The following is a 69463-nucleotide window of genomic DNA, read 5'->3' on the forward strand; positions in this document are numbered from 1 at the left end:
TCCGTATTTCCCCTCTCATCCATGGAAGGGAGGGTTCTCTGACATATAGCCCCCAAAGGAGGTGAGAACACCCACCCGATGGTGCCAGCCACTATTCTAAAGGTTTTACAAGCTCAACTCATTTACTATTATTATGCTCATTCCTGCCTCCCCCCCATTTTACAGATGAGGAAATTCAGTAAACGTTGGGATCCCATCTCCTTTCTCAAATCTTCTTGGATACAAAAGTTACCGAATTTGAAAGCTGCAGAGGACCCTAGGGATCATTTCTTCCATGTCCTTCAATTGCAGAGGAGGAAACTGAGGCCCAGAGAGCAGAAATGACTTGCTAAGAACACACAGCAAATGAACGATGGGATCAGAACCTGGGTGCCCTGGTTCTTGCTTCAGTGCCCTGTCCACTCAGTACTACCTACCATGAAAATGTTCATGGTTGGGGACATCCGTGAACTGAACCCATGTGGGGTCTTGATTAGAGACAAGTTCCTTACTCCATTCCAATGACTTGGGTTCAGTAACTCTTCATCCATTCCTTTTGTTGTTGTTGTTAAAGATTTATTTATTTATTTTTGAGAGAGAGCGAGCAAGAATGAGCTGGGGGGAGGGGAGGAGAAGGGGCAGAGGGAGAAGCAGACTCCCCGTGGAGCAAGGAGCCCGACGTGGGGCTCCATCCCAGGACCCTGGGATCATGACCTGAGCCGAAGGCAGATGCTTAACCAACTGAGCCACCCAGGCGCCCTCTTCATCCATTCCAATTCGGATAATTCAGAATAGTGACAGTTTGGCCTGGGCTGGGCTGGGCTGGACTGAGGTTGAAATCTGAATTATCTAAGAGAAAATTGTCTATGGACAGTGACAAGAGCAAACACATTTAAAAAGAAAAGTAACTTAAAAAAAATAGTCTCCTACCAAGAATATTTTCTTGCTAGCTCTTGTGACATACATAACTTGGGGGCTGAGGGTGACTGAATGACCTAGAATGGGAAGACCTCTCGTTTCTCCTCACAGGGACTTTGAGGAAGGGTGGTTATTCTCATTTCACAGAAGAGGTCATTAAGGTCCTCAGAGTCATGTGGCTGATCAGTGGGATTCAACCGAGGTGCTTCTGACGACCAGGCTCGAGCCTTTTCCACTGAGTCACATCAGTCAGGCAGTTAGCCATTACCGCGTCCTGTCTAGGTGCCGGCGGCTGTTCTAAGCCTGTCCTCGGAAGCCTCTCCTCACCACCTCATGACTCATTCACCCATTTACAATAGAAACGCAATTTTGAAAACCATGGCCATCTCATTTAAAGAAACACATGGAAGCACTTTTGAAACATTCATCTATCCACACAAAAATGGTCTACCTGTTTTAATTGTTCCCCTCACACAGTCCCCTTAGGTACCAAACATGTGGGAGGCCGTGTAGCCTGGAGGCCAAGAGCAGGGTCTTTGGTGTTTTTCCCATTTATTAGATAGCCTTTGGCCAGATACTTAATCTCTCTGGCTTCAGTTCCCTCATCTCTAAACCAGGGGTGATAATGGTCCTCCCCACAGCTGTTGAGACAGTTAAGTTCCTATGAATGTGTTCGTGTGCCTGACGCATGTTAAGTACTTAATAACGTTAGCTATTATTATCACGTTATTATAATGGCAGTCCCTTTAGGGATATTCTATACTTAGGCTTTTCAGCAGTCTAGATCAGACTCCCAATTAATATGGATTAGTGAGCTTTATCACAAAAAGTGTTTGTTTTTAAGCAGACAGGTCAGTTAAGGTGTAAGTTAAGCGACTCGCTGAGGTCGCATAGCCCACAGTGGTAGAGCTCGACATTGAACCCAAGTCTGTCTGGGTTCATAGACTTTCTACCACACTGCATTGTTTCTAGAGAAATCCTGAAACTTCTGCTAAGGTTCAGTTTGTCCATGTGAGCTCTATTTCTGTTTCCTTTCTCTGATCTCAGTTTCCCTCTTTGAGGAAGAAAGCAAAGTATTTTCCTGGATACCAAATATGCTGAGTTGGGACACTAGCTGAGGTAAGAAGTGAGATGGACCAACATGATCCTCATCCTTAATCCTGGTGAACCTTTCTGCTGTAAGTGTGTGTGTGTGTGTGTGTGTAAGTGGTAGTGAGAATGAGGGGTAGGTAGGATGGTGGTGTTGCTGAGCAGGAATAGGCAACGGGTATAGGCAATAGGAGTCTATTTCGTCCCTTTCGGTGGTTCCAGTGGATTGTGGGAACCAGAGAGAGGGTAGACCCTAATTGTAATTCCATTTCTACCCCTCATTACCTTCTGTGCAAAATCCGGTCTGGACTCATGGAATCAGTATATTCTCTGGTTTTAAGGTACCGATTCCATGAGGAAATCAAAGTGCAGGTTCAATGAATGACAACTATCCTTATGATTCACCCAGCATTTTATGTCCCTGAAAATGAGGGATGCCTGTCTGTGTGACCCATGCATGGGTGGTTGAGAGAATCAAGGAGAGTAATGACTGCGGACGTGCTTAGGAGACTGTAAGGTGAGGTATGAACATCAAGAAGCCCTCTCTGCCCTTCCCCCACCTCCCGCCAGTGCGTTTGGTCTACACCCAGTCAGTCAGTCCTTGTTTACCTGCAAACTATTCCTGTGAATTGCTGTGAGCCAGGCACTGTTGTAGGTGCTGCAGATGCCATGGTGAGCAAGTCAACCACCTGCCCCCTGGAGCATGCACTTGTGTGCGTGCATGCATGCATGCATGCGTGTGTGTGTGTGTGTGTGTGCATGTGGTGGGCGGAGAACTGGACAGTAACAAGTAAAAATATCCTTCTTTATTGTGAGTCACCTTTGCACTGGTCTTGTCTTAACTACCTGGACAAAGTAACAATGTCTTATGGTTTTTCTTTTCTAGTTGCTTTCTGTATTCTCCCCCTGCTTTCCACCAAAATCTTGGACACAATAGATGCTAAATTCATGCTGGTTTAATCTGAATAACTTTTTTAAAAAGATTTTATTTATTTATTTGCCAGAGAGACACAGCAAGAACAGGAACACAAGCAGGGGGAGTGGGAGAGGGAGAAGCAGGCTTCCCACTGAGCAGGGAGCCCGACGCGGGGCTCGATCCCAGGACCCTGAGATCATGCCCTGAGCCGAAGGCAGACGCTTAACGACTGAGCCACCCAGGTCCCCCAATCTGAATAACTTCTTACAGCATCTTGAGTAAGTACATGGGCCCTTTGGAGTTGGACTCCTAGGTTCGCACGCGGCTCTATTACTTATCAGTGCCGACCTGAGCAGATTGCTCACCTTCTCTGGGCCTCAGTTTTGTCTGTGAAGTGAGAGATTGCTTCCAACCCATTTTGGGCAATGGAGCCCTTTAAGAATCTGACGAGAGCTGTGAACGCTTTCCACAAACACTTGGAGGCCCACACAGATGCATGTAATTTTGCGTGTACGAGGTTCACAGACCCAGCAGGCTCATTGACAGGCCTCTTGAGTCCACAGGGCTGGTTGTCATCAGCGCCCCCTCCTCCTGGATGTGAGTGCATTCCTCGCTAGAGCTAGACGCACACTCTTTCCAGCCTAGCTCAGGCCCTCCCTTGCCCTCCTGGCCCAGTCTCCCTTTTCCTCTTTCATTCCTTCCCTGAGCTCAGCTGGCTGCCTGCCCAGCCTGACACTGTGATGTTAGGAAACCGAAGGCAGGCAAAGAAGAGAAACCTCATTCCCTCTGAGTTCCAAAGCTTTGCTCAGACCCGGAGTTCCCCTCACGATCATGTGGGGAGCAGCTCTGTTTTTTCTGGCTGCTTTAAAAAAAATGTCCAAAGCAGGGAAAGTCCCTCCATTGTCTAGGAATCCCAGTCTGGGCCCCAAGAGAAGCCCGAAGCAAAGCTGTTCCTCCTGAGGAGCCTTGATTTTCTCCATCTGCAAATTGGAGAGCTGCTCTCTGGCTGCGTCCCTCCTCTGTCCTTGTTTACAAATATAAGTATTTCTCCCAGGAGGCAGCTAGCTGGTCTCTCACCCCTGTGTCCACAGGGCCCTGCCTGGGGTAGGTGCTCTAGCAGTGCTGTTGGAGGGTCTGAAGGGGCAGCAACACGGAGGAATTGCCCAGCTGGAGGCAGGATTCAAACCCCTATCCAGGACTCTTTCTGCTGCACCTTGTCTTTCCTTTTGGTCTGGTCTGTTCTTTCTCTGCCATTCTATCCTGCACCTCCGCGTGCACCCCCCACATGCACCTCCTGTGCATTTCACCAGGTCAGGGGGACTAACTGTGACAACTGTTTTATAGTTTCAACCACATTCCGGCTGGAGGGCTGCAGCTCGGCCTCCCCCACGCTTCTCACCTTCACCACACGGGACAGTCAGCTATGTACACCCGCTTGTTTTCTGCAGCCTGTGGTGTGTTTGTTGAAATGCTCACCCCTCAGGTTACTGGAGGAGCCCGCCACAAGATGCCTCGGGGATGGGGCAGCCCTGGGAGTGGGGCCCGGGAGAAGCATCCGTTCTTACAGATTTGCTGAGTGACAGCTGATCTCAGATGCGCTCCTCCTGATGCTTTGGAGTCTGTTTTTTGTTTTTGTTTCCCCCAGCATGTTTGCCAGAAGCAGCCCTTTTTTTTGCGCCTACTACCAGAACATAACCGCCCCCTCCTCTGAAACAAATAATGCAATATATGTTAAGGAAAAAAAAAAAAGAAAAAGATAGCAGGAGGGGAAGAATGAAGGGGGGGAAATCAGAGGGGGGGACGAACCATGAGAGACTATGGACTCTGAAAAAACAAACTGAGGGTTCTAGAGGGGAGGGGGTTGGGAGGATGGGTTAGCCCGGTGATGGGTATTAAGGAGGGCACATATTGAATGGAGCACTGGGTGTTATACGCAAACAATGAATCATGGAACACTACATCAAAAACTAATGATGTAATGTATGGTGATTAACATAACAATAAAAATTAAAAAAAAAAAAAAAAGGCAGTCAACTGCCCAACACCATTCCCTGCACAAACAGAGGCAGGGATAACAGTTCCTTCCCTTTTTTCATCCAGGGCTTCTCCACTCCATGTCTTCCTCCCCCTCCACTCCCGAGTGGGGTGTTCATCTCAGCTCAGTGTTAAGGAACATGGGGGCAGGTAAACCGATTTTAGGGGCAACAGGACACCTATCCTGTTGCCCTTGGGGGAGTTGACCGTGTTTTCCATTAGCTCCTAGGCACCGTGCTGGACACATTACGCATTATTTCACTTATTAGGAAGAAAGCATGTAGAAAACGATGATGACTCAGGCCTGCCCTAAGCTTTCCCACCCTCTGTGTCTTGGACTTCAGAGACTCGGCGTCCATGCTCTGTCCTTCACTGGATTTCTCTCTCGCTCCAAGCTTGGCTGTGGAGTGACATATGGTCACCCCTTTTCCCTTCCTGGCTGTGCCCGCAGCCAGCGTGCAGACCTTTTTACAAAGAGTTTCACAGACAGGCTTACAAAGGAAGTGACACAAGTTTCAGAATCTTACAGGACTCTTGTGGTTGTGGTCTGGATTTTGCCCCTCTTTTGAGCTGGCCTTGGGAAGCCCCTTCTTGCCCTGCATCCATTCTCAGGGATGGGGGTCCCCAGTCTCTTACTTCTATGCTGCTTCCCCAAACCCCTCCACCACCACCCCCCCTCAGCACAGAGGCCTGCAGAACATTCAGGTTGCAACAGGGGCCTCAGAACTTCCTGAGGCATTGACATTTTTGAGGACCTCCAGCCTGGGTGAGGAAGTCCCCTTGGGGAATTTCCTCAAAATGGAATTTGGAAATTCTGCACCTTAGTCATTCCTCATAGAGGCAGCTTTCATGAGGCAGTGAAAACAGCAAGGGACTGGGAAGTACGACCTGAGTTTTAGTCCCAGCCCAGCCTGAAACCTAGTTGTGCGATTTTAGGGAATCACTTTCCCTTTGTGGGCCTCAGTTTCCTTATCTAGGAAATGGAGGTATGACAGTATTTCTGAAGGCTTTCTCAGTCAAAAGATGCAAGACTAAAGGGGGACATTTGGCGATAGGTGTCCCGTTGCCCCTAAAATCGTTTCACATCACTCCCCCTGCAGGCGAGGTTGAAGGGTCTTCATGCGTCCTCTCCCATCCTTCCAAGGCCTGGGACTCAACACTTAGTTCATTAAGTCCTTCCCCAGGCAGTGCTGCATTTATCCACACGCTCACCTCTACCCTTTTACTCTTCCACGTTCTCATCTGCTTCCGTTCCTCCACCCATCCATCTCTTCATCTACTGATTCATCTCTGCATCTGTGCCATTTAAAAGTCATTGTTTGTTAAGTGCAGAAAACAGCTTTGGCTCATGTAAGCAGGAAAGTAATATACTGGGGGTACAATTGAGTAGCTCGTAGAATGGATAGAGGATTGGAGAACCTGACTTGGAAAAAGAGTAGTAAGAAACCAGAAAAGCTCTGGGTGTTTGGGCAGCAGCTACTACCTGACAATCTCATCAGGGTACCACTTCTGAAATAAAATTACTGCAGCCATTCTTCCTATCCACATCCCCATCTACTAAGGACCCATAGTCCTAGGGGAGAGAGGATGTCAAGGTGATATTTGGAAGGGGTAATGGATGCTGTGTAGAAAAATAAAAACATAAATAATCAGAGAAACAAATTCAACCAATACTCCAGCCACCCACCCACCCATCTGTCCTTTCAGCCAGCAGAGCAAGGTACCTTTGTGGAGCACCCGTCATATTCTCCAGGCTGTCTAGACACTTAGATATAGTGCAAATCCACCCATCAGAAACTCCCCAAGAGTCTCCTTAAAAGGATGTATCTATGGAGCCGGAACAAAGATGAGGATCCAGGGAAAGGAATTCATGTATATCCATGTATTGCAGGGTCCCAGACAACATTACTAGGGGACACAGTGACTCCTTCTGGATGTGGGCAGATAAGGGAGGGTTTTTGCGGGTGCTTCATTTGCCAGGAGTTTGCTTATTATGGGGGCAGAATAGTCTGTGGCCAGATTAGACACCAGAAAGCCTGGGTCTGCTTCTAGTCTCCACTCCTCCAGAGCAGTAGGCAAGTCCTACCCCCTTTTCCTTATCTCTGAAATGGGAGGAATGAATGTAAGAATCCCTGCCTTGCCTAACCCAGAGAACTGCTGTGCAAGTAAAATGAGTTAATGGATATGAAGGCACTTTCTAAGTACAGAGGCAGAGTACTGTTTTTACCATGCTTGCTTCTATTTCCAGAGTGACTGATGATACCACCCGCGACTCATGTGTGACTCTCACTTCCGTCATGCCCTCACTGTCCACCACTAAGCAGTAACCATGGAGAGGGTCCGTTGAGTTTTTCAGTTCCTTAGCCTGGTGGATGAAAGTCCACCCCAGAGAAGTAGAAGACCAAGGCTCTGTGGGCTGGAAAGAGCAGCTGGGTGAGTGGGTATCTGTGGGAACAGGTCCTGGTTTCCTGTGGGTGGGAATGAAATGACAAGTGGAAGCCCAAACCATGTGGGTGGCCCAATTATTTTCAGCTCCCAATAGGAAGGAGCTGGGTTCAAGTCAGCACAGGAGACCACAGCTGCACCCAGAGGGGGAAGCATGCATGGGCTGGGGGAATGGGCCCTGGACTGATGGGGTTCCAGGCCGTGACCTTGGGTGAGGCATGTCAACTCTCTGAGCATGTTTTCTCATCTGTGAAATGAGTGGCTTGTGTGCAGGGAGCAGCCTGTTGGTGGTGCGGGCTCATTTTTGTCACTTGCTGTCCTGGGACAAATATCTGGGTCAGGCGTGGGCTTGCCTGTCTGCTCCTCAGCTCATCTCTTCCAGCTAAAAGTCTTTTCCTCATATAAAAAGCACTCCTTGTGCTGCCCTTCATTGGCAGGGGATGACACATTGCTACAACCTTTATGGAGGAAGGGCAGTTTGGCAAGATCTATTAAACACCTAAAAGCACATATTGTATTTAATAAGCTCTATCTAGCAATCCTACATCTAGGGACTTATCTTACACATATACTTGCATGTACGGCACGGTAAGTACAAGATATTCATGGTTTGATAATAATGAAGATTAGAGACAATCTCATTGGCCATCAGTAGGGGACTTATTGATTAATTCTGGTACTTCCATATAATAGAATGTCAGGCAGCTGCTAAAAAGAGTGAAGCAACTCCCTACATGCAGGAATGGAATGATCTCTAAGATATACTAAGTAAAAGAAGCAAGGGACAGAATGGCTTATGTAGTATGCTACCCACATGTATAAAAAAAAAAAAAAAAAAGACTCAGCTATGCTTATAAATGCCTAGATGCTCTTTTGGAGGTTCATAAGAAACTACTAACAGTTACTTTCCTTTCTGGTTAAGAAGGATAATGGGAGGGAGACCGCGGGGGACAGTGCTAGGAGGCGGACTTCTTTTTCATTGCATATTTTTTGTATCTTTAGAATTTTATATCCTGTGCATTTCTGATCTATTTATAGAGAGTCATCTGGCAGGCGGTGCCCAGATGTTTGGGGGAAATTCCCATGGAGTTTCCAGTCCCAGTCTTAGAGTCTCTTTTATCATAAACCTCAGTCCAGTGAGAGCACCAGGCCTCTCCGTGCGGTTCTCTGAGGTGGGTTGACTCACCCAAGGGCTCCTCTCTGCACCTGCCTCACCCCAACCCCCACGACACCCTTCACCCCATCAGGGAAGTGGGTTTTAGAATCACATGTTGACACTGAGAATACAGCCTTCTGTGCCTTTCCCCAAAGAAGAGTGACATTTGATCCCCGGAAAAGGGAGTAGATCATTATCTCCTCTGACTGAGGGTGTCTCCTAGTGGAAACAGCAGGAGCCTTGTTGTTGCTCCAGCTTTGGTTCGAATTCCAGCTTCTGCTTCTTGCACTGTGGAAGCTCAAGGAACTGCCATGATCTAGCTAGATGGTTCTCTCCTCTGTGAAATGGGCTGACCGCTAGTGAACTGAGGGGACAGGGGAGAGGAGATGAGCTCATTGTATAGAATGCCTGACACATAGCAGGTGCTCAGGAAATGGTCAAAGTGAAGTGACCTCACTGTCATTGAGGTCCCTTCAACCAGCTGGGCCCCTTACCATGAAAGAGGGAAGAAACTGTAATGGTTGGAACCAGGCCCACTTCGGCAAACACTGATGGCCCCTCTGGGGTTGGCCCCTTGCCTAGTAATGGTGGAAAAGGTACAGTGCCTGTCTGCCAGGGGTGCATGTCGATCAGAGAGATGGTCTGGGATAGTCTCAAGTTTGCAGCTTGGGAGAGAGAGAGCCTGTCTGCAGGTCTGAGGTCTGGAGACAGTGAGGTCTGCCCCAAGGTAACTGTTTACTGGATAGACTTGGCACTGGGGTTGGCAGTGGGGGCTCTCTTGTCAGGGAAGAGGCTGACTTGGGAAGAAGCAGAGGTCCTGGAGGATGGTGCCTCGGACTAGTAGGGACCCTGAGAGCAGCCTCCCCTGCTGTCAAGGGTTCACACCTCCTGGCTCCACAGATGACCTCGCAGCATGGGAATTGTTTGTGCCTGCCACATAGGAATTGTTCTGAAGATGGGTTCACCTCCCAGCTGTGGAAACAGCTCTTTCTCCCAGGATGAGCAGTGGTGGGGAGCATGGGCCTTTAGAATAAGGCAGGCCCAGGGCTAAATTCTTACCTGGTTATGGATTCACTCAGTCTTGGGAAGAAAATCAGGCTAGGGGAGATGAATTCCTTCTGTCAGGGAATGGCCAGTGGATTTTTAAGGCAGGGATTTTTATGGCTAATATCCTAGTTCAAGTTCTCACCTAAATTATTCTGTGCTACATTCATGCTACATCTTCTTCAGAACCCATCCTATGCCCAGATTTCCAGTGAACATCTGTTGACACCCAATAGACTTACATCAGTGTTCTTTTTGGGGAATGAAGGAACAAGGGCCCTGACCCATGTGGGGTAAGGCAACATGTGAAGAAATGGAGGATCAGTGGAGGTGGACATTGGAGGAAGAGATACCAGGATAGAACACTGGCCTTCAGTTCTGCTTGTGGATGTGGATAGGGTCTAACTCATAACTGCTTGCACCATCTGAGATGGGGAATGGAGCAAGTGTTTTTGATATTCTGGTGAGGCTCCCGATGACCCCATCACAGAGGCTGCCAAACGGGTGGCTTAAAAAACGTGGAGGACATGCTGAGACTTAGGTCGATGAGGACTGGATGGAGCTGAGGCAGCAAGGGAGGGACCACGGGCCCTGCCACCCCCAGAGAACAGACCACCAGTTCCCCCAGCTGTGGCACTGTGGCAGTCAGGAGGATTCAGGGGCAAGGCGAGATGAGCCACACCCCATTGCAACATCAACGGAAGCCAGCAGGACGAGGACCATGTCCCTCACCCCCAACCAGGGCCACAAGGCAGCGTCAGTGCCTCCTGCATCCTGAAGCCATCTTGGGAGGTGCAAAACAGCCCTGATGAGGAGTCTGGACTTCACACTGGCCGTGACTATTTCCCTGAAGCGCCACGGCTCTATTCGGGGAGATGATTTCCCTTAATTGTCATTGTTTGAGTGTTTCTTCCACCATGCCAGTGTGATCAGTTACTGAAAATAATGAGAACAACTTTTTTTTTTTTTAAGGGTATGTAAGTTGTAACATGTACATTTTTGACACCACCACATGACTGATACTGAAGAAGCACCACCACCACCACCACATAAACACACACCACCCTCCCGCCAAGAAACCACCCTCTCATCTCGCAGACTCAGGCTGATTTCTAGCCTCAGCACTGCAGACACTCAGACCCCCAGGGTCTCTCTTCAAACTCTGTTCACACTTCCGAAAACAAGGGGGAATCTCTGACAGCTGTGACTCTCCCTTTGGTGTCCTGCAGCTGTCCTTTGTTTGCTTCAAACCTCCTGAGGAGGCTTGATTTCTCTCCAGGGACCAGGCAGGAAATGCTCAGAAAGTAGGATGTGGAACTTTTTTCTTAGGGAAAAAAAAAAGTCAGAAGAAGTGGAAAACACAGAGGCTGAGTCACAGTGAGGAAGGGCTGGCGCCCAGTCCATGGGCGGGGGTCCGACTGGCTGGATTGGCTCTTTGTTGTTCTGTAGAACTTGTCCTTCCCCACTTCTGTTAAATGGACGTAACTTCAGACAATCCTTCCCCCAAGGCTTGTGGGAAGTGTAAGTGGGATGACCTAAAGAATTTACCAGTGCCCAGCACATTGTCGGCTCAGTACAAAATAGCTCTTATTATTTTGATTATTCTCTCCTGCCCTCTGTACCTTTTCCCCCCTCTTGCATCCACTTTCTCCATCAGTGAGAAGGTGAATAATAGGGCTATTAAGGGTCTCTACTGTGAGGAAATGGAAACTTTCCCGTTGGAAGTGAGGGGCTGGCACATGGAAGCAGGGATCCTTATGAGTAACACATTTTGGGCAGCCAAATGTCAAAGCAGCATGACCTTTCTACCTCTCCTACCCCCTGCCCCTTGAAAACCAGCTCTGCCACTTACTAGCTGTCTGACCCCGGGCAAATGGCTTTACTCTTACGAGTGGTTTCCTTATTGGTAATATGGGGATGGGTATGGTGGTACGACATAATGTGGCGGGGAGAATTAATTGGCATACTGTGTGTAACGGGCCCTGCGGAATGCTTGGCCCATGGCAAACGCACAATACATGTAGCTGCTTCTGCTAAAATAATGAAGCTTGACTGGTCAGGCCAGCAACCTAGGAGTCAGGAGTCATTCTCGACTTTTCTTCCTCTCACACCTTTCTTAGGTCAGGATTCCCCAGAAATGGCCTTGAAATAAGGATATGAGGGCAAGTAGTTTATTGGGAGGTGATCCCAGGAAGTTCCCGTAGGAAAAGCTGCAGCCAAGGAAGACCCTGAAGGCAGTTGCACGGGGTTGCAATAGAGGGCTTGGCCAGGAGTTATGTGGCCCTAGATGAAAACGATGAGCTGGGCCAATTAGATTCCTCTGTTGGGGCCTTGGAAATCGGCAGAGAGACTGGGCAGTGGGGGCATGGGACGCTTAGACGCTGAGCTGGGGGTGTAGATTCTAGGAAGATAGCCCACGGGGCCCGAGGGGAGGGCTGGATCAGGCACTGACAGGTCCCATTTGGGGGTTTGGAGTCAGACACAGACTTGAATTCTGGCTTGTTCACTTGCCAGTGGTGTGAGCTGAAGCAAGTTAACTTAAACTCCCCGAGCTCCCCCTGGTTTTGTCCTATGTCTCATATGGCTATAATCCCTGGCCTGCAAGGTGGAAATTAGGGTTAAGGTGACACGTGTAGCCCGCCAGACACGTAAAGGATGGCCAGTGAGTGTTTTCTTTTTCATTTCCAACCGCCCCACCTCTTGCTCTTTGAAGCTGGACAGTGATAGGGTTACAGGATCAGAAATGAGTTTGGGAAAAGATGTTCCTCAGGAAGTGAGTGATAGGGAGAACTCTAGCTAGGAAAAGGGAAGCAGAGGTCCTTCTCTGACTCAGAATGTCCACTTTGGGGTTCCGAGGCAGGACTGGGAGGACAGCTCCCTGCCATTGTGAGATGTAAGCAGACAAACTCAGAACTTGCACTCAGGAGGGAGGGGGATTTCTGGAGAGCAAAAGTCCCCTCTTCCCCCAGAGGCTGGCAGGGATTCTGTTCTGCAGTTAGGTAAGAAAGGAGGTGAGTAGGCATCCTACCAGTCCTGTGGCCAGCAGCCAGGAGGGAGGCAGCTAGAGGTCCCACTGTGGTTCAGCCTCAGGGATGGGGTGTGGGATGTCTGTGGTCAGACCAGACTCACAGGGAAGCCACAGTGGGAACACCCTCAGCTGAGTACTGCCTCCCTCCTAGGTTTCCACTCCAGGGACACAGGTTAACAAACACTTAATGAGGATTATGCAAGGAAAACACTAACCTAGAGAAGATTCTAATCATTATAACAGACTCAATTAATGCAGAAGTACCCAGAATTGTAGCTGGAATAGAAATCTACAAACTCAGGTTTATAGGAAAGAAAACTTTCCTCCTGTAACTTAATTTGATGTTAACTTTGTATCCTGCCCTTTTGCTGGCCTGGTGGGAAACTTTAACCTCAGCCTTTCTGGGGTGTACCTGGGTGTTTGGAGAGTGCACAGGTTACTGCTGAGCCTTCCTACCTGGGGTTAGTATGGTCTGTGCGTCTGATGGCATGATGAAGGTTTGGGGTCACATTTGAGGACCCGGAGAACTTCCCCAGGGCTGCTGTGGTCCACCTGCCCGGACATTGTCCATAGCCCTTTCTCTTGGGGTCTCCCTGCTTCCTGGCTGTGCTGCTGGGATGCCCATCCCTCCAGACCAAACCAGGACTCTCTGGCTGGGAAGAAATCCACAGTCCTTAATGACTCTGGTGAAGACATTAAAAAAGTTTACTTTGAATCCTCCTTTATCCTTTCTGCAAAGGGCTTAGGCTTTTAGAACACACAAGCCAAAGAGACTCATAGTTTTTTTTTTCCAAAGATTTTATTTATTTGACAGAGAGAGACACAGAGAGAGAGGGAACACAAGCAGGGGGAATGGGAGAGGGAGAAGCAGGCTCCCCACCCAGCAGGGAGCCCGATGCGGGGCTTGATTCCAAGACCCTAGGACCACGACCTGCGGGGCCGTGTAACGAGGGGCAGACGCTTAACGACTGAGCCACCCAGGTACCCCGAGACTCATAGTTTTAGTCACTGTCCTGTGTCATGTCTCCCTGAGATGGGTGGATGAGCTGCATGGTATGGATGATCTGCCTGAATGAGAAAAGGGAAGAGGAGATAAAAATAGGAAAATACCTCAAAAATGTCCAGAGAATAAAACTTGGAAGCCCGTCTTCCCACAGTGCTCCCTTAGCCAGTGGAAATGTCTATTAGCAATTTGTCCCGCATTCCCATGCATACATATTTGGTTCTCTGAGTTAGTATCTAAGGGTGTAATGCCCTCTACACCCAGGGGGATTTCTCTACCTCCTCCCCAGTACCCACTTGACCATTTTAAAAATGCCATGCTAGGGAGCAGTAGAGGATAGCCTGACAGGTCTGGTTGCATCAGCCCCCTCTGCACAACCCTGGCTTTTTCCTGATAGACATGCAGTTCCCAAGGGAGCAGCATAAAATTACTATCTCTTGTGGTATATATATACAATGGAATATTATGCAGCCCTCAAAAGGAATGAGATCTTGCCGTTTGCAACGACGTGGATGGAACTGAAGGGTGTTATGCTGAGTGAAATAAGTCAATCAGAGAAAGACATATATCATATGACCTCACTGATATGAGGAATTCTTAATCTAGGAAACAAACTGAGGGTTGCTGGAGTGGGTATTGGGGTGGGAGGGATGGGGTGGCTGGGTGACAGACACTGGGGAAGGTATGTGCTATGGTGAGCGCTGTGAATTGTGCAAGACTGTTGAATCACAGACCTGTACCTCTGAAACAAATAATGCAATATATGTTAAGAAGAAAAAAAAGAAGAAGAAGATAGCAGGAGGGGAAGAATGAAGGGGGCGGAAATCGGAGGGGTAGACGAACCATGAGAGACAATGGACTCTGAGAAACAAACTGAGGGTTCTAGAGGGGAGGGGGGTGGGAGGATGGGTTATCCTGGCGATGGGTACTAAAGAGGGCACGTTCTGCCTGGAGCACTGGGTGTTATGCACAAACAATGAATCATGGAACACTACATCAAAAACTAATGATGTAATGTATGGTGATTAACATAACAATAAAAAATTTTTAAAAATCACTATTCTGCTTTGCCACACCCTCAGTCCTCCAAACCTCAAGGTCCTTATTAAAAAAAAACACACACACACAAAAAACTAGGGTGCCTGGGTGGCTCAGGCAGTTAAGCACCCGACTCTTGATCTCAGCTCAGGTCTTGATCTCAGGGTCGTGAGTTCAAGTCCTGCATTGGGCGTGGAGCCTACTTAAACAAACAAACAAACAAAAAACTATTATGGTATAACTTATATAGAATAAAATGTACACATTTTATAGCTTGATAAGTTTTTTTTTTTTTAAAGATTTATTCATTTATTTTAGAGAGAGAGCACGAGCGGGAGGTGCAGAGGGAGAGAGAATCCCAAGCTGACTCCACACTGAGCACAGAGCCCAATGCAAGGCTCAATCTCATGACCCTGAGACCAGGACCTGAGCTGAAACCCGGAGTTGGATGCTCAGCTGACCGAGCCACCCAGTTGGCCCTAGCTTGATGAGTTTTTAACAAACGTGTATATACTCATGTAGCCATCACTCAGATGCAGATAAAGAGCGTGTTCATCTCCTCAGAAGTTTCCTTCATGTTCTCTTGTAGTGAATATCCATCCCCCAAAGGTAACCACTGTTTGATGTCTATGACCGTTGTGACTCCCCTGAATTTCATATATAGTATGTACTCTTTTGGGTCTGACTCTTTCGCTCCAAATCATGGTTATGAAATTTACTCATATTGTGTTTATTGGTGGTTTGCTCTTTTTCATTGCTGTGTAATATTCCACTATTTGGGATACACCACAATTACTAAAGCTGAATGCAAGCATCTCTGATTTCAAGTTTCCCTCCAATCTCTTTGCTGAAGAGAGAATTTCATGGCACATTGCTATCTGCTTGTTTGGCCTGAGCCCTGCCCTCTGTTCTTCTGCCTACTCCTCTGGGGGTAGAAGGGGCAGGGTTTCATTTCTCTACCTGGCTCTCCATTATATCTTCCTCCTTCTAAGGAGGCACTGGCCCTGCCTTCTTTCCTGGGGCCGTGTAACGAGGGGCAGGTTACTGGGGAGGGGCTCCAGCAAAGTGAGGTCTGCTGCTGAATTTGTGTGGGACTCCTGATTGGTCAGGGAGGCTGGAGAGAGAAAGAGAGCGAGAAAACCAGCCAAAGGAACAGGAGGAAATCTTGGGAGGGGCTCTGGGCTTTCACAGTGCTGTAGTATTGGGATTGCACCAAGTTTAATCAGACCTCCAGGGGCTGTGGACCTAGAGCTGGAGTCTTGATTATGTCCAAGGATGCCCAATGACAGGAGTCATTTTGATTCTTAGCTCAGTTCAAAGCAGGGCAAGCAGGATTCACTTGGAAAGGATTTGGAAAGGGCTGGCTGGACTAGCTGGGAAAGCAGACCCTGCTGCTGGACTGGAGAATAGGACTTTACTTGGGAGGTCCCTGTCCCTAGGAGGCCCTAGCCAGAGGGTACCTGACAGGCTCCATGGCCCTCTGGGGGCATTAGGGAGCTTCTGAGGATCCTAGAACAGCAGACCACTATTTCTGGGCCCTACTTACCGGTGGGACGTGCCCTACTGATACCTCCCAGGTGATACTGGGGAGGGAGGAGTTCGTCTGCAGAGGCTGGGATAAGAACTGGATTGTGGTGGGAATGGGTACCTCTCCTCTCCAAAACCTTCTGCTTCCAGGCCTCCTCGGTCAAGTGCCCAGTTCAAGCCTGACCTCTCCAGGAAATCCCCCCACAGTCCATAATTACTCTCATCTATTTTTCAAAACTTTCCTTCTCTCAGGATGGTGTGAATGAACAACAGAATAAATGTATTAGCTTCCTAAACTTGCTTGCATTTCACAACATTTAGATAGAGGAGCCTTGACATTATATGTAGAGTCGGGCACAAGGTCACGCATGCATCTTAAGGAAACATGCCTATACATGCATTGCATGTTATGTAAATGAGGCTTGTGCTCCTCCCTGGGCAGAGATTTTAGTATTATAATGAGGTGAAGGTAACCATGGGCTGCTTCTGACATCTGTGTGTCAGTCTTCCTGACAAATTGTACAAACTCTGATATTCGAGCCTGGCCTGACAGGGTCAATGGCTTGGTCTTTGGTTTTCCTGAAAAGGTTTTTAGGGTGAGCTCGACATCAAACCCAAACCACAAAAATTAGGAACTCACTCCACGCCTGTAGCCAACTCATTTCTAGCCTCCAAAACCTGCCTGCTTTTGTACACTCTCTTGTGCTCTCAACTGTATTTTAAACATTTTGTCTGGAGTTTATAGCTTTTATCTGTAGAATGATCAGTTTACTAGATGTGTTTGGTGTGCAGCCCTCTGGGTGGGAAGCAGAGCCTAAGGTGACAAGTTTATTAAGTTAAATTGTTCGTGGTGGGTTCTAGCAAATATATTGTACAAAGTTGCCATTTGCACTCCTTGCTGTTACCTTTACTCGGCTTTGTTCTTTGTAGAATTTTTCGCTGCCTCATGGTGTGTACATTTGTGTATCTCTCTCCCCACTAACACGTCAGCTCTATGACAGTAGGTTCGCCTAGGTGGGGACCGAGAGCCCCAGCTCCCTGCAAAAGGGGAGAAGTCAGGGAGGTGGGAAGGCATGGGCACCAGAAGGAGCCATCTCAGCAGCTGGGCTTATGTATTATGCATAAGCTGATCTTGCTTCTTGGACGCAACCACATGGTGAGCCCTTTAAGGAATCCGAGAGTCTAGTCATTGTCGTTCTTAACCACTGGGTGGCACTGCCCACTAATTTTCCTAAGATCAAGTCAGACTAGACCAGCTTTGCCGTGGCTGCAAACCCTCACCCTCTGGGACCCAGCTTAACATGCCACCTCCATGGTGGCACTTTCTGACCTGGCCCCGACTCACAGCCTAAAGGGCTCATCACATTGAGCCCTTTAGGGCTGAGAGTAATTATGGACTGTGGGGGGATTTCCTGGAGAGGTCAGGCTTGAATTGGGCACTTGAACGAGGAGGCCCGGAAGCACGTTCTGAACACACCTTCTGTCCAGCCAGCCCAAGGCCTTTGTGTGAATTTCATGCATAGACACTTAGTGAAGCCTACTAGGTGCAAAGGGTAAATTCAAAGTGGTGGTCCCTGCCTTCAAGGCAGCCTTTTTTTAACTGAGTTTGTTCAAAGACCTGCATTGCATATAATGGATTAACTTCTCTCCTTTGCATCTAGGGTGGTGCTAGCTATGCATCCTTGGGAGAACTGAGAAAACAGTCCCTCAAATCGTCTGTGTTCTGTGCTTCAGATGAGAAGCCCCATGTTACAGAGTCTGGAGGGGAAGGCTCCTTTTTGGGGAGAACGCAAGGGGGAGGGAGTGGGAAGTTCTGAGTGTGTGTTTAGGGTGAAAGCCGCTGTGCTCACAAACAACTTCTTGATCCTGCCATTCACGACATGGTTCCTTTCCCTTAGCTATTCCTCTGCTGTAAAGGGCCATGTGGAAACTGAGAACCGTCCTCTTTCCTTTACCAGTGAGAACCTGCTGGGTGCAAGCATTCTTTCTCTGGCATGGGAGCCTTAAGTGCTGACCTGCTGTGAACTAGGCACAGGACTGGACACTTTGCATATATTAACCGGTGTGATTCTCCTAATAACCGGCAGTTGTAGGTGTTTGTTTTGGTCTCTGATTTACAGCACAGGAAACTGAAGCTCAGAGAGGTTGAATACTTTGCACCTTCACACACAGACGCACTCTAAATTCCCACATTAAAAAAAAAAAAAAATCCTCCCTTGAGCCCATTCCTACTTCTGGCTCCAACCCTAAATTCTGTTTCCCTTCCCAAAATAGCTGTTAGAAGAGTTACCTATGTAGAGTCCTGATCCCCACTTTTATAGCCCCATTCTCTCACCCCCTTTGAATGGGCTTCTGTCCATGCTTGTCCAGGTCACTGGACATTCATGGGTCAAATCCAATGGCCATTTCTCTATTCCTCTTTTACTCTTGGCTGCACTCATCACGTTTGACTCCTCCCTCTTTCTTGAATTATTTTCTTCTCTTGGCCGGCAGGTCACCAACACTGTCTTGGATTTCCTGCTTACTGGCTACTCCTCCCTCCCATTTCTGTGTGGCTCGTGCTCTGTTCTATCTCTAAGAGTGCTCCAGAGCCCATTGCTCATCCCCTTCCTGCCTGACCCCATCTGGTCCCATGGCTTTACATCTCCAGCCTGACCTTTCTCTGGCATTCCAGATTCACAACCAACTCCCTGCCCAGGATGGCTACATAGACGCCTAACAAGTGGGGGACTTTCAAAATTGTCATGTCCCTATCCTGATTCCATTCCCTAACGTGCTTTCCCTCCTCAGGCTTCCCCATTTCTAGAACCTGTGCCAACATCCACCTAGTTGCTCAAGCCCAAATCTTTCTCAGTATTTCTTTTCAATTCTGTCCCCCAAACGGTTCCCTAATCTCCTTTTCATCTACCTTCACCACTTCCTCCCTGGCCCCAGCCACCCTCACCTGTGACCTGGATCCCTGCGGGGTTGTCCGGGCGGGTCTCCCTCGCCCCCAGGAATCCGTGTCTGCACAGCAGCCAGCTTTCTTTAAACAGGTGGATCAGATGATGCTACTTGGCTGCTTAACACCATCCCTAAGGGCTTCCCACCTCCCCTGACATAAATCCCACACCCCTTACTCTGGCTTACAAAGTACCCTTGTCCTGCTCGTGTCTTCCTGGTTCCTCATCCGCTCTCCCGGCCATATACTCCAGCCACATTGCTCCCGCACCCCAGCCTAGTTCCTGGCCAGCGTTTTGCACTGGTGGTGTCCCCTGCCCGGAAAGTTCTATTCCTCACACGGCCGTCATTGAGCTGTTGGGTTGCACGTCACCTCCTTGGTGAGGCCTTTCCTCACCACCCAGTCTGAAGTAGCTACCCTGGGCATGTCCCGGGATCTTGAGAACTGCTTGGGAGTCTTTTTAACACCCCCCTCCCCAAGTTCTACCATCTAGGGCAATCCAAAATTTCTGCAAGACTTCTGTGACTTTCCAAGGACTGACTTCACATTTCTCAATCTCTAATTCCCTGTTCTAGGGCACTGGCCCTGTCTCACAGCCATGTGAACCTCAGCAGGGAGTCATCCCCCTCATCGCTTCCCCCCCCAAACCACTCACATCAAGTATTCAGGGAGCTGCATAATTGATGGGACTCTTGAGGGCTTCAGGGAAGAGGAAGGTCCCAGCATTCTCTGCACTGGCTCTAGCCACTCCCCTGCTGCTCTCCCCACCCCTCTCTGGCTCTCAAAGGCAACACAGAACCTCCTCTTGGTTCACCCCTTCCCCTGGTCTGGGCCCCAGTCTGTAGTCCTGTCCTGGGGGACTTTCCTGCCTTAACGTTTTCTTAACAGAGGTTGTTTCCTCCATGAAAGGGATTCTTTCTCTAGCTGCTAAGAGAATAACAACATTTTGCATTTTATTATAGTGCTTGTTCCAGACCTTGTAGTTGGGGATTGTCACAACAGCCCTGTAAGGGGTCAGCTCCATTTTGCAGACGAGGAAACTTGGCTCAAAGAGGTGAAGGCCATCACTGGTAAACACCAGGCTCTGGAATGATACAGTGTCCCTCCCTGTGTCTGCCTGTTTCTTCCTCAAAATCTCCTTGGCAGCAATCACAGGATCGCCACACGGAGGTCAGGGTCTCGGGAGCCCAGATCATGGGAAAGGAGGCTCTCAGGCCTTGAGCTCTTGCTCTCTTTGTGGGGTGGATCCAGTTTTCCCCTTACTCACACAGTCCTCAGCCTCATGGAGACCAGAAGTTTCTTCTGTTTAAAATATGGCCCCCAGTTCTAATGCCAGATCTGCCAATGACTCGTAGGGTGGCCTTGGGCAAGTCACTGTTCCTTCTCTAAACGGTGGTTCCCTTATCTCACAATGAGAGAAAGCTCTTTTCTGTCCTACATTCTACAGTCTTAAAGAAAAGTCAGATGCCGGCATAATAAGGCTCATTTACTGAGCACTCGCTCTGTGCTAAGCATTCTCCTACCCCTCTCCACATCTGGAGGTAGGTCCTGTTATTTGACCTATTTTATAAACGTTGAAACCGAGGCTTAGAAGGATTTAGTAGTTGCCCAAGGTATCCTAGTAAATGGCGGAGTTGGGATTTGAACCTAGATTTTGCCTTTCTGAATTTGGAGCATCAGCCCTGTCCTGCTAATACTAGTTCTGGCTGCTGACAACTCTCCACTGGTCACTCACACACGTGCACGGACATATGTCCTCTCTGGGGGGAAAGGCATGTTCACCTGGCCTATCTTCGAAGGCCTCCCTGGAGGCCACACAGCATTTCTTACTGACCTGCCAAAGCGAGCCTCAGCACATCCATCATCTGGTTCAAATCCTCATGGTGCAGGAAATGACTGCACGGAGAGGGACACGTGGCCAGACCTCTTCCCTGCATGTCAGTTCTCTTTGTACTACACACAGTTGCTTCCTTGTGTGCGTGCCCTCCTGTCCTACCCACTGGTCTCCCCATGTTGCTGTGTGTGGTCTTCACCTGTCCTGAGGCAAAGGCCTTTCTCGGACCTAGCAGTGAAAGTGACCCACTATTCTAGGCCTTATTTTCCACACCCCACCTCCCATCAAGCCCCCCTCCCCGCCCACACGGCCCCGTCCCACAAGGCTGACAGTCATGTGAGCTGGTTGGTTCACGTGGGTGAGGTTTTTGCTTTAGGATGATCAGGGCTGGCAGACCCCTGTGTGTCCCAGGGAGGGGGTCCTCTGTGTGTGTGTGTGTGTGTGTGTGTGTGTGCGAGAGAGAGAGAGAGAGAGAGAGAGAGAGAGAGAGAGTTTAAGGCCAGGCATATATCTACCTTGAAAAGACTAGGAATAGCCCTCTTTAAAAACAATTGGAAGCTCCAGAGGGAAGTATTTCCAGTGTTAAACCGTTGGGAGTTTCTGGCAAGCTTTATATGATGTGCTAGGATGGGACTTTGACTTTGTAGATAGACCTTCAATTAGGTTTTCAGACTGACCTCTCACCTCTGAACTCTGATGGACCCAGAGAGAGAGAGAGAGATAACAAACAACGTTTCCTGTCCAGCTTGTCAGGATCCTGGCCTTGGCCTTTGTTTCCTGTTTTCAGCCCCATCCCCATCCTGTCCTTTAGGCTTTTGAACTCTGGTTCCCTGATTTTGACCCTGGTGCTGGCTCAGGAATTTGAAACTTCCTGCTGCCTTGGGTGTACATGCTGAACTTGTTCTGGCTCCTGTGTCAGTCTGAGGCCTGCCACCCCTCCATGTCCACTCTGGCCTCTGCAAGCAAAGGTCCGGGCCTGACTGCATCGTATTTGTTAGTGACTCTGGCATCCCTGGGCTGTGAGCTACTAGAGGGAGGCGTTTGATCATATTCAGCCGTAACGCCTCAGCTCTGATAGCAGGGAGGGTAAAGAGAAATCCCTGGATCAAGGAGCAGGAACTCCCAGTCCAGGAGGTTCTAATGCAAGCTCCCTGTGAAGGGACGGGGGCAGGAAGCATGTGCGTCAGAGCCTCAGACCCTTACCTGCCTCCAGCCCCTAGCTGGAGACTGATGAGTCACCGTACAAGTTAAAGTGCTTTGGGCACAAGTAATAGAAACTAAGATCCCCTAACCTTGGCTAATGTAAAAGAAAGGGGTATGGACAGCGAGACGTCCACCAATGGATGAATGAGTAGACAAAATGTGGTACATACACACGATGAAACATTATTAGGCCTTAAGAAGGAATGAAGCCCCTGACAGTGCTGCAACCTGGGTAAGCCCTGGAGACAAGACGCATGTGACACGTGCCCGTGGCTCAGCGTGGGAGCTGAGATCCCTGCTTCTCTCTGTTCCGGCCCTGCCTGGGGAAGACCACACAGCTGCACATCAGAGGATCTAGCAAAACCTCTGTGACAAGGACAAAAACTATTAACATTATTAATAGCTATCCTTATTTTCCCACTCTGGCCTGCTAAAAAAAAAAAAAAGCAGCTATGTTTTAAAAGAAAAGAAGAAGAAGAAGAGATCTAGTCAAGGGATAAAGATGGACAGGAAAATCAAGAATTCTGTGGGGCTTTTAATGAGTCAGAGGCCAGAGATGTTCTGGCCGGTTGGAAGCCTAGCATAATTATTTGGGACGGCTGGTGTGTGGGTGTGAGGTGAGGCACTGAAAGAGCGAGAAGAAGGATGTGAAATATGTATTTCTGTGTATTAAGGATGCATGTATCCCTGTCCCCCTTAACTTTGGCATTTCCTCCAGAGATTGAGAACGTTTGAAATACTTTTATTTTTATTTTTATTTTTTAAGATTTTATCTATTTATTTGACAGAGACACAACGAGAGCAGGAACACAAGCAGGGGGAGTGGGAGAGGGAGAAGCAGGCTTCCCGCGGAGCAGGGAGCCCGATGCGGGGCTCGATCCCAGGACCCTGGGGATCATGACCTGAGCCGAAGGCAGACGCCTAACGACTGAGCCACCCAGGCGCCCCTGAAATACTTTTAATTAGCATCTCTGATTGCGACTGTCATTCAGACCACACGCCCCCCCTCCCCTGCATTTCACAGGGCTGCACCTTTCTTTCCCAAACCTGGACTCCCACCGAGGCCTGATGGTCATGGAGAGCTGTGATGTTGTGGCCTTCCTAAGGCCTAACGCTTTTGACCTGGGCCAAGTTCCTGGGAGGCAGCAAAGGTATATTGGGATCCTTGATGTACTCTTGGACCCATTTGTTTTGGGGGTTGGCGCAGACCTCTCGATTCTTTTTGGTGACAAAGCTGTGGAGGCAGAGTTAGACGGTCAGTAGTCACGGAATGGGGTGGGGGGTCCAGTCCATGCTCCCCCATTTCTAGCTCACCTGCGGCTTGCCTCATACTCTTCATTGCCTCCCTGGGCCTCCCCCACCTGAGTTCCCTCAGAAGGCCTCCCTGTCTGGGTTCTAGACCTCATCATCCCGGCTTCAGCCTGTTCCCCGCTCAGGCAAGATGGCTGCCATTTATTGGGCCACACAGCTCTAAGTGGCAAAATCAAGAATTCAAGCCAGGCCTTCCCTGTGAGAGTCAAAGCCCGAGTCCTTAATCATGACTCCCCTCCTTCTCGCATGGAGACTTCCTGGTTCTGTGCATCTCGTTCCCGCCCCGGGTTCCCCTTCCGCCTCCACAGAAGTATCTGCAGGGAATGCTTACATGATTGCCGGCAGGTGACAGTTGAGGGCCTTTCTGTATCCCACCACCAGTTTCTTTGGCATTACTTTCTCATGGTGCTTCAGGCAGCAGGTGTGAGAACTGTTCAACGACTCAGGACTTTCTGAGGGAATCACATTGAAAGCTGAGCCAAGTAGGTGTAGAGGGAGCCCATGGTTGCCTACCTTCATCCCCCATCCCTTGCATTCCACACCTCTCATGGCAAAGCCATCTGTTAGCGGAGGCTGATGACAGCTTGACAGGTAACAGAGAAAGTGGAAAAAGTAGATGAGGACACACACGTAGAACCTCCAGCCTCTGCACTGAGTTTCATCAAGTGCAAATGCCTCAGTTATTCACATTTGCTGGTGAACCAGGGCTTGGTTTGGCAAACACGTATTGGGCTCCTATTACATGCCAAGCTCTAAGGGGGCAAAAAACACGAGGAAGACACAGTCACTACTCTTGAGTATCTCCCAGTCTAGTCAGGGTGAAAAGGAAGAGTGAAAAATATTACAGTGGCATGTGCTCTGGGATAGGATAGAATTTGGCAAAAGGTGCTCTGGAAACAGCTTTGGGTGGCTGGGAAGTCCCATAGCACGCGTGTGCACGCAAGTGCATGGCTTGATTCTTGAAGGCTGAGCAGGATTGAGACAAAGGGGTTGTAGGGCTTGGGAGAAAGGAAGGTATGAAGGCTTAAAGGTGGGGGAAGCTTCTGTGTTGGGGGAGCATTGAGCAGCTGCGGATGGCTGGAATGCAATGCGAGAAGAAAGATGTAAGGAGATGAGATTGGGGCTCCTGGGTGGCTCAGGTTAAGCATCTGCCTTGAGCTCAGGTCATGATCCGGGGTTCCTGGGATCGAGCCCTGAGTCAGGCTCCCTGCTCAGTGGGGAGTCTGTTTCTCCTCTCCCTCTGCCCCTTCTCCCCACCACCGCACTCGTATGCTCTCTCAAATAAATAATAATCTTAAAAAAAAAGAAAATAAAAAAATGTAAAAAGAAAAAAAGAGTTGAAATTGGAGAGAGAGAGAGAGAGAGAGGGGAGGCTCAGCACACCTTCCTTGGAGGGGAGGGTGGAGTCTATCCTAGATGCATTAGAGGGGCTGGGACCAGGGAGGAGGGTGAGATGAACAATGAGCCAGAGAAGTTAGGGCGGGAAGAAAGTGTTCTAATTTAGGCTTTAGGTCAGACATCTTGAATAGGAATCTTTTTTTTTTTTAAATTTTTTTTTATTCTTATGTTAATCACCATACATTACCTCATTAGTTTTTGATGTAGTGTTCCATGATTCATTGTTTGTGCATAACACCCAGTGCTCCATGCAGAACGTGCCCTCTTTAATACCCATCACCAGGCTAACCCATCCTCCCACCCCCCTCCCCTCTAGAACCCTCAGTTTGTTTTTCAGAGTCCATCATGTCTCATGGTTCGTCTCCCCCTCCGATTTCCCCCCCTTCATTCTTCCCCTCCTGGTATCTTCTTCTTCTTGTTTTTTTTTTCTTAACATATATTGCATTATTTGTTTCAGAGGTACAGATCTGAGATTCAACAGTCTTGTACATTGAATAGGAATCTTGACTAAATGATTTGAATCATGAGCAAATTTTTAAAATCTCTCTAGGTCTCCTCATCTATGAAATGAGGGTAAAAAATGCTTACGTCCTGGGATCAGGGTGAGGGTTGGTGGAGAAAATGGTGGTTAAGCCCTTAATTCAGAGCCTGGCACATAGAAAGGCTCAGTCAGCGCTTGTTATCATTAAGAGCAGATGGTAGGAATGACCATTCTTCTTGCCCGGAAATGCCACTTTCCCGCCTCTCTTTGATGCTGACGGGATGCTGGCCTCAGTTGGTTGTTAGCACCATGTTTCCCTTGAGCTCCCCTGACTGCTCATCAGTTGGGGATATCACATAGGAGGACAGGCAGAGACCTCCCCCAGCCCCCAAAACTGCAGAGTGCAAATCCCCTTGCAGCCTGACCCCTTGCTTCCAGCTGGTGGCCAAGACTGGAATATCTCGAGAGTACCATTTGGCCGATCCATGCTTTGCGTGGGCCATTTTCTCTTTTTGGAAGACTGAACCCACTGCAGCGGTCTGTTTGACCTTCCCTAAGGGCATTGTTGCCTCCTGCCACCCACGAGATGCAGCTCTGCTCATAGCGATGGCCATGACCCCGGTACTCCAAGCAAAGTTTACCAAGTTCAGGGGCATTTTGAGAGTGTACGGGCAGATTACATGGGGTGTGGGTGGCCCTTGCTCCCCTGAGAGTTTATACAGGCAGAGTCCGGCCAGACCAGATGCCCGGGGTAGCTTTAGAGAGAAAAGAAGGGCTGGGGCACCACACCCTGGGGTGGGTATGTGGTGTCTTTCATAAATGGTGGTTGAGTCAGGGGTAGAAAGTGGGTTAAACCAACCTTGTTCTCCATAGGTCCCGAGCATCCTGTGGCTCCAAAACCTTTCAACCCCTTTCCTCTTTTCTATGGACTTTTCCTTTTTCTATGTGGACTTTTTCTATGGACTTTATCCCCATTCCCCAGACCTGAGCTGGGGAATGGGTGTAGAGGCCATGAAATTCTCATATGCCCACCTGGGCATCCCACTGGGCCTTCTTTCGGCTGCCATGATAGTCCCAGCAATCTGTGCCAGACACTGCAAGGAAGGGGTGTCTAGGTTTAGAGTCCCCACTCCTGGGCTTAGCCGCCTCCCCAACGCTTTTCGTCCTGCTCTCCCAGAGCATCTGCAGCACCTGTCTTGCTCTCCTTTCATTGCTCATGTTTATTATCATCTCTTCTGTTACTTCCTTGGCTCCCCCAAATGATCATTCCTGTTCTCCAACCTCGGGACCCCTGATGTGACCTTGACCCAGCTTCCTGAAACTGCCTGATGACCCCAGAAGGGGTCGGGACCCCAGCCCAGCTCTACTTGCAAAAGGGAGAGTTTGCAGACAGCAGGTGTGCCTGCAGGAGGGGAGGCCCTGCGGCTGATGACAGACGTGAGAGGGCTCTTGGCATCACCTCACTGCCAGCTACCTTGTCCCCCCTTCTCATTCCTGCCCTACAGGGACAGGTGGACTCACTTGACTGGCCGTGCAAAGCAGGAGTGGTGACGATAAGGATGAGTAGAAAGAGGGCAGCCCCGGAGACCTTCATCCTCTCAGCGGGGCCCTTCAGCTTCAGGGGAAAAGCTGGTCGTCCACTCTGACTTCAGGGCCCTCTGGACTCTGACCACTTCGGAGCGGGTGGCGGAGGGAGGAGGGGCCTCCCTCAGTGTTTGCTGAAAGGGGGGCGGGGCCTGGCGCAGGTGAATTAATAAGATTTAAGTTCAGGAGGAGAAGAGTGGAGAAAGGGAGTGAGTGGTTCGTGCGCGCTGGGTGTCGGCCACCTTGTATGCCCTGTTTTACTTAATCCTTGCAGGAGTGAAGCGGAGATTATGACTCTGTTTTATAAATGAAGGCCACCGAGGCTTGGCGAGGTTAAAGAAATTCTCCCAGGCCACAGAGGAAGGAGGCAGGCAGTTCTGAAAACCGGATCCGTGTGATTTCACCACCTTATGGGCCAGCCGTCTCTATTTTGGGGGAGGTGGAGGGAGGGTGGAGCCACCCCAGTTCCCCCAGGTGAGCCATCACTGGGAAGGTGAACATAAGGCAGGATTAGAGAGTGCACAGACTGGGGCAAGGGGTAGGGTTTAGGCCTCTGAAAACGATGTGTCAGACAGATCCCCTGTCTGACACATGACTGACACATGACTGAGCTCAGAATTTTTCCTGTCACAGATTATGTTACTAATACACAGAGAAAAACAATGTGCTGATCTTGGGTCCTCATTTATTGCTGAGGTGTTTGGCTTGTTTATTGATTTTTTATTTATTTTATTTTATTTTATTTTTTACTATCTTTGGACCTTGGACTCTGAACCAGTTTTAGGTCTAGTTGGCCATCCCTCTTGAGTCCCCGCGGTATGGGTTCCTCCAACCTGCCGCTGTGGCCAATTATGGCCAGCAGAGGGCGCTCCAACTGCACACGCACCTGACAACCCGCTTCTGTGTCCCACAGTTCCAGGTTCCGGGTCCCCGGCCTTGACCAGGGCTAACCTGTCCCTCAGCATCTTCTCTCTTCAGACTGCCTCAGGACCCCATTCCTGGGGTTGAAGGCAGAGTTCAGAGAAGAGATGGAAGATACAGGGGGTTTTGCTGTGGATGGACTGTGAGCTCTAGAGGCAGAGGGGGGAGTGTTTCAGTAAATGAAGAGTAGAGGGAGGCAGGGGCGGATTGAGACCCTTATGGGGCTTGCTGTTTGGCATGACTGCTCTAAATAGGGAAAAGTTGTATGATGTATTTAGTCCTGCTGGGTTCAAGGCAGTTAGCGGTGGGGAAGCTGTCCTTTTTATGAAGGTAGGGAGGGTATGTCTGTGGGGTACCCCTGGGCTGCTATGTATGGAGGCAGGGCGGTCTGGAGAAGCCTGGCTGTGCCTTTAGCATACAAGCCTCCTCTTGGCCCTGGTCTTGGAAGGCCGCTGGCCAGGGAAGGATGGCCACAGCGCCTACACTGGGCATGCTCTTCCTCTGAGTATGCAGAGCTCCCCCTCGAACCCTGAAGATGGGTCTGAGAGCCTTTGGGGGCAGCTGGGTGTTATTCATGGAGCATAACCTCCTCCTGATTCCTGCCTCATTCCATCCATCCATCCATCCATCCATCCATCCATCCATCCATCCATTTCCTGAGCACCTGCTATAGGCCAGGCTTTCTGTTAGGCCTTTTGGAGGGCACAAAAGTGGCTCTAACAATAGAGTACAACCTGATGTATGTAAGTGGAGGGGAAGGGTTGGATAAAATATGTCCCCAAATCATTCTTGTCCCAGATGGCTGGGAACAAGGGCCTTGGGAGCTGCTCAGAACAAAGGATTTTGAAGTTTGGCTGCTATGAAGAAGGCTTTATGAAGATTTACCCGCAAAACCAGGTGATAACTCTTAGCTTTACACTTGTGTAGTTTATATAAGATAATACGCACAGGCTACTTAGCAGACTGCTTGGAAGGTAGAAAGCGCTAAGACAATGTCTGTTACCATCCTGATGATGATTGTGTACCCCCATCACAGGCCCTGACCTGTTGTTTTGCACCCAGGGCTGACCACACCTCTGCAGAACAAAGACTGATGCCGAGGGTGCCACACGGGCTGGGCTCCAACGAGTAGGTTCAGTAGAAATGAGTGAGGGCAGGGAGGGCATGAATTCAAGGTCTTTAATTCAAGGCAAGGCAGCTCCTGAGAGGCGGCTGGGGCTGAGAGGGGGGCCGTGGCCTCTTCTCTCTAAGATGGCCAGCTGTGCCCTTCTCCACCACTCTGGGTCACTCATTTCTCCCCAGGTCCTTGATGTAGTCCTGGACCCAGGCATCACTGGGGTTGGCACATATGGAATGGCCCTTTTTGGTGATGAAGCTGTGGAGCAAAAGGGAGAAGGGTTACCAACTGAGGCTTCCAGCAGCTGGGAAGTGAAAGCCGGTCAGCCCTCCCGAGCAAACTCCTCACCCACCTAGGCTGTTTCTCCTTCCTCTGCTAGAGGCAGCTCAAGGCCAGTCTCCTCTCTGAGACATGCTCTCCAGCCCCTCAGGGTCCCCCTGGGCCCATCTAGCCTCCGTGCTCCCCCTGCCCTTGGAAGTGCCCCCCTCCCCATCTCCTCCGTGCTCCCCCTGCCCTTGGACGTGCCCCCCTCCCCATCTCCTTCCCTGATGCCTCCCCATCCATGGGGTCCTCTTCCTCCTGCTCCCTGCAGGCTCAGCCAGGCCAGAAAGCCCCCTGGGTTGCCCCTCTACTGCCTGTTGCCGCACCTGGGAGGTGCTCTGGGGAGTCCCCATTCCGGGTCCTCCCTCCCCCACCCCCGGCCTTGCGGGCTCCCTGCCCCCCAGTGGGGTGTGCGGGGTGCCACTTACACAATGCCAGGCCTGGCGCACTGGCTGCTGGTCTCATAATAACCTGTGATCCGGTGACGTGGGATTGCGTGGGCAACGTAGCCGACGCAGCACTCGGCCGGGTGGTAAGGTCCTCCTGAGGAGAGAGGACGGAGGGAAGCTGAGCCTGGGCTCTTTGTTAGAGGCCAGACCTGCTGGCTGCTTCTGCACTCCAGAGTGTGGAAGAGGGAAGGAAGGAGGAGGTGGCCCCGCTGAATTCGGACATAGGATTGTGCAGATTCTCTCCTCTTTCCCTCCTCCTGCATCGGCAATCACCTTCCTTCCTGTTCTTCAACCTCCCCTAGAAAGACTGGCTGATGACCTTCAACTCTGGATTGAAGATTAGCAAAACCCAAGTCTTCTTAGTGAGTACACACCAGCCCTGCGGGGCAGGCTCGCACAGATGTTCCACATAAGAGGGATATTTGGAAGAAATCTCCATGAGGGACAGGGACACACGCCAGCTGGGCGTGCAGACCCAGCCCCTCCCAATCTGCCCATTCTGCCTGTGTCCCCATGGAACCCCTGTCCTGCAAAGAGGGAAGGAAGCTGACACCAAGGTCCAAGGACAGGGAGTCAGGACACCCAGATCCCAACCTCCCCTCGCCTTTCCTGGCTTTGTGCCCATGGCAACTTTATTCCCCTGTTAGTTTCCTCATCTGTCAATGAGGTTGTTGGACTGGATTGGTGGTTTTTACACTGAGCTCCCTGGGGGTCTTGGGGCTTCGGGGTCTCTTTCAGAGATACTGATGCATTAGGAGTAGAGTTTTGGGGATAGTATCCCTTTTGGCCCTTTTTGCTGTTTTACATATTAGGTTTCTGAGTAAGATTTTGCTTGAAGAAGGGTTCCACTGTCTAAAAAATGTTAAACATCACTGGATTAGGTGAACTGCCCAGTTATTTTCTGATTCTGCAATTCCATGGCTCTCATAGGAGGTGTGGGAGGGGGACAGTGGAAATCACACGTTCAGTCAAGCTTGACTTATGGAGGTAGCAGGAAGGGCATTTCTGACCAAGGGCCCTGGAGAAACAAGAAGCCACCATGGTCATGGAGTGGAGGGATGGGGGTGTGCACATTATGTGACCAACCTGGATAGGACTGGGAGTGTCCGGGCAGTGGCCTCCGAGGTCACCAGGGCGGCTGCATGCGTGGGTGGGAAGGGAAAGGCCTGGTCTTTTACCCAGCTAGCATCCTCCCTCCCCAAAGAATGGGATAAGGGGTCCTCTGGTCCCTGCCCAGATTCTCATTAACGTTAGACCGGCTTTATTTCAATAGCCTCCTCTGTTTCCCTCCCAGTTTCTGAAAAGGAGACGAGGTAAAATTGAGGGGTGAGGCATAGTTTTGGATGTGTGTGAAGGCAGCTCATCCTGAGGAATAAGCTGGGAAAGGGTGGCGAGATGGACCTGTACTTTCGTGGTTCCCCTCAGCGCACACCTAAGCAAGGCTGCCCTTGCGGGGTGGGGCTCACTCTGGAAACAGGTGGCCCCAATCTCAGGAGGCAAGCAGACAGATGGCTTTGAGGGTCCCCCCAAACTGCTCCTCTATCTCCCTGGGGATAATGTCCCCCAGATGGGCTGGGCCACTCTTACTTAATGGCAGAGAGAGATGAACTGAGGGAGTGGAGAGGCAGGCCTCACTCCATGGCCTTGGTGGGCAGGGAGACTGGTCCTGGAGGGCGAGGACGAAACCAGTTTCAGAAGACCCCAGACCTCCTTCGAGAGCCCCTCCTCCTTATATCCCCAGCAACCTTACTCCTGATTCTTTCCCCACAGGGCCCAGGTTGGAAGGAATACAAGGTGTTGCACTCACGTGAGGAGAATTCAGCCTTGCGCCCCAGGGCGCAGGTGACGAGGAGGATGACGAAGAGGGAGATGGCTGCCATGGAGACTTTCATCCTCCTGGTGGGGGAGAACTTTATCCTCCTGGTGGGGAGCTGCTGCAGGAGGAGAGCTGCCCTGGTAGGGACTTCGGAGGCTCCTGGGCTGAGGAGGTGTTGAGAAATGATCATCAAGGCAAAATGTTTTTTTTAAAATGAGGGAACTAAGATGACAAAGGGAAGTAGGGAGTAACGATGCCTCAGCAATTTCAGATCCTGAACGTTTGTTGAGGGCAGAGTAAGGGAAGCCTGGAGAGCCAAGATTTCAGGGAGGAAATTGCCTTCCATCCCTAGTGGGAATAAATTTAACTCCTTGGATATAAGCCCCCCCTTTGGTGTAGGCCACAGCACAGGGCCTGGGGTTACTGTTGCACACTTAGTGCAAGACCTCAAGGCTGGGACATGGCCTGTGCCCGATTCCAGTCCTGGGCCTGGAACAACGCCATGTGTGGAGGTTCAGGATCTGTTTGTCTGGAGATCAGAGGGGATTTGGGGTACCAGGATGAGGGCTGGAGCCCCGCAAGTCCGGTCTTACTAATCTGGGCTAGGAACTCCTCACTTAAACACTTAGGCAGAACCTCCAGCTCCCAGGCTTATCACCACCCTCTCACCGTACCCTGGGGTGAAGAAGCGCCACGATGCTCAGTAGATAATTTATTTAACAAACATTACATAATGGTTATATGCACTAGGCACTGTCCCAAATGTTTTAGGAATATTAGCCCATTTAATCTTTAAATCAGCAGTTGAGGAAACTGAGGCAGAGAGAGTATAAAAAACTCCCCCAAGCTTTGACAGTTGATAAGTGGAATCAGTGTTCAAACCTGGGCAGTCTAGTTTCCAAGTCTGTGTTCTTAACTGCTATGCCCTGGGGAAACATCGGGCCCCCCCCCCCCCCCCCGCCCCTTGCCCTGACTAAGCTGTCTCTGTAAGTGTCCTGGCTAGTGTGGCTTTTCTGCAAAGCCTTTAGTCTGAGCCCTTTCTGAGCTTTGGGGCCCTCTCTTGGTTTCTGACTTTTGTTACAGAGAAGCTTGATGGGTACCTAGAAAATGCCCTGTTCAGGGAGGGCTAGTACGCTTCACTGATTCAGGGTGGACCAGAGTTCTGTGTTGCACACCATTCTGAGGCCATGTCCACACACCTCAGAGGGAGTGCTGTGACTAACATGTGGTTCCTGTTAGGGTGCAGTTCACAGGCTATGTATTGCCATCTTTAGATTAGTCTAAACTGGCCATTTATGGAGGAGGAATTGGGACTCAGGAAGGGCCAGGGGCTTGCTCATAATTACAGGATGACTGGGATGCAGAACAGACCTGCCTTAGTCTAGTGGCCTTTACCATGCTCTTCTTGGGGGCCCTTGGCCCATTTTGCTTGCTGCTGTGGTTGGAAAGCTGTTCACATCTTCTTTCCTTGACTGGACTCATCAGGGCAGGGAGCTTCTGTTCTTTATCTTTGCCCATTCACACAGAGCCTGGCAGGGAGCAGGTGATTTATAAATGCATGTTTTAGAAGAAGCATGAATAAATAAATTGAGCAGGTCAAAGTACGTACATCTCACAGGAAACATGCTGGGGTGCCAAGACAGGCATTTATTAGACGTATTCTGTGTTTGTTATCATCAATAACAATACTATTTAAACTCTCCAAATCAAATAACAATTGCCATTAGGAATCATTTAAGGAAATAAGTTGTTTTGGGGGTGAATATGAGTTGGAAGGAAACAGTGTTTACTTTGTTTTCCTGGAGATTTAGCCTCCCTGCCAAGTTGTTGTTAGGAGCCTTACAGGATATCCCTTTATTTTCTAAGAAATTATTAAGTTCCTATCTATGTTAATCTGTATATGCTAATTGCTATAATAAACAACCCCTAAATCTCAGGGGATTAATTAAATGAAGGCTTATTTCTTGCTCTCGTCACAGTCCAATGTGTGTGAGCAGTAGGATGAGGGTGTGTGTGTTGGGGAAGGCTGTTCATGCACCTGTTCAGGGACTAAGCCTTCTTCTATCTGTGATTCCCCCAGTTTCAACACAAGGCCTCCAAGTTTGCTACAAATGGAAGAGGCAGAAGAGAGCTGGGAGATTTTCATGTACCAGTCCCAGAAATGATATAGATGACTTTCACTTAACACTCCATGGCCAGAATGAAGTCACCTGGCTCCAATTTAATGACAAAAATATGGAAAATATAGATCATCTGTGTGCGTAGGAGAATGGAATGGGTTTATTGACTACATCACTTCTTTGCCACAATATCAAATGCCAGGTACTGGGCTATGCTTGGAGGGTGGGAATGAAGATGACCCTGACCTCAGAGGACTCATAGCTTCAAGAGGGACTCAAAAAAGTAAATGAAAATTACAATACAGTGGGATGAATGGAATTTGGTAGCAACATGGAGACCTTAAATATTCTGTTGCCCACTGGTAAGTATGTAGTACCTATTTAAAAAATATTAAAAATGTTTTCCAAAGCAGCACATACACATTGATTTAAAAAAAAAATCAAAGAATACAGAAGGAGTGTGTGGGACATACACATTCTGAGTTCCTGCTTGTCTGAAGATGTCCTTACTCATCCCTCATACTTGATGGATATTTTTGCTGGGTATAGAATTCTACCTTGAGAGTAGGAGAATTTTTTTTGCAAGGGGGGACTTATATTTGTGTTTTTCCCCTGGTTTTTCCTCTTTCTAGACATTTTTTTAAAGTTAATGGTCTTTTTATTGGAAAAAAAGACTAGCATTTACAACTAGGAATGGACATAAATTGTAATTTCTTGAACAGCAATGTTGACGGTGTCCCACAGCCTCAGCCTACTCTGCTGGCTCCAAGTCATGGTTCAGAAGGTTTTAAAAATGGAGTCCAAAGATAGTCCCTTCCTTTTTAAAACTTTGTGTGAATGGTGACAGCCACACCCGCTTTGCTCTAGTACAACGAGGACAAGTCTAACCCAGCACACGCAGCCTGCTACCAGGATGAGTGTCATCATCACCATGGGTCAGGGCACACGGAAGTATGAGAGGGCTGTTCTGCTAAGGGGGCTATGTTTAGACTATTTATCCTTCATTCATTTTTCTGCACAGAATCCTGAGGTAAACCAATTTTAAATGTTTGTTTTCAGTAAACCAGCCATGACGATTTATACTAACAAACTGAACTAGAACCCATTTGAATACGCTTTCAATTTGTTTTTTTCATTTATCATTTTTAACACAAATGCCTGATACTGCTCAATTGTCAAGCAGCATGCAAGAAAAACTGGCCAGCCCAAACAGTGTATTAATCAAGAGCAAATGGAACTGCAAGGAGTCCACGAAATGCTTCTTGATCATTAAGGTAGTACAAGTATTTATATTATAAAACTGATGGGAGCTTGATCTTTAAAGGACAGGACCACCAACCGATACATGCAGATTTTGTGTGTGTGCACCTAAGGGACCTTTGACATTCAGTTTTGCTGTAGAGAAACAGAATGAGTAAACGAACTTTTTTTTTTTTGCAAGAGGTAAGTAAGAGATTCAGTTGGATTCTTCTGGGGGGGGGAAAAGGAATTGAAAATAAGTCTTCATTTTACAATCATCATCTATATGAATTCTTCAGAGTCAACTTGTCCATCTCCATCAATATCTGGTTCTCTGACCATTTCATCGACTTCATCTGTTCGTTTTTCTCCCAAGTTTGTCATGACATGAAGTAGTTCTGCCACACTGATGTAACCAGGGCCATCCTTGTCAAAGACTGGGAATGCCTCACAAATTTCTTCTTCACTGTCTGTATCTTTCATTTTTCCAGCCATCCTAGTCAAAAATTCTGGTTAGTCAATGGTGCCGTTACCGTCAGCATCCACCTTGTTGATCATATCCTGCCGTTGGACTTCTGTTGGGTTCTGACCCAGTGACCTCACAACAGTTCCAAGTTCCTTTGTTGTGATGGTGCCATCACTGTGTTTGTCAAATAAGGAGAAAGCTTCCTTGAACTCAGCAATCAGCCATGCTGCGCGCTAAGGGAGGGGGAGCAGAGGGAGCCAGGGTGGTTGCCCTAGTGCAGGGGCTGTGGTGGTGGGGTGCCCCCCACACTGCCACAGCTAAGGCACAGTGTGCGCTCAGCGCTGTGAGTAATGGCCCCCTGCCTGCGAGGCTCTCAGCACTACTGCCCCATTCTCTAGGGGATTTTAAGATTTCTGATTTATCCTTGTTTTTTTTTTGCTTTTTGACAGAAAAAGATGATCCGAGGCTCATCTTATACTTTGCCCCAGCTCTAGGAATCAACCATTTCTCCAATGAGTCCTGGTTCCCATTAGTAAAGGATGGTTTTGAGAAATCTGGGTGCTTAGGGTGCTCACGGCTTATGGGAAGGGCATAGCTCTTAGGTCTGAGCTCTTAGTGGACAGAACTAGGAAATATATCGAAGCATATATGTGTGAATGTGTATATAAATTTATATCTATTTCTATTATATCAATCTCACACATTTATAGCAATTTCTATGTCATCAGTCTCACTATATGAAAAACCAAAAGTTTATACCAATACATTCAATTCCAAATCAACACCACAGGGTTTATTTTAACCTTCCTTGTCTATGTGTTTCCCTCTCTACTTTACAGTGAGAAATCTGGCTCCCATTAACCTCAATATGTTTACCTCTTTGCATTGTCCCCTGTATATACCAATCTTCTGGCCATACTGACTGTATCACAGGTCACACTGGCCTCAACCATGTGGGTCATGCCCTCTGCCGCAGTCCTAGCTGAGTCCTCAGGTGAGCCCCCTGGTTCACACCAAGAGAATGAATACATGAAGGGGGAAAAAAAGAGAAAAGGGAATGAGCTATATATTTAAAATCTTCACTGTGGTTCTGAAAGTAGAAGAGTAAAAACATGGATGTTTCCATTTGCTGTTTTATGTCTTGATGATTTCTGTTGCAGCTCTTTGAAGTTTTTGTTTTATTTTTTTTTATTTTTTAAAGATTTATTCATTTGAGAAAGAGAGCAAGAGAGCAAGCATGGGAGCATGGTGGGGAGGGGCAGAGGGAGAAGGAGGGAGAGAATCTCAAGCAGACTCCCCACCAAGCACAGAGCCCAAGGCAGGCTTGATCCCAGGACCCTGAGATCATGACCTGAGTGAAAATCAAGAGTTGGCTGTTTAGCCAAGTGAGCCACCCAGGTGCCCCGCCCCCCGTTTTTAAGAACTTTTAAACACAATTTTTCTAGCTATTTTGCACAACTCCCAAGATTTTTACTTTAAAAAATTTTTTTTAAAAGATAAAAAAATTTTTAAACTAATCTCTATACCCAGTGTGAGGCTTGAACTCACAACCCCAAGATCAAGAGTTGCTCACTCTACCCACTGAGCCAGTCAGTGCCCCTCAAGATTTTTGCTTTTAAAAATTGAAAATTGGTTGCCAGACTTATTTAGCCATGTTTAAACTTTCCTCAATTGCATATTTCTTTTATAATTAAACAACTCTGATAAGCTTCATCTTAAAAAGAAAACAAATATCAACACAAGTCAAGAACTGGCTCATTTTGTTGTTTGTTCTTAAGAAGACCATAAAGATTTATTTTTCAATTCTTTGAAATTGTTTTTTGGTTACATGGAAACATGTGCTTTTTATAAAAGCTGCAAACAATGCTGAAATTACAGAGTCAAAAGTGAGAGTTCTTCAAATTTCCATTCTACCCTGTAGCATCAACATTACCTGGGAACTTGTTAGATATGCTGATTTTGGGGGGCTCCACTTAGTCCTACTGAATTAGAATTTCTGGAGATAAGATCCAGCACTCTGTTTTTAACAAGCCTTCCAGATGTTTCTTTCTTTTTTTTTTTTCACATGCATGTTTAGTGTTTTATTCTTTGAAGAATGGTTCTGAAACATTACACTAAGTCAGGCTGAAAGGTAAAGTTTAAAATAGTTTTATAAGGCTATAACATATGACTGTTCATTCCCCAAATTTTGACCATAGAGCTTATGATATACCTAGTTGGCAGTAGGACCAGGTTTTTCCAAATAGTCATCATTTTTCTCTTGTATGCATAGACTTCTTCTCTCTAGCTGTATTCTGCTTTTGTTGCATTATCTCAGAGTCCCTCTGCTTTCTCCAAGAGGTGGTCAAGCTATCCTCTTTTCTTTTTTCCCTGCTAATTTCCTGGGATTTCTTCATGTTTTTCTGGCGGGCACGTTCTCGCTAATTTCCTTACTCACGGGCCGTGCTCACCCGGGACTGAGCCTGGAAGAGTGCCCTCCAGGTGATTCTTATGCATACTAAAGTTTCAGATCTATAGTGCACCTTCCTAACTGGTGTGCTTCAATATAGAGGGGACCCTTGAACAACACAGGCTTGAACTGGTGCAGGTCTACCTACATGTGGATTTTTAAAAAATAAATACAGTAAATGCTGTAATGTATTTCCCATGCCTGATGATTTTTTTTCCTTCTCTTTAAAGATTTTATTTGTTTGTTTGTCAGAGAAAGAGAGAGAGAGTACAAGCAGGGGGAGCGGCAGGCAGAGGGAGAAGCAGACTCCCCACTGAGCAGGGAGCCCGATGCGGGACTCGATCCCAGCACCCTGGGATCATGACCTGAGCTGAAGGCAGACGCTTAACTGACTGAGCCACCCAGGTACCCCTGCCTGATGATTTTACAAAATATGTGGTTTTTTTGTTTTTATTAAAGATTTTATTTGTTTGACAGAGAGAGACACAGCGAGAGAGGGAACACAAGCAGGGGGAGTGGGAGAGGGAGAAGCAGGCTTCCCACAGAGCAGGGAGCCTGATGCGGGGCTCGATCCCAGGACCCTGGGACCATGACCTGAGCCGAAGGCAGACGCTTAACGACTGAGCCACCCAGGCGCCCCCAAAATATGTGTGTTTTATGTTTATGTTATCAGTGAGGCTTTGACAATAGTAGGCTATCAGTAGTTAAGTTTTTAGAGAGTTATACTTGGATTTTTGACTGCGTGGAGGTCAGTGCCCCAAACCCTACGTTGTTCAAAGGGTCAGCTTCAGCCTTTGGGTAGCCGGCGTGAGGCCTGGGGAGGTATATGGCCCAGGCTGGTTGCCCCTCGTATAAACAACCTCATTATTTTAATCCAGTGTTGCATAATAACTTGGAGATTTAGAGATGAATTATACATATGATTCTTGTACACAGAGGTCATATTTTATTCTTATTTTCAATCTTCTCTATATCCTGCCTATCACAATGTATAACATAAAGTAGCCACTCAGTTGTTGTTTGAGTGACAATAAATACCTGTTTCAGGATTCCAGAGAAAGGGGGGTGGGTGCTCTGGATGGGATAGCAGGGGAAGGTTTTACAGGGACATCGAAGTTGAACCTTGCAGCCTGGGTTGAGTTTTGCTGGGAAGAGTTGAGAGGAGGAGCATTTGTGGCTGAGGCACCACAGAGAGCAAGGAAGCATAAAAGAACACGCGATTTTTGAAGAACTGTGAAAATAGAGTAATGTATTATTTAATTGACCTAGACATAACAAGCCATTGTCCGCTCCAAGACCTCAAAGACCTTCTATGAGTGACCAGATGCTTGGTCAGAAAGGAACGTCTCAGTGTCCATCCCCCTTTCTGTTCAGCTGCCATTGTCATGACCCAAAGTCTTGCTGAGGAGACACCTGGTCCTCTGCTGTCCCGGCAGTCCAGCGGTCTGTGCTCTCCATTTCATTCTATTGAGCTAACAACTTGGCCAGCCGGAGAAACCAGTGAAATCACACACCTTCCCCTTAGGTCTAGCACGGTTTCAATCCAACAACTTTTTGAGATTTTCACCGAGGCTCTGAAACAAAATCTCTATGGAGAAGCCAAAAGTTGCTGTTTCCATCACTCAGTTCTCAGTGGGCTGGTGTTAACTCGAAGCTGCTGAATTTAACAGAATACAGTGAAGTGGATGAGAGCAACAGGAGAGATCATAAATGGGTCAAATTATAAGCCAGAAGGCTGAGCATCTGTATTTGCCTCTTTTACCTCCCCAAATCCCATGGAAATGACTGGAAAAATATGAAAACAAACATAAATTTGTAGTAGCAGAGGAAATCAGAAAAGATGACATCAGCTGACCGTAAGAAGAGAAATCTCTGTATAAAGGACATGGGTCAGCTTGATGGCAAAATAAGGAGGCTGCAAAACCTGTTTCCTCATATAGGTGAAGGAGAGATCATTGAAAAAATACTTTCTCAGCAGCATCCTAGGTAACACAAAGATCAAAGTCAGTGGTGTTGGGAGAAGAAGCTATGAACTTGCCAGTCCCCACTTCAGGGCAGGCGGGTGTGGGGTTTGCCCCAGGATAAAGCTACAAGCACAGTTCTCTATGTAAGAAGTCTGTCTGCGTGGGAGTCTTCCACAAGGGATGATGGACCGGAGAGGGAGCTGGGTGGTACCCAGGACAACTTCTGGTCAAAGGAAAGAAAGAAGTCCCACCACCTCCGCCCCCTAGAAATGAAGCTCTCCGACAACCTCAGTGAAAGCCAGACCAGTCCTACCCCTCCTTCCTTCTCACCTACCAGAGCCAGTGCCCCCATCCTCGGAATCTGCGTTCACAACCAGGGAACTAGGGATTCCCACTTCCGCTGGGAAAAAAGAGAGGAATCCCTGAAGGAATGAAATTTACCAAGACACAGTTCCACCTGCTAGCCTGCCTACATTTTTCACCCACACCTCCTAAAATGGTATCTCTAAGCGAGGTCCTTCCTAAGACCACCTGCGTAAGAATTACCTGGAATGCTTGGCTAAACTGTGTACATCTGTGCCCTACCTTTTACTCCCTGGTCATCTTCTGTCTACCCCCTACTCCCAAATGATGAAGTGAAAGGAGCTTTTCTACACTGTCGGCAAACCTCCAAAGATTATTCTTCGTGGAGAGAATAAGATGAGACAAAGTGTGAATGTGTATTTAATCCCTTTAGAGTTATAATTCCCAGCTTTAATCATTGTCTCAAGTGTCTTCTTCTAATAGTGTTTATTATTATGATGGATATTTGGTTATCAGTCAGTTTTTTCCCTATAACTCTATGGCAAATCACCCAAAAAGTAAGATAGGTTTTTTTTTTTTTTTTAAAGACTTTGTTTATTTGAGAGAGAGAGAGTGAGCACGAGCTGGGGGAGAGGCAGAGGGAGAAGCAGACTCCCCACCGAGCAGGGACTCGATCCCAGGACCCTGGGATCATGACCTGAGCTGAAGGCAGACGCTTAACCAACTGAGCCACTCAGGTTCCCTGAATGTAAAATTGATATTCACTCCAACTTTATTTTTTTTAAAAAGATTTATTTTTTTATTTGAGAGAGAGAGAGCGCTCAGTGGGTTGAGGGGCAGAGGGAGAGGGAGAACCTCAAGCAGACTCCCCGCTTGCAGGACTCGATTTCACCACCCATGTTCAGTCCAACTTTAAATGTTTTTCTTAATGTCCTTTAGCTTTAAAGAGGGGAAGTTATGTCTGTTGAGAGAAAATATCCAAAATGTAGAAATAAGGCAGAAGGATGACTGCAGGCAGGTCTTCCAATGTCATTTGGAAGATTGTCCACAAAGCCTACCCCAGGGTTCCTGTAGGGGAATGTCCTCTCCAGTGGTGGTCTACTTACTACTGATGGGGCCCCTGACTTTGTGAAATTATGTTAACTTGTAAATTTTTATCTAGCACAGATGTAAATGACTTTTGTCCAGTAGAAAAGATAATTACCAGGGGCACCTGGGTGGCTCACTTGGTTAAGTGTTGGACTCTTGATTTTGGCTCAGGTCATGATCTCAGGGTCATGATCTCAGGGTCGTCAGATTGAGTGCCGTGTCGGGCTCTGTACTGGGTGTGAAGTCTGCTTAAGATTCTCTCCCTCTCCCTCCTTCTCTACCCACCCTCTAAAAATGAAAAAGAAAGAAAAAGAAAATATAATCCCCAGTGTTACAATTTTATTTTCCTATAGGATATTAATCTGTTTTTCTCTGACTTAACATTTCAGAATGCCATCCCCAACTAACTGTATAAATCTCTGTTCCTCAGATGATCTTTGACTCAGTTTTCCCTCATTGAATGGGTTAAGTACATTTTGACACATATTCAATCTATGTTTGAATGAGTTTGAATGTTTTTAGCTTTTAAAAAATTCTATTATGGCACATCATTTGGAAAAAAACCCACAGAATCCAAATTTCAGCAGTTCCTATAGTTTCTTTTTCCTCTTGAAATTCAAGGAAAGTTATATCGGATACTCTTTATTAATGCATTGCTTTTATAACCAGAACAGAAAGAACAGTAGTTGTTGCTTTTTGAAAAATAATTCAGGCCAAGAAAATCCCAGGAGGGAGTTGGGACAAACCAGTTGGAGGTGGGGTGAGTGGCCCCTAGTATTCCTTCTTCTCAAGCAACATCTGCATTATTAGGTTCTTCCTCAGGGACCTCATGCAATTCTGAACTTCCAAATCAAGGGGGTCAGCACAGACAAGCCTCTCCTTCTTGGTGAGGAAGCTGGGGAGCAAGGCGGAGAAAGATTACAAACTAAGGGGTGTTCAGAAAATGGGGATGGGGAGCCCCATCCTCCCCGGCCCTGGGATTCCCCCACTTGGACCAGCCTGTTCTTTTTCCTTCTTTGCTGCAGGGACTCAGGGCACCTCCTCTCTGAGACCCTGCCTCACTTAGCCTCTGAGACTGCCTAAGTGACTCATGTGTGTTTCCTCAAGCAGCCTTTCTTCTCTCTCCATCTGTCCCCGGTGTCCCTCTTCACTGGGAACATCTCTTACCTGATGCCCTGCAGGATCCTAATGAGGACACAAGCCTCCCAGGACCTGGCAGGATCCAGAAGGTGGGACTTTTCCTAGACACCCCTCCCCAGATACGACACTTACATGACACCTGGCCGGGAGCACCCACTGCTTGTTTCAAAAAAATCTTTCATGTTTGCACATCGAATTTTTCGTTTGTAGTCTGGGCAGCAGTCAGAGGGACGGAGAAAGCCTGCTGCAAGGGGAACGAGCCATTTAAGGACTGGGTCTCTTTTTAAGGAAGACTAGATCCTTTCCCCCTTGCCTCCAAAGTCCCGGGGAAGGGTGAGAAGGCACAGGATTCCAGAGGGATGTTCTCCTCTGCCTGCACTTGCTTCACTCTCCTCGGGGCTGAGCTCTGCGTCTGAGGGCACCCAGGCAAGGCCACAACAGGGCCAAGACCAGTTCTGATAGAAGAGGGAGCGTCTTGTGCCAGCAGGAGGCATCAGTGAGCACCTCTGCCCCCAGGTGAGCCCAACTCGAGAGACGGAATGGAGGTGACCTCTAACGGCCCATCCCGATCTTCCTGGGGACATTCGCCACCTTCGGGACACTCCCCATCTGTCCCCTACCCCCGCCCTGTAAATGAGGTGTTTTGAAGCCACTGAACAGATCTGTGCAGCTGCTACTTTTAAGCATATGCTATAATATAACTTATACCTTTACCTTCCCTGTGTATTAAGGGTTCATGCTGAAGTTTCGCCACCATGGGTTCTGTTTGGGAGAAACAGACAAGGAGGGGAGAGAAATCACCACGGCAGCCTTGTCTCGCTGTCTCCACTGGTCTCATGCCTCAGCCCCATCCCTTGGTAGAGAGGTGATGATGCTGGACCACTGGACACCGATCTGGGTTCTAGATCTGCCTCCAGGCCCCTCTTCTCGTCTCAGGGCCCTGGGATGTTTCAGGGAATTTTGAAACTGTCTGAGACGTGAAACCATCCGATTGACTTTGAAATACAAAAAGCAAACTGTAAATCCGATATGAATAAATCAGTCGAATGGGTACATAATGTGATACATGCCACAATACTTTCCATACATTTCTGGAATCCACAACGGCTCAGGAAACCGAAGAATGTTTCGTTAACTGATCTGGTGGCACAAGGTCACCCAAAGTGAAGTGAGGCTATTCACAATCATTATTTACCCCAGTAGTATGATTATTTGTAGTTGCTGCCGAAATACTACCCTGTTTGATTGAAGTATACTTCTCAGACTCTTCCAGTGAGTTAAGTAATGTCCAAGTATGTGTTACCTTTTTAAAAATGTCATTTATTTTCTTGAAAATGTAAAATATACATAATAAACACAATTGTGAGCATGTTTAAAAAGCGTACGGTTCAGTAGGACGAAGCACATTCACCTATTGTGCAACCATCACCACAATCCATCCATGGAACGTTTTCATCTTGCAAAACTGAAACTCTGTACCTGTTAAGCAATAACTCCCGTTCTCCCGTCCCCCAACCCCCAAGCCACCACCATTCTTCTTTCTGAATTCGACTACTTTAAGTGCCTCATCGGAGTGGAACCATGCAGAATTTGTCCTTTTGTTACTGGTTTACCTCACCTAACATAATGTCTTCAGTGTTCATCCGTTTTGTAGCACGTGTCAGAATTTCCTTCCTTTTTAAGGCTGAATAATACATCGTATGTATATGCCCCATTTAAAAGAACTCTATTCATTTGTTAATGGACGCTTGGGTTGCTCTCACCTTCTGGCTGTTATGAATAACGCTATGATTAGCATGGGTGTGCACGTATCTCTTCATGTACCTGCTTTCCGTTCTTCTGAGTATATATCCAGAGAGGAACTGCTGGATCATATTGCATTACCTTTTTAAAAACTGAATACTTCTGCCTTCCAAAACACATCTAGCCCCAAAGTTTTGGATAAGGGATTGCGGACCTGCGTTATGCTAATTAGGCAAAGGCAACTGAACTTTTAGATCATTTCTTATAGAGTTACACATAAATTCTATTTAAGAAGGCATGTGTTTATACTTGATATGCTTACTATGATGTGTGTGCGGCTTGCAAAATAAAATCTTAAGTGGCTTTGCCTTTCCATTGCAGCTTCCTAACCAGCTCCTACCCTCATTCCACCACTTAATAGCTATATGATCTTTTTTTTCCGAAATGGAATATTTAATATACTTTGTAAGAACAGAAGAAATGCAACAAGGATTAGAATTTTATAATATACATTAGATATTTCTGTAAAAGGTATTCCATTTTTCAAAGGCGTTTCCCCGATTTCCCTGTCTTTCTATTTTCCTCAGAGCACTAAGCAGGAATTACTACTCAGAAGTAGGCTGCTCCGTTGTATCAGACAGTAATCACATTTTTAGGTTTCAAGTCCTCATTATCTCCCCAAACCCCTTTTCCTTTCACCGTACAGTCTCACCGCACTGTTTCACGGTAACATTGTACTCAGCTCAAATTCAAAGAGCCTGAAAGAAGCTAGAGGCCCAAGGAGTTTAGAGCGCTCGTTTAGTAGCAGTGTCCATTGGCACAAACCTTCTTTTTATTCATAACTATGATAATAGACATGGAAGCTACTTTAATGAAACAGGAACTCAGGAATGAGATCATTAAATATAACTAAACACATTTTAAATATAAATACCATGTATTTCCTGATTAGTATCAGGTAAGTATCTAAGCTATCTATCCCAAATTCTGGTCTCAGAGAAAAAGGTCAGAGACAATTATAAGCAAGGTGCTTCATATTATCAGGTCCATTTTTAAAACAATGAGATCCTTTGGAACAATCACTTTAGTCTTTCTTTTTATCAGAGATTTCCGTTGGTCCTTTTGTTGGTAATCCATTTATGTCTGCGTCCTTACAGTCTACCTTGCCTTTGTTTTTATTGTGGGATTCTCAAAGAGCTTTTCTAGGCCACCTACGACTAACAAAGGGGGAAATCAGAGGATACATGTATGGCTCCAGGAATTTTTTGTAGATCCAGAGCAGAATCGGAATGACGATGCAAGGAATGCACACCATCGGGAATGCACATCTGCTGGAGTTCCTGAACCGCAACCACGGGTCCGAGTGTCTAGCTATATGATCTTGAGCAAGTTGTCTAAGTTTTCTCATTTGTAAAATGAGAATAAAAATATAATATGCAAAACTATACAAGTTGCTGATAGTCTACCCCACAAGGTTGTTAGGAGGATCTAATGTATTAAGTCCATAAGACACTTAGAACAGAGCCTGCCTGCACGTAAGAAGTACTAGATATTTACTTGTTAAATAAATAGAATGGTTAGGTGGACTCGGGTGAGGCACTTTCCTGGCTTGTTACATTTCCTCTCCAAAATGATAGTTTTACACTAACATTGTAGAATTCTTACTATAGTTCTTTTGATTTAGCACGTAACAGTCCTATGTCAGCTAAGAGAAGGCATCAAATAATTCTGGTCATGAAAAGGGAGAGAGTTATTTCCCCAAGGGGGACCAGTCATTTGTATACAATTGACTGTATTGTATACAAATGAGAGATTTGTATACAATACAGAGGCCTACAGCCTATTGCTTCTGCTTTTTAAACAAGTGCTGAATTCACATCCCTGTCTGAGACAGGGAACAACCTCAGCAGGACAAAGGTGTCCTTCTGCGTTTCCTCCCCAGCTCGCGAGTTACCGCGGACCTTGTCACCAGTGGGAAGGTTCACTGAACTCACCATGAAGGACCTGGACCCGGGATCCAAGGGCAGTAGCAAGAATGAGGAAGGGGAGGGCAGCCAGGAAGAACTTCATCTTCCCTGTAGCAGGCAGAGCTGGTCTGAGGACTCCTGGCTTTCTGCTCTCTGACTCTGTGGGATCCCAGCTCTGCCCTTGTATTTATAAGAGAGGAGGATCAGGAAGTCACAGGGCAGAGGTTCAGAGTGCTGTTCTTTGGCTGTACGATAGACAGCATGCTATTTCTGAAAAAGGGAACAAGGCTGGGAATGCAACAGGAAGTAGACAGTAAAGGAGACTTCATGCTTTCCCAACTGCCCAGTGGATACAGGCACAGAGAGCGACTATTTCATGAAGGACCCTTCCTCCAGGAGGTTAATTTCATCCTCTAGGTCAGAGTGTTTTCCTCAGGAGCTAAGCACCTTCAAGTGCAGGAATAGCCTGTAAACCAGTCGTGTGATTCCTCACGCGGACTCCTGATCCTTGACTCCTCGCTTTGTTTCACACCCCACAGCCAATCCATTAATAACTACCGTAGGCTCTACTTGCGACAATGTATCCAGAGTCTCATTATTCCTCAGCATCTCTCTGCTGGGAGTTTTTTGAAGAGGCTCATGGATGTATCTCAGAATATTTTGCCAGGGGGAAGCGAGGGGAAGCATTTATCTTTGGCTTTTATACCTGTGGAACTTTTAAAATATGGCCACGGGTTTTGTGACACTCCTGTCACTCAGGGGTGGAGTCTATGTTCTCTGCCCTAGAAATGGAGAGGGGCTTGTGGCTGGTTTAATCAATAGTGTATGCCACGTGACCTCTGAGGCTAGGTTGTGAAAAGTCATGGACTTCAACCTTGGTCACTGGAACGCTCACTCTTGGAGTCCTGAGCCACCAGATAAGAAGACTGACTAGCTTGAGGCTGCGATGCAGTGAGGAAGCCCAAACCACAGGCAATGTTCTGGTCGATGGTCCCAAATGAGCATAGCCCTCAGGTCATCCCAGCCTAGGTGCCAGACGTGGGCGTGAGGAAGCCTCCAGATCTGCACTGGTCAATCCAGCACCTACTAGCCACATGTGGTTACTGGCACTTCCAATGGGGCTAGTCCACACTGGGGTGTTCTGAAAGTCTAAACCTCACACAAGGTTTTAAAGATTTAATTACATGCCCGCTGCCACGTAAAATACCTGGATAATTTTTTACATTGGTTACATGTTGACATGAAAATACTTTGGATATATTGTGTTAAAGAAAATATATTATTACAGTTCATTTCATCTGTTGCTTTTTGCTTTCTTAACATGGCAACTAAAAAATTTTTTAAATTATGAATGTGACTTGCATGGTATCTCTATTGGACAGCAGGGTTGTAGATTTGAGTCCCTCCTTGCTATTTGTGTCTTCCCAGCTGAGATCTCAGGCATCACGGAGCAGAGACAATCCATCCCTGCTCGGCCCGGTCTGAATTTCTGACCCGTAGAATTTGTGAGTAGAGCAAAATAGTTGTCATTTTATACCATTAAACCTTGGGTGGTTTGTGACACAGCAACAGATGATGGGGACAACACTTCATTGGCCAACGGTGGACCACAGAGGTTTCCTCGCACTTCTTGTTTGCTCTTGCGTGTGTGTTATGTTCTTGCAGGACCTCCACGCCTCAGGATCCGAGAAGGCCCCCCCCCCACCCCCCCGGTCAGGAAGCTAGAGTTCTCAAAGGCAGGCTGAGGCACAACCCCGGCCTGGAGCTTACGTAAATCTAGGAAAAGTGAGGGCCGAGCAGCGGCTGAGGTAAGCCGTGGGGCAAAAGGACTTGAAGTAGTACAGGGTACGGTCCACCCCGTGCTTCCCTCCACTAGGTTTGTGGCTTTATTGTGTTGAATCTGTCACAAAGCCTCCTTCAAGGTGCTTGTATTTAGTAGTTCTTTCAGGTTCAGTGGAACCCACGCTGTGTACCCGAGCTAACGCATCTCCGCTGCTTCCGTCTTCCCCAGGATTCCTGCAAAGCCGAATCCAGTCTAATCCAGCAGAGCCCTATGTTGCAGGGATGGGAACCACAGAGAAATCACTGATCACTGGGAATCATGAAGAGAGGGGCACTACCTCAATCCCTTGGTTCCTACATATTCTAGGTGTTGGGGACATACCATCATCTATCAGCATTTGGGGTTCAGTGGATATACTGCATTCTGGAGAGTCTCAACCCTGAGTTTGTTGTCCCCTTAGCAAAATTATTGACACCCCACCGTTCTCCTGGTCTGGCTGCTTCTGCGTGATTGCATATCTGCTATTGCCAGTGGGTCTCCTATGCCCACTGACTCACATTACTGGCAATAAAATGGATCCCTTGGCCCAAGGCAGTGTTGTATAAATACTATCTCATCAGGCATTCTGTAAATCTTTGGATGTTTGTGATGCAGGCAGGTTGGGTCTGAGGACCCAGAGGGGTTCCTGCAGGACCAGCAAGAGAGTCCTTGGCTTCGCACAAGAGAGAAATCAAATGCAAGCCAAGAGGAAGTGAGAGCAGAGTTTATTGAACACATAGAGAGAGCAGATGCAGAGTGTCTTGGAGACTCAGGAAAGATGAATGAGTTTCATTCATCTTGGTGTCTGGGGTTTTGATGGAGGTTAACGGTCTGGTGTATGCGTCCTCTCAGGCATTTGGGAACTGGTCAAAACAAGGAGGAGTGCTCAGGCTTTAGCTCATCATGCCCTGGAGGCTGGGGTCTTGGTGTCAAGGTGTCTGGAGTCTGGGAAAACACACATGATGATCTCACCCAGTAACTCCTTAGATGTTATCTATCGTGCTGGAAGCCTCCAACGGAATCATTAACTCCTTGACCTTTACAAGGAGGACATATATTATCTGAACTGTAAGGCATGTGTAAAGGGCAGGGGTGTAGGTCCTAGCAAAAATAGAAGCAGGAAGAGGGACAAAAAAAGCAGTCCTTCATGGGGTCCCTTGTTTCCCTATCTCAGCTGTGCTTGCAAAGGCACTACTGGTAGAGAAAGAAAAGCCATATCCCCGGTGGGTGACAGTTCTTCTAAGGTCGGGTTGTTGTCTTGCAGGATGGCAGGGGTCCAAGATAACCAACCGACATGTTACCATATGACTATTTTTTCCTGGAGGGTCAGTGCCATATTGAACCTTGACTTCTAGATGTCAGCAGGATGGTAGCTGCTGGTCATGGGGGACTGACACTCACTGTTGGAGCTCCTCTTGCTCTGTCTCTTTTCCACGTGAGTAAAGTGTCTTTCCATCGGGTGCTGCGTAAATAGTGTTTCTCCTGGCAGCCCTGACACCTACAAACCACGCAGGAGGTTGACTTCCTGGAACTGCTGCTCCTGATGGTAGCCAGCAAGTATCACTTGCTGAACACATCCCAACTTTCAAAGCTCCGAGACTGGTACTACTTTTTAAGACCCAGGCAGGAGGGGACTGGGCCCTGGATCCTATGCTTTTGAGGACACCTCATTCACAGACACACACAAAAGAAATTTGTCAGAGGACACAAAGATACCTCTGTCTCTTGGGAGGTGGTGCCCGGGCTGGCCCAACATGACCTGCACCTCTCCACATCCGTTCTTGTGACACACACACACACACACACACACACACACACACACACACACCTCGTGGCTCAAGGTAAAATGATGCTCCACCTCTCTTGCCCTACGTGCTTGAAATGGAACACGCCTGAGTCTAAAGGCTACAAAGGCTTGTGGGCGGTGTCACTGCGAGCAAGGACACAGACACTCCCTTGGACAGTGGGAAGATTTCAGCTGTAGAAGCTTAAGGTCAGAGGAAGGATAAACCAATTAGCTTGTCAAAATCTTTCCTTTCAGCAGGAACGCCACCATATTCTTGCATTCCTGCGTGGTTCCCACGTGGTGTCTAGAGTTCATTTTCTTGCATCTTTTTGTGTTCCATCTGACAGATAAACGGCCAGATGAGGGCTGTATGTGTAATAGTTTCACATGGTTGCAATATTAAGCAATTCATTTTATTTTTAAATTTTTTGTTAGCTCATTTATAATTTTAAATATTGGCATACCTGATGTGGGACCCTCCTTATGGATTCTTGCCTTGGGCCCTGCAAATGTTAGGGGCTGTCCTGACCAGGACCCACAGGGACATGGTGGCTGGTGAGGTGACTGTGGGCTACCCACCTTGCCCACGTCCTTACTGTGATTATCTGAGACTGGAAAGAATCTGTGTATGTCTCTTCCTTCCTTGTGTATGATCTTAAACATCCTCACTGTTGCATATGGAAAACCTTTCTCTTCAAGTAATAAGGAGAACAATGGATCCTACCAACTCGTTTTGTTTCTGCTGCTGTCTGTTTGTTTGTAAGTCTGAGCCCAGGCTCTCCTTAGAGAGATAAAAATTTAAACAATAATACCCCCTTAATGAATCTCATAGCTAAAGTCTATTCTATGTTGTAGAATTGAAGCTGCTCCATGGTCAGGGATGGTTTGATGTCCCTGAGATAGATATCTTCTGACCATTTCCTATGTGCCTTGGTGATATCAAGTCAAGTAAAGAGATTTCAGTTGGGGACCAAGCACTTCAACAAATTCTAGTTCAGAGATTAGGTCTTGGTTTAAATATTTGACTTATTCCTTCCTTTAGTAGATTATTTACAAAAATGGCTGTAATAATCCCTCCCATCCAATATGCATGCACTTGGAGAGTCCCTTTCCATACTGACTCTGGTCTTGGCTCTGTGACTCACTCTGATAAGTGGAATAATAGAAAATGTGCAGAGACTTGGAAAGTACTGGCACATTGAGACTTGTGTGTCATTTTTCTGCTGAGAGTCTTTATACTGTTGCATGTACCGGCCCATGCTAGCCTTTTGAAGGTTGAAAGACCACATGGAAAGGAAGATTCCCCAGATATCCCAGCTGAGAGGTCCTCCTAGACCATTGAACCCCAGCTAGGTTAGCTCAGGCCAGGAGAATCATCCATTTAACCCATAGAGTTGTGAGAAATAACAAATGCTTGCTTTTAAAATTTTTTTCATTTTTGGGGCACCTGGGTGGCTCAGTCGTTAAGCATCTGCTGTCGGCTCAGGTAGTGATCCCAGAGTCCTGGGATTGAGCCCTGCATCGGGCTCCCTGCTCCGCGGGAAGCCTGCTTCTCCCTCTCCCACTCCCCCTGCTTGTGTTCCCTCTCTCACTGTCTCTCTCTCTGTCAAATAAATAAATAACATCTTTAAAATTTTTTTTCATTTTTTATTAAGACTTTACTTTTTAAAAGTAGATTTAGATTCCTAGCAAAACTGAGGTGCATACAGAGATTTCCCATATACCTTCTGCCCCCCCACATGCATAGTCTCCTCCATTACCAACACCTGCCACCAGAATGGGATATTTGTTACAACTGATGGACCTACACCGACACGTCATCATCACCCACAGACCATAGCTTACGTTAGGGTTCACTGTTGGTACAGTACATCCTTCAGGTTTGGACAAATGTATAATCATGTATCCATGGTTCACTCTTGGGATAGTACCTTCTATAGGTTTGGACAAATGTATAATCACATGTATCCATTATTATGGTATCATACAGAGTATTTTCATTGCCCTAAAAATCCCCTGTGCTCTGCCTATTCACCCCCTCTGCCCCCAACCTCTGGCAACTACTGATCATTTTACTGTCTCTCTAGTATTGCCCTTTCCAGAATGTCATACAGTTGGAATCATGCAGTATGTAGCCTTTTCAAATTGGCTTCTTTCACTTAGTCATATGCATTTAAGTTTCTTCCTTTATTTTTTCGTGGCTTGATAGCTGTTTTGTTTGTTTGTTTGTTTGTTTGTTTTTAGTGCTGAATATTTCACTGTCTCGACCTACCACAGCTTATTTATCAATTTACCTACTGAAGGACATCTTGGTTGCTTCCAAGTTTTGGCAATTATGAATAAAGCTGCTATAAACATTTGTGTGCAAGTTTTCGGGTGGACAAAAGTTTTCAACTCCTTGGGTAAATACCAAGGAGAGCAATCGCTGGATCACACAGTAAGGGTATGTGTAGTTTTGTAACAAACTGCCGAACTGTCTTCTGGAGTGGCTGAACCATTTTGTATTCCCGCCGGCAAATGTATGAGAGTTTCTGTTGCTCTGCATCCTTGCTGTGCTTGATGTCAGTGTTCTGGATTTTGGTCCAGTCTCATAGGTGTGTGGTGGTGTCTCGTTGTTAATGCCTGTTTTAATCTACTAAATTTTAGGGTGATTTGTGATGGAGCAAAAACTAATTGATAATTTCTCTTAGGGCCATAAAGACTGCCTCGTCTTCTTTAGACATTTGCCGAAATCAAGAGTAACAGTCCCTCATTCAAAAGGAGGCTTGCTGTTGTTACTGAGGCTAAGATCACGTGACATAATAGTAACCGTGTGCAATTAATTTAGTGGCTTCTAGTACATTCGCAATACGTGTCGTTATTGCCTCTATCTAGTACCAGCACATTTTCATCACCCCAGAAGGAGTCCTTGTACCCACGAAGTAGTCACCTTGATTCTCCCCTCCTCCGACCCCTGGCAACCACTAATCTGCGTTCTGGTCGTGGATTTGCCTATTGTGAATGCTCCATATAAATGGAATCATAGTGCCTGTTGCCTTTTGTGTTTGGCTCCTTTCACTGAACATAACATTTTCAAGGTTCATCCATGTTGTAACAGGTATCAGTACTTCATTCCTTTTTTGTTTTTTAAGATTTTATTTATTTATTTGACAGAGAGAGAGATAGCGAGAGCAGGAACACAAGCAGGGGGAGTGGGAGAGGGAGAAGCAGCCTTCCTGCCGAGCAGGGAGCCCGATGTGGGACTCGATCCCAGGATCCTGGGATCATGACCTGAGCCGAAGGCAGACGCTTAACGACTGAGCCACCCAGGCGCCCAGTACTTCATTCCTTTTTACGGCTGAATAATATCCCGTTGTATGGCTATACCACGTGGTGTTTATCCACTCAGTAGCTGATGGACGTCTGGGTTGTTTCCAATTTGTGGATATTACGAATACGCTGCTATGAGCATTCATGTACAAGTTTTTGTGTGAACATACGTTCATATATCAGGATAATGCTGGCTTCATCAGATGAGTTAGAAAGTACTACTTTCTCTTTTATTTTTTGGAAGAGTTTGTTATATTCATCCTTCCTTAAATATTTGGTACGTTTCATCAGTGAAACTATCTGGCATAGAGCTTTGTTTTCTTTGTTGGGAGCTTTAGGTTTATTGCTTTTAATTATACTAGCACTTGTTAAGAAGGACTAGTGTAAGCATTAGTAAAGATGCTTTTATTCTAGTTGGGATAGAAATGGAGAGCACTGGGAAGGTCCCTGCCGTCCAGAGCTGTGGGGCCCTGGTGCCCCATGAGGATTTCAGAGGAAGAAGAGAGCGATCCTTTTGAATTAGGATGATGAGAAAAAGTCACAAAAGAGATAGCATTTGAAGGGGGTCTCAAAAATTGGACCAAGACTCTATACCATTTTAAAATGCAGAGAAAGGAGGAGGAACATTCTAGTTAGAGGTAACTGCAAATAGTGTTAATAACCAGTAGGTGCAAGACATGAGCCACTTATTGTTTTAACTGTTTTGCAGATATTTTATCATTCTATCCTCCCTACACCATGAAATGGGTATAGTTGCCACCCTCTCTTATAGACCAGGGTACAGACGCACAGAGCAGCGAAGTAATTTGTGCACACAGCTAGAAAGAGGCAAAGCTGGAATACAGATCCAGGTCTTCTGATGCTAGAGCTCACCCTTTAAGGCAAAGGCATGGAAATGATAACATTTGGGGCATGTTTTGGGCATGTCCATACTACACATGTAATGTATAAGTGAGCACAGACATTTACCATGGTAACCAGTACTTTAAGACAATTCCTTAAAGTAAATCCATACTTTAAGACCAAGAGGCTTTTTTTTTTTTTAAATAAAAAGCAAAGTAGGGGGGCACCTGGGTGGCTCAGTCGGTTAAGCATCTGCCTTCAGCAAACGGTCCTGGGATGGAGCCCCACATTGTGCTCCCTGCTTAGCGGGGAGCCTGCTTCTCCCTCTGCCTCTGCCGTTCCCCCTGTTTATGCTCTCTCACTCTCTCTCTCTCAAATAAATAAATAAATAAATAAATAAAAAATAAAATCTTTAAAAAAAGCAAAGTAAGGGGCTTTACATATATTTATTTTTCCAACACCTTTCTTTCTCCTGCAAACTATGCCCCCCTTCTCTGAGGGAACCTCCCTGCGCATGCAGCTATGAGATTCTCTGGGCTCAGTCCACCCTTTGTCACAGGTGTGGACCCATCCTCGCAAGCCTGGCAGGCGGGTCCTTCCCCAGTAGTTCTCTGCTTGTAAGGAAGGGGAGAGGCAGCTCCATCTGCAGAAGAGCTGGGGAGTCCTTTGCCCTGGGGCCAGTTTTCCCTGACCCACGCCCCTGGCATTTGCTCTTTTTAAGTACCTAAACCAAGAAACTATCTTTGTTTTCCCATAGGACATTTTAAGTGGGCTCTCTGTCACATGGGACTAAAAGTAAAGAAGCTTCCGTTCCCCACTCCTGGACTCTTTCTTGCTTTCTGCTCAAACAGAATTCTGTACAATGAGTAAGAGTGGAAAGAAATCGATATTGGGGTTAAATTTAGGGCAGGACAATTCCCAGGGGCTGGTGGAGGGGAGAGGGATGGGGTAGGAGGTGGCCTTGGGCCTCTGCTCTTCGTGCATCCAGAACTGAAAGGCCCCGGCTGCATCGTGGTTATTTCGCTTTGAGCCCTAAGTTGAGGCCTGCTTCATGGGTGTGTGAGTTGTATGGTTGCAGAGCCCCACGCTCAGGGGGCCCTATGCTTGGTTTTACATTCTTCTGTAATTGAATGGAAGTTCTTAATTTTTTTTTTTTAAGATATTACTATTTTTTAAGTTAAAAAAAAATTTTTTTTATTTTAAGTAGACTCCACACCCGCTATGGGGCTCGAACTCACGATCCTGAGATTAAGAGTCACATGCTCTACCAACCCAGCCAGTCAGGTGCCCACTTAATGGATTTTGACCTGTTCCAGGTCATTGTGTAGTCGTGGATCCGGGCACCATAGGGGTTGGCCCACATGGATGATGAAGCTGAGGAATAAGAGGCAGAGGATTCGGAATGAAACTTCCCTTCAGCTATCCTCCTTATGGAATCCTGGAAACTTCTAGATTAGGACCAGCCAACTCCCCTCTTCCATCTTCTCCCTCCTGGACTCAGGCCCTCTCTACCTGCAACATCACACCATTACCGTGCCCAGGAGCTCAATGCCCCATTCCCCCCTGGCCTCCCTTCCATCCTTCCTGGACGGCTTGGGTGATCCCAAATCCCAGAAACCACCAGCTGTTCCCCACCTCATGTCTGATTCCTGATTTCTGGTTTTGGCCTTTCAAAACCTGTTAAGGCCTTGGTTAGTCATTCATACTTTAGTATGAAAAGAGACTCAGAGAGCTAATTTTAGGATGGCACCTGAGGAAAATACAATTGAGGACACTGAGCAACTAAGGACTGGGGCTGTGGAGATGCCCTAAAGAGGCCCAAATGGGGAAGCTGAGGGACACAGAGACAGATTCTACTGATTTCCCGATTTTCACCTTTACCAGTTTGGTAACTGCCCTCCTCTTTCCAAAAGATGTGAAAAAAAGACGGTAAATACCACTCATCTGGGCATGATGCCACCTTGATGCAGATTCAACAAAGAAGGTTTGTTGTAATTTTTAACCGTTGAACTCACATTGGAAGTATTAAAGTTGGGAGGGAGTGGGAGTTTAGGGAAGAAGGTTTCAGAGAGGCTGTGGTAATACCGAAAATTCTACTTCTCGTAGGGAAGGCTGGGGATGTTTTATCTCTACACCTAATGTTGGAAAGAGGGGCTTCAACCAGATGACTCAGCAATTTGGGGGACACAGTGGACAGCTGTCTGACTCTGGTCTAGAAAATCTAAAGGAAGAGAGATGGTCTAGCCAGATGCTTTGAGGGTGGCACAAAGGGAGAGTTGTTGCATTGGATGGCTTGTTTGGGGCAAAGAGTGTGCGTTTCCCATGGGCCAGGCGTAAGCCTTGAGCCAGAGGAAGGACCAGTGTGGGGTCTTCTCAGGTCCTGTCCAAGAGGACCACCTGGAAGGAAGAACAGCCCCCTACAAAGAGAAGGAATTAACACATCATTTTTCAGGGCCGAGAAGGAACAGGCATCCAGCCTAAACAAAGAAGCACTTGACTTGTGACCGGTCCCAGGGGTAGGTGGTGGGTAGTGGGCATTGCAAGAGAAAGAGTCAGCTTCAAATTGCTGCCAAGGCCAGAGCATCAAGGCTAGATGTCCAGGACAGACCAGGAAAATAGGAACCTTCTAGTTCTATCGAGATAAAAATCACATACCCTAGGGGCGCCTGGGTGGCTCAGTCGTTAAGTGTCTGCCTTCAGCTCAAGTTATGATCCCAGGGTCCTGGGATCGAGCCCCACATTGGGCTCCCTGCTCTGCGGGAAGCCTGCTTCTCCCTCTCCCACTCCCCCTGCTTGTGTTCGCTCTCTTGCTGTGTCTCTCTCTGTCAAATAAATAAAATCTTTTAAAAAAAAATCACATACCCTAAAATTCACCCTTTTAAATCGGTGGTTTTTTATATATTCACAAGGTTGTGCACCCATCACCACTATCTATTTCTTGGACTCTGTTGGGAGTAAAATCTTTTCCTCTACCAACTTATGTCTGGTGATCAGGAGCCTGCGAATTAATTGACAAAAGACAGATTAACAGGGGAAAAACTTATGTCACCTTTGGGAGTACTCTATATAGAGAGAAGCTCCCCACACAGTTAGGGTAAAAGTTTACATACCAGCTTAAGGGGTAGGGAGAGGCTAGAGCTTCAAGGGATGGAAAGTTCTAGTGAGGGTTGTTTTTTTTAAGTGCTCCTGGAGGTGGGGTTTGGGGCAGCTGACTCCGAAAAAGCTCTGCTTTAGTAAGGGATGCTCAGATAAGATTTCTTTCTGCATCTGTTGTAGCTCAGAGGTTTTAACTTTGAAGTAATCTTTTTTAAAAAAAGATTTATTTAATTAATTAATTAAGCGTGCAAGTGTGGGGAGGGGCAGAGGGAGAGAGAGAATCCCAAGGAGATTCCGTGCTAAGTACAGAACCTGATGCTGGGGCCTGATCCCACGACCCCAGGATCAAGACCTGAGCCGAAAGCAAGTCAGACGCCCAACTGGCTGAGCCACCCAGGCGCCCCGGAAGTAATCTTCATTCCATTAGTGGCAGGTCACTGGTGCTTTCTCCCCCAAAAGGAACCCTGTGCTCATCAGCACTCACCTTCATTTCCCTTCCCCACGGCTCTCAGCAACCACTAATCTACTTTCTGTCTCTGTGGATTTGCCTCTTTGGGACTTCTGATATAAATGGGACCATACGAGGCCTCACCTTTTCTATCTTCCAGCGTCCCAACCCAGACAAGGTCAGAAATGCAAAGGCAGGGGAAATCCAAGGACTGGGTAGGGAAAGCCCTCCGTCCCTGACTGCAGGCTTTCTGCCTGCAAGGGGCCCAAGGGTGTCATGGAGGTGAGATCAAAGTGGAACTTTCACACGGGATTATAAATTTTATTCATTTATTTATATTGATACTGTGTTTTGTGACTTAAGTGACTGCAGAATGGTTGGTATTATTTGAGAGCCACTAGGAAAATCGTGGGGACTGCTGTGAGTTTTATCCAGGAGGAGGGGACAAACTAGCCCCCAGAATCCAAGACCGAGAAGAAGACTGTTGTGTAATTTGCTCCCCAAAGTTGTCCCCATCCAAGGGATCCGTGACACACAGGGGCTCTGATCTGTGTATATCACGGGACATCTGTCTCTTCCTGGGAGTGGTCAGCAGGTGCCTCCTCAAGGGCTGCTCCTGGGTATGCCCTGGACACAGATGCCCCTTCAATGTCCCTGAGACCCTTCTCTGGGGCTTACTCGGGCCTCAGCACCACGTAAAGAGCCTCAAGCAGACCTGTTCGCTTCCCACCAACCTTTTTCTTACTGCCCCCTCCTATCCCCCCTGATATCTGCCTCAGCACTTTCTGTTTTTGGACCTCTGGAGGCTCAAAGAGGAACAGAGCAGCGTCCCTGACTCATCCAGCTCCATCCCTGCCCAGGAATTGGTTTTCTCTGAACTTTTGATAACATGCCCTTCCAGTTAAAAGTAACAAACCTCGAGACACGTAATTGGATTATTGCTTCTGCTTTTTGCAACGCTGTAGAGTAAAAACCAAACCCCAGGGTCTAGAAAGGAGGGATGAAGTGGATTTTATGATCCGGGCCCTTTCCCTTGGTAGCCAGGCAGGACTCAGGGGGAGGAGGACCCTGTTATAGAACAGCCACCCCACCCGGAGCTGGGGAGAGCGTAGTGACCATCTGGACACACAGACAGGAGTCCCTGTGCCTGGTTTAACTTTAGTTGGGGTTGGAATTTACAAAACGTCCCTGAGTCTCCTCCATATCGGCAGTGAGAGACAGATGACATCATTACAACACTTTGAGTCAGGTACTGTCACATTTTATAGGGAAAAAGACTGCAGCTTTGGGAGATTAACTTGCTCCTGATCCAAAAAGGAAAAAAAAAAAAAAAAAGTAAGTGGCATAGTTAAAGCGACAAGCCAGGATGCCTGGGTCCTCAGCTTGTTATTTGAATTTCTCCATTGCCGTTACTAGCTGGGTGGCATGGGGCAAGTCCCTTAACCTCTCTGAATCTCAGTTTCCATGCTTATACATGGGATAATAATTCCTGTTTTGGCAAATTGTTGAGGTGATCAAAGTAAAGTAGCTTGCACAGTGCCTTAATATGGTGCTTGCTCACTGGAGGCTTTCTTAATACCATCACCGGGTGCCTTCTCCTAAGGGCCTCACTACATGGTTTCCAGCAGGTAAAGAGCAGCCCGATGTCATGGCCTCTTCTCTTGCTTTTCCACCAGTCCTTCTTGTGCTCATTCCTTTTCTCCTTGGCACAGACTCAGGGCACCATCCTTCACTCTCTATGTCTTGTCCAGCGTCATGTGACAGCACCAAACATTCCTGGCCAAGTCGGCTCCCCCACTCACCAGCCTGCCCCTCTGCAGCCCTGGACCCCTCAGCTGGGAGGGATGTGAAGACTAGTACCCAAGGAGCTTGTTCCTTATACATTATTAGAGGCAGGCAGACAGGGGCTCTCCTGTCACCACTGCTTTGGAGATGTCAAAGCAACTTAGGTCAGAGCACTAACAAGAAAAGTAGATATTGAATTTTCTCCCTTTCTTCCTCCTTCCCTCCCTCCCTTCTTCTTTTCCTTCCTTGCCTCCTTAAACATCCGAAGTTAACCCGAGTTAATCCTGCCCCTGAATTCATGACCCCTCCCCGGCATCAGCTGAGTCCAGATCACTCTAGGATTTTATTGTTTTCCTCCTTTATCCTACAAGTCTGTGCCCACTCTCCTTCTCCCATGGGCTCTCACTCTGATGTATTCAACGTGTACATTTGTTTAGATGTGTATTCTTGAACACTCAATAATGCTTTGTGTGTGTGATTTTAATGTACACAGATGGTGAAGTGTGATAAATTGCAATCCTTCTGTCTCCTTTTATTTTTATTTTTTATTTTATTATTTTTTAAAGATTTTATTTATTTATTTGACAGAGAGAGAGAGAGAGCACAAGCAGGGGGAGCGGCAGACAGAGGGAGAGGGAGAAGCAGGCTTCCCGCGGAACATGGAGCCCGATGCGGGGCTCCATCCCAGGACCCTAGGATCATGACCTGAGCCAAAGGCAGGCACTTAACCGACTGAGCCACCCAGGCGTCCTGCCTCTGTCCCCTTTTAAACAACTCAGCAGCGACTAGATAGAAATCCAGTGCATTGATCTGGACTGCTGCCCACTTTCCTTTGGATGCATAACTTTTCTGTTCTCCTGGGTTGTTCCTAATTTCTACCATCTCAAACCACATTTGATGACTCTCCGGGTGCAAGTGTGCTCTGGGACCTTTGGAAGAGTTTCTCAGGGATTTCGATGCAGAGATAGTCTTTTGGGACATCTAAATCCACTAAGTGCCAATATACTTTCCAGAGTTTCCTTTTGTTCACTTTGATATTTTGTTTCAAAATTTCTGTATAGAGAATTCTATAAAATTTCAATAAAAATATGGGCGAAATCAATTCCCCTTTCGTACTTAGTATTAAGGAAAGATTATATCAAAAAAAGTCAAGGAAAATACATACCAAGCATTACTTTATCCGTGTAATTCAGGTTGATCCATTCCTAGAGGCCAACAGCATTAATGTAAGGTCCAAACAGAAATCCCATTTGTTCAGAAGATTGTCTCTGGTGATGCTGTCTTGGGGATGATGAGGCAGTGCATTCATCATCACTGCCTGATATATTGAATCACTGACTCGTGTACGCTCCGCCATTCAGACATTGAACAGGTAGGTTCTGTGAACCCGCCATGTTGTGGATATAGTACCCGGCAATGTGAGCCCGGGGGGAGGGGGGTTGGCGGTGTTACCCAATGCTATCTAACCTGGTGCATTATAAGAGCAGGGGGAGACAGACATTATACATATAACCACACAATCTTGCATGGCAAATTATTACATATGCTATAAAGGAAAATCAGGTCTTGCCGCAAGCAGGGCTGGCTTCGTGGGCATGCAATCTTTGTAGTTACACAGAGCCCTGTGGTCAGAAGGGCCCTGTGCTTGATTCAAGGCTTCGTTGTTGTCTTCTTAATCACCGTTGGACAAGAAGTCCTGCGTTTTCATTTTCTGCTGGTCCCCGCAAAGTATGTTGCTGGTCCTGGCTGCGAGAGGGTATGAAAGGAGACTTTGATTGGTTGAGGATGTCAGTGAGGGTGCCCTGATGAGCCCTCTCAGGTGGTTTCTGGTCAGGTGGGTGAAGACCGGAGGGGAGGGAGATTTAGTGGAGAAGTAACGTTTGTGAAGACCCTCAGTCCAGAAAGAACTTGATGTGTTTGAGGAACTCAGAGAAGGGTCCTGTGGTCAGATCACAGAGAGCAAGGAGCAGAGAGGCATCAGAAAGCCTGATGTGTGACAAATGAATGGATAAAGAAGATGTGGTATATATATACAATGGAATATTTTGCAGCCATCAAAAGGAATGAGATCTTGCCATTTGCAATGACATGGATGGAACTGGAGGGTATTATGCTGAGCGAAATAAGTCAAACAGAGAAAGACATGTATCATATGACCTCACTGATATGAGGAATTCTTAATCGCAGGAAACAAACTGAGGGTTGCTGGAGTGGGGGGTGGGGTGGGAGGGATGGGGTGACTGGGTGATAGACACTGGGGAGGGTCTGTGCTCTGGTAAGCGCTGTGAATTGTGCAAGACTGTTGAATCTCAGATCTGTACCTCTGAAACAAATAATGCAATATATGTTAAGAAAAAAAAGAAGAAGAAGGTAGCAGGAGGGGAAGAATGAAGGGGGGGAAATCGGAGGGGTAGACGAACCATGAGAGACGATGGACTCTGAAAAACAAACTGAGGGTTCTAGAGGGGGGGGTGGGAGGATGGGTTAGCCTGGTGGTGGGTATTGAGGAGGGCACGTTCTGCATGGAACACTGGGTGTTATGCACAAACAATGAATCATGGAACACTTCATCTAAAACTAATGATGTAATGTATGGGGATTAACATAAGAATAAAAAAAAAAAAAAGAAAGCCTGATGTGGATGGCAGGTGCCAAAATGCGTAGGCTCTTGGGGGCCGGGCAAAGATGTTCCTCCCCCCGTGTCTGTGAATCCTCATTCTTTTGTTTATATTTGGAAGGGTAGGTTGAGTGATCTGGCATGGGCTTGCACCTGCTCGGATGTAGGTAGGTCTACAGTCCTAGTAAGGTTCTCTTCCAAATGGGAGGGCCAACTGAGTGTTGAGTGTACCCAGGTGGGTCATGTTAGCTGGCAGGTGGGGCCAGGATGGGAACCCTTCTCAAACTGCAGCGTATGGGGCTTTACTAGGTTATCAACCCCACTGGAAGCCCTCACTCTCCCTTCAGTACAATTTAGTATAATTCTTGGGGATAAACTCTGATCTGTGACTGAGGTGACCTTAAATGTTTCCCTCAGCTTTACCAAATCTTGGGTTTCTTTCTTCCTGTAATCTCTGGCCTCCCCTTCTTAGAGCATTTACTTTAGAAAACTTGAAATTGTAAAGTCTTTCTCCTCCCCTTTGAAATATATAAAAATCTCCCAGACTCTTGCCAGTTTTACAACCCAGGAAGGACCTGGTAGGACCAAGTCTCAAGGACCTGGAAGCCATTCATTTGAAATGTGATCATCAAGGAAGACAGCACCCTTATATCCTGGTCTCTGTGGGACAGTGGGAGCCTAACTTTAATAGGTGCCAGTTAGCAAACACAGATGGCTTAATCACAGAAAAGCACCTCTACAAACTCAGGAATCACTTGATGTGCCGGGCACATCCTATAGATCCTTCGGTAATTTTCTTAGCTCACCCCAGCACTTAAGAATCCTCCTGCCTTTTGTTGCAGTGGGGTTGAGCTCATTCTCTCTTCCCTATTGCAACAGTCTTGAGTAAAGTCTTGCTTGCTTGTTTAGCTTTGTCTAGGGCAAGTTTTTACTTTGACACTGCTGGGAATGGGTAGGACAAAGGCATCTGCCTCTAGCTGCTTGTGGACGCATCTTCAGAACTCCCACCCACAACCCACTCCAGCTCTCCCCACCTGCCACCCAGAGCCCAGAGCCTCCACTGCTGTCTCCTCCTGTGTGTGTCCTGGGTTCCGGCCTCCTCGGCTATGTTCGATCTGTTCATAGCACTCTGTTCATTTTCCATCTTCCAGAAATTCAATGAAAATTCTAGACTATTGATCTTCCTGCCATGAGCTCTTTCTCTTTGGTTTCTTCAAAATTATTATTTCAGTGGGGTTTGGGCACGAGGAATTATAAAGTTAGGAGTTCTACCTGCCACCTTGAGCTAAATATGCCATTAATTTCCAACTTGGCTCGAAGTGTTCTTTCTCTTTGTAAAGAGCTCTTTGAGCCCAAATTCCTGCCCAGAGAATAGAGCCTATCAAAAAATATCAGAAAAAGCAAACAATTACCTACCTCTACAAGTAATGAAATAAACTCATAGCAAAAGAAAAGAACAATGGGGAATTCAGTTTGCACTGCTTTTCTCAAAAAATGCCAATGTATTAACTTCCATAAAGCAAAAAGTAGTCCAAACCCTCAATGCAATCCCAATTGGTCCCCATTTGATGAGTCACTGGTGAAATACTAGGGCCACCTGCAGGTCATTTACCCACTTACTCATTTCTTCCTTCCTTAGTAGTTGTTAAGAGGGTGGGAAGACAGATTGTATAGCAATAGGCTTGTGGAGGAAAAACTTATAGCAACCCCCACCAACCTCCTCGTCCTATGGAAAAGCATTATTGGACCAGTCACCACTGGATGCACCATGGGGAGTGCTCCTGGAGGGATATTCTGCTGCTGAGTTGCTTCACCAATTTATAGGGAAGTTAGGAGGGGGCAGGGAAAATTGGCCTGCACAATGGGAGCTGTTTGGACTGGTCTTGCTGGGGAGAAGAGCATCTGGGGCTTAGATACCAGTTGTCCAGGGACATCTGCATCCTGGCATACGTATCATCTTATCCTAGAAAGTAAAAGTTTTAAGTTTTGTGGGCCCCACGAAGCCTCTGTCACATCTGTCCAGCTCTGGACTTGTACAACCAAAGCAGCCACAAGCAATATGTAAATAGATGGGCAAGGCTGTGTTCCAGTAAAACTTAATTTGCAAAAACAGGCAGCAGGCTGGATTTGACCGCTGACCCCTAACCTAGAATCCTGGTAGAATCCAGCTCATGTTTTAGAGTAAAGGTGAGGGTGGAGAGATGCTTTGTAGGCCATCAGCAAAGGGTTTGCCACTCCTAATTCACCCATCCAGTGCTACTTGGCCTCATGGAACTGACACTCTTGTGAGGGAGAAAAGCATTAAAGAAATAATCATGTATAATAAGTATGTAATTAAAAAGTATAAGAGCTATGAAGGATGAGTTATAGGATTTTATGAAACAGTATGACTGGAGACCAAACTTACACTCCGGGTTAATCCAAGTCCACCCTAAGGAAGGACCGGTTAACTGAGACCTAAAGGATGGGATGGGCGGGAGTTGGCGAGCTAAGGGTGGGTGAAATGGAAAGCCTAGGGAGGGAGTAACACATGTAAAAGCCCTGAGGCAAAAATGAGGATAGAGCATTTGAGGTAACAAAAGAAAGTCAGTGTGGCTGGAGCACACTGAGACAAGTGGGACAGGATGAGCCTCAGGAGAAACGCAGGGGCCCTAGTATGGGGACGTCTGGCAGGGAGGGTAAGGATTTTGGATTTTATTCCAGTTATCATGGGAAGCTCTTGGAGGGTTTTCAGGTGGCTACAGTGGAGAATGGAGAGGGGTGGGCGAAGGATGGAAGTGGAGAGCCCAAGAGGAGCCGATTGTGGTCATCAGGGCGAGAGAGGAGGACAACTTCTGTTGGTGTGAGTTTGTTCACATCTGCAGCTGAAGTTCTGTGTAGGAAGCCATTTGAAGTTCCTTTGATTTTTATCTCTATCTATCTACCTTTTTTAAAAAAGATTTTGTTTATTTATTTGACAGAGAAAGACACAGCAAGAGAGGGAACACAAGCAGGGGGAGTGGGAGAGGGAGAAGCCGACTCCCCGCCGAGCAGAGAGCCCGATGCGGGACCCGATCCCAGGACCCTGGGATCATGACCTGAGCTGAAGGCAGATGCTTAACGACTGAGCCACCCAGGCGCCCATCTATGTTTAATTATAACCGTTCTGCAGCTTACCCACTAGGGTACGGTATTATTATCTTAAACACATTGAGATTACTAGGCCAGTTATTTGTGGTCTTCACCCGATCACCATCCCAGCAGTGGGGGGTTGCTTATTGGCCAAAAGAGACTTGAGACCTGGGTCTGCACACCTCAGGGGGATTCTATTCCACCATGACTGGGTACGTGGAGCTCTATTTTCATTCGAGATGACAACAGGAGGCTTGGAGTTCACTTCCTTTAAAATGGGTTGGTGGCTTCTAGGTTCTAATTATACCCTCAAATGATTCTTCTGTGTTACTTGTATAGACAGAAGCCAGCACCTCTACAGAGGGTGTAGCAAACATTCCTCATGGCTAGGCTGGATTTTGTCATTTCTTTCGTTCTTTAGGACATGTATTACCATCCTCTTTGGCGTTGAAGATGCTCCGATGCCTGTCCATCAGTCCTTTAGATCTTTCGTAATTCTTTTCTGTGATCTGTGTGGATGGAATTTTGTACTGCCTGCTAAGGTTATCACTGACTTCCTTCAGCCACTTCTTTCTGTATAATTGAATTCTGAATTTTCATGATCTTCCTGACTAGGCACCGTTCTCAGATGCCTGATTGGATTCTGTATACCTGCCAAACCCTCATCTGCTTCTGAGACACATCATGAGGTCATGTGGATGAGGGATTGGATTGTGGTGGTGGTGGAAGAGCCAACATAGGTGGATTTGAGAGAGATTTTGGCAGAGTGAAGGGATTTGTTGATAGATTGGATGGAGGGGGGTGTAATGAGGGTGAGGGGTTTTAAGGACGACTTCCTGTTTTCAGCTTGAGTAGCTTGGAGAGTGGAGATTCTATTTCCTGAGGAGAGAAACTTGAGGAAGGAGTATATCCCATGGCAATTACAGTTCCACATTCCCAGGACACTCAGTATCCATCTCAGCTCCCCACAGGGACAAGCATCCCAAATAACAAAGAAGAATGGCAGCAAGAATGAAGTGCCATTGTGCTCTACTTTCCAGAATCTCTCTGTGAAGGTCATTAGTGGTTATCCCCCCACTGGGAAGAAGTGCTCTTCAAGATGGAGTTGTTCCAAAAATTCTCTCCTGGAGGCCTTCCCCTCTTTAGGCTTGTTTCTGAGCCTAAGTGACTCCATCCATCCATCCATCCATCCATCCATCCATCCATCCATCCAATAGTGCCTACTCTGTACCAGGTCCTCTCTAGGCACTGAGGGTAGAGCAGTGAATAAATATTAAAAAATCTCTGCCCTCATGAAGTTTACATTCTAATTACAAGGAGACAGATAAACATAAATAAGTAAATATATAGTATAACACAAGCTGGCAAGTACTTTGGAGGTAATGGCAACAAGTGGGGAAGGAGGTTAAGGAATTGTGTGTGTGTGTGTGTGTGTAGAAATGCTACATATTACAGGATGTTCAAGGAAGGCTTTCCTGATAAGGTGGCATTTGAGCATGACCTAAAGGAAGCTGACCAGAGATGGAGGAGGAAGACTCCAGCAAAGGAACAGGCACAAAACCCTGGGGCTGGATCCTGCCTGGTGTGTTTGGGGAACCACACGGAAGGCATTGAAGTGGAGTGGAGGAAGCTAGGGAGAAAGTAGGAGAAGAGGTCAGGTGGTGTGGGGCTGGTGGGCAAATCATGCAGGATTTTGTAGGTATTGTAAAGTCTTTGGAAGGCAGCTATGCTCACTTGACTTTGACTCTGAGATAGGAAATCACTGGGGGGGCAGTTTGAGCAGGAGAATGGAATGATCTGACTTAGTTTGAAAGGATCATTGGCTGTTCTGTTGAGATTACAAGTGTGGAGACTCCTACGAGGTTACTTTGGTCATCCTGGGGAGAGACGGTGGGTGGTGGAGTGACAGCAGAGGCGGCAGTGAGTGCTCAGGTTTTGGGTGTAAGATAGGTGATGGGGGGAAAGGAGTGGAATCATGGATGGCTACAGGATTTTGTTCAGAACAGTTGGAGGATGTTGCTACTGTTTACTGAGACGGAAAGACAAAGGAGGAGAAGATTTGGGGACATTCAGGAGTTCAGTTTGGACCAGCTAATTTTGAGAAGCTCTTAGACACCTAAGTGGAGGCGCCTGGGCTGGAGAAGTATAAATTTGGAACTTGTCAGCATATACAGGAATATGGAAGCTATGAGTCTGGCTGAGGTCACCTAGCGAGAGGGATGGATCAGGAAGGGTTAGGAGGACTGTGCCCGAAATGGACTTTATAGTAAAACAGGAGTAATGAGCTGGACACCGCAGGGAAGTGAAGATGGTTAAAAGATGTTGTGTACGTACAGCACTTTGCACAATTCTTGACACATAGTGGGTGCCTCCCTAAGCTCCTTCCCTCCCTCCTATAGGCAGACAGGTTCACTTTGCTGGGGGCCAGATGGCTGTGCTTACCTGTAGGACTATGAGTAACTTGGAGAGTGGAGATTCTACTTACCCCTGCACTCCTTCCCATCCTTCCCAGAGACCCCAGGCCCTCCCACCTCCTCAGTGATTCTTGTCGCTTTGGCTTTGGGATTTGGGCTCCCTCAAGACTTCAACCATATTTTAGTGTGAATGGAGTGCGGAGAACTGGTTTCCAGATGGGATTTGAGTGAGAGTAAGCCCAGGTGCATTATGACTCTAAGGGCTGGAATTTGGAAGAGTGAGGAGCAGGAAAGTGAGGAAATGGGCCTCAATGGGGGAATGTGAGGACACCTAAGATAGACTGTTAGTTTCCTAACCTTGTCCTGGACAGTAGATGGCCCCCCTCACCCCACCACTAAACTCACGGATGTGCAGAGATCTCTGACCTATGGTGTCAAACAGGATCCTTCTTCCGCAGGAGTTAGGACTGAGGCAGAAAGCTGTAGTGTGTCTTCTCCAAGACCTGAGTCTGGGGACGTGGGTTGAACAACGCCAGCGTCCCTGAGGCCCTTCTCTGGTCTGTGTCCGGTGAAACATGGCCAGGCTGGCGTCAGCTTCAGCATTCCCCAGAGCAGAGCTGAGTACCTCCCACCTACCTCCCTTTTCCTCCTGGTACCCCACGGAGAACTGCCTTGTACCTGGCTCTGTCTTTAATTGGGGTGGTGGTGGGGGCAAGGTCAGATGTCCCAAGTCACTTCCACACCAGGCTTCAGGGATGAGGGCCAAGGGAGCAACTGAAGAGACTGCAGGCAGGATCTCAGAGTTTGGGGTGCTTGGCTTTGGGCACAGAGAACGAGTTGTTACTTACACTAGGTCTTGAGGGGTGGTCAGAGAAGTAAATGTTTAAATGGCAGAGGTGCAGGGAAGAGCTTCCAGGGAAGGGGGGGCTGCAGCCCCCAGTATGGATGATGGGAATGATGAGATGTGTTAGGTGTGCACCTCAGCTGGCTACTTTCCATGCAAACGAACAGTTTGTCTGGATTTTCACGCTGTTCCCCTGATATAAGGCCCCGAAAGAGGGGTCGCTTGTGTTCAGTACTCCTGATTCTAACTCTGCCCCCATCATCCCACTATGTAAATTAGTTCATACGGAAGAGTCTAGAACAGCACCTGATACATAGTTAATACCGTAGAAGTGTCTATAAAAGAAAAGACATAACCAGCTGTCTGTGAGAGAACCAGTTCAAACCACCCAGTTTCCTTTCTGGGGCATGGCTTTATTTCAACAACTGGCTGCCTGCAAAGGGGAGACAGATGCTGTCTGGGGGCCACAGTGTCCTCAGGTCCCAGAGGGCAGTGTCAAAGCGAAGCTTCAGGAAAGAGCAGGATTCATCAGAGAATGGGAGCACAGAAAAGCAAGAAAGGGTTTCAGTTTGGGCCAGAACAACTCCCAGGGACCTTCTGGGGCTGAGAGAGTTGGGGAGGGAAGGGGGCTCCGTGGCGTCTCCTCAAAGTCCCTCGGCCATACGGGCCCCAGTGCTCCCAGATCACTTAGACACGTGGTCTAGGTGTCTGATGTACTCCTGCACCCAGGCAACACTGGGGTTAGCGCAGATCTGTCGGCCCTGTCGGGTAAGGAAACTGTGGAACAAGGAGGAGAAAGAGGGGAAATTGAGTCAGCAGGCAGAGAGGAGCCCAGCTCCTTCTCTACCCAGCTTGAGCTTCCCCCCCCACCCCCCCGCTGGACGTGGCCCCTTCACACAGAGAAGGACACTCTACTCTCTGTTGCTCCCCAAGGAGTCCGTGAAGACCCTACCACCACCTCCCATTACCTCCCTGGAGGCCAAGCTCAGGCTGGGAAGTCCCCAGGGTGCTGCTCAGCTGGTTCTTCCTGTGCTCCCCCCACTTCCTAGCTAGTCCCACCCCTCTGCTTCCTTCTCCCAGGCCCTCCTGGTTCTCATATTTACACCCCCTTCCGCCCCCAGCATGGCCGAACTTACATGACCCCTGGGGTGGGGCACTGGTCACTGGTCCTATCATAACCTTTCACAAACCGGAGTGGGACCTTCCGTGAGATGTAGGCAAAACAGCACGGACCGGGGGTTAATTTATTAACTGGTTCTGCAAGGTAGAGGGCCATGTGATGATGAAAGCTTTTCCACAAGGAAGCGTAGACCTGTATCTCTATCGCCCAGAGCATCAGAGGAGGAGACCAGACC

The 69463-nt window shown here is 47.4% G+C and overlaps 4 protein-coding genes and 3 pseudogenes across 5 annotated transcripts in view; all 7 read right to left on the reverse strand.

The window, feature by feature from the left end:
- Window positions 1–23031: 23031 nt before the first annotated feature.
- CCL16 (C-C motif chemokine ligand 16) lies at window positions 23032–27021 on the reverse strand. Its single transcript, XM_021704568.2, has 3 exons — window positions 26867–27021; window positions 23798–23918; window positions 23032–23389 (listed from the first exon to the last, which is right to left on the reverse strand). The coding sequence occupies exons 1-3, from the start codon at window positions 26937–26939 to the stop codon at window positions 23257–23259; spliced, it is 327 nt and encodes a 108-aa protein (XP_021560243.1). The 5' UTR covers window positions 26940–27021; the 3' UTR covers window positions 23032–23256.
- Window positions 27022–28962: 1941 nt separating this feature from the next.
- On the reverse strand, window positions 28963–31828 carry LOC110593302 (C-C motif chemokine 14-like). Its single transcript, XM_021704567.1, has 3 exons — window positions 31545–31828; window positions 29717–29831; window positions 28963–29225 (listed from the first exon to the last, which is right to left on the reverse strand). The coding sequence occupies exons 1-3, from the start codon at window positions 31741–31743 to the stop codon at window positions 29135–29137; spliced, it is 405 nt and encodes a 134-aa protein (XP_021560242.1). The 5' UTR covers window positions 31744–31828; the 3' UTR covers window positions 28963–29134.
- A 3348-nt stretch (window positions 31829–35176) lies between these two features.
- On the reverse strand, window positions 35177–36340 carry LOC110593163 (annotated as a pseudogene).
- Window positions 36341–37627: 1287 nt separating this feature from the next.
- Window positions 37628–40143, reverse strand: LOC110593160 (annotated as a pseudogene).
- A 1369-nt stretch (window positions 40144–41512) lies between these two features.
- LOC110593300 (C-C motif chemokine 15-like) lies at window positions 41513–46188 on the reverse strand. 2 transcript variants are annotated; one of them, XM_021704565.1, is made up of 4 exons: window positions 46061–46188; window positions 43038–43085; window positions 42456–42567; window positions 41513–42078 (listed from the first exon to the last, which is right to left on the reverse strand). In XM_021704565.1, exons 1-4 carry the CDS (start codon window positions 46134–46136, stop codon window positions 41955–41957), a joined length of 360 nt encoding a protein of 119 aa, XP_021560240.1. In that variant the 5' UTR covers window positions 46137–46188; the 3' UTR covers window positions 41513–41954. The 2 variants fall into 2 exon arrangements, with proteins under 2 accessions (XP_021560240.1, XP_021560239.1); XM_021704564.1 differs by having other exon boundaries at window positions 43032–43085.
- LOC110593306 lies at window positions 45129–45381 on the reverse strand (annotated as a pseudogene).
- Window positions 46189–68474: 22286 nt separating the features above from the next.
- LOC110593295 (regakine-1-like) overlaps window positions 68475–69463 on the reverse strand; it is a 3667-nt gene continuing 2678 nt past the window's right edge. Inside the window, exons 2-3 of the mRNA XM_021704557.1 lie at window positions 69245–69365; window positions 68475–68885 (exon numbers count right to left, since the gene is read on the reverse strand). Coding sequence (XP_021560232.1) covers window positions 68792–68885; window positions 69245–69365 — 215 coding nt within the window. The 3' untranslated portion in view covers window positions 68475–68791. The remainder of the gene's footprint in view (window positions 68886–69244; window positions 69366–69463) is intronic.

The sequence above is a fragment of the Neomonachus schauinslandi genome, chromosome 15 (assembly GCF_002201575.2).
Source record: "Neomonachus schauinslandi chromosome 15, ASM220157v2, whole genome shotgun sequence".
NCBI classification, from domain to species: domain Eukaryota; kingdom Metazoa; phylum Chordata; class Mammalia; order Carnivora; family Phocidae; genus Neomonachus; species Neomonachus schauinslandi.

Coding starts and splice junctions, on each gene's coding strand:
- CCL16 (XM_021704568.2), bottom strand. CDS start 26,939: ATGAAGGTCTCCGGGGCTGCCCTCTTTCTACTCATCCTTATCGTCACC. Junction 23,919..26,866: donor TGCTTTGCACGGCCAGTCAA/GTGAGTCCACCT, acceptor TGATTCCCTCAG/AAAGTCCTGAGTCGTTGAAC. Junction 23,390..23,797: donor TGTCACCTGCCGGCAATCAT/GTAAGCATTCCC, acceptor CTGCCTCCACAG/CTTTGTCACCAAAAAGAATC.
- LOC110593302 (XM_021704567.1), bottom strand. CDS start 31,743: ATGATCATTTCTCAACACCTCCTCAGCCCAGGAGCCTCCGAAGTCCCT. Junction 29,832..31,544: donor CAAGGCTGAATTCTCCTCAC/GTGAGTGCAACA, acceptor CTCTCTCCTCAG/GAGGACCTTACCACCCGGCC. Junction 29,226..29,716: donor TGCGCCAGGCCTGGCATTGT/GTAAGTGGCACC, acceptor TTTGCTCCACAG/CTTCATCACCAAAAAGGGCC.
- LOC110593300 (XM_021704564.1), bottom strand. CDS start 46,136: ATGAAGTTCTTCCTGGCTGCCCTCCCCTTCCTCATTCTTGCTACTGCC. Junction 42,568..43,031: donor AATACACAGGGAAGGTAAAG/GTATAAGTTATA, acceptor TTCCCCTTGCAG/CAGGCTTTCTCCGTCCCTCT. Junction 42,079..42,455: donor TGCTCCCGGCCAGGTGTCAT/GTAAGTGTCGTA, acceptor CTTGCTCCCCAG/CTTCCTCACCAAGAAGGAGA.